Below are 60,948 nucleotides of genomic sequence, written 5' to 3'. Positions count from 1 at the left end.
TTTGAGAGGTTGGTGGAGCAGTGGTGGGCAGTGACAGACGTGCTGTCCAACCGGACTGTCACCAAGCTGCATGAGACCAGGACTCTCGAGCTCCCAGAAAACCACTGGGAAATAATGACAGAGATCAAGTATGTCTTGGCAACCCTAAAATGAGCAACCACCGCCATGTCATCTGAAAGGTTTCTCCTCTGCAGAAAGGATGACAGTCCCTCGGAAAACACATGCAGGTATTAATGTATATTAAAATGAGGCTATATTGTATGTAGGTTAATACAGTGTTATTAAAATTAGCGTATATTGTAGGATAATAGTAGCCAAATGTTGTTTCAGTCATTGTCTTATTAAGAGTATTAGAATAAACAAAACCATTCATTTTTTTTGCATATTTATGAAAAATCTTTTTGAGGAATAGGATATGCAAAATGGTATAATATTTATTTCAAAATGCCTTTAATATCAAATTTAAATAAATGTTTTAATTTAGAAAATGAAATTAAAAGGTTTTAACATTTGGCTGCTTCTCAATGAAAACGTCTGTTCCTCGTATGCATGCAATTCACACAGGAGTAGGTTATCAGGGGAAACATGATTTTATTTAGTCAAGTTAATCTGCCAGGGTGCTAAAAAGGAGTAAAAATGTGCATTTGAATTTACGAAATGTCTGATCAATTTTATTCAAATCGTCTAAGAAAATTCTCTCTCAATACAACAAAATTATATGTTGATAAATCAAATGCATCAAAACCATAGCTTTAATGAAATGTAGGCCCTATTATAGCCTCTAAATATAGGTTATCAGGTCACAAAACTGTTTAAAATGCCGACATCAGCGAATGCAATGCCGAACCTGGGCCGGGATTCATCACCTTGGAATTGACAGCGCCACAAATGCAGCGCCAAAGATGATCCTAAACAGGCATAGTCAGCGGAGCTCCGTGGTGCATGGAATGAATGGAAAGCGCCTCCATCTATTATTTTCTATAGGTCATTTTACTCTGTGGGAAAAAAATAACAATTAATGAGGGTCGGCAGCAAAATTGACAGAAATGTGCATCCCTTTTGTCTCCATCTTTCAATGTAAACTGTAAATGATTCTGTCTGTAATGTTATTTTAATTGCGTGTTCGAACCCCAGGAAGACTAAAATCAAATCAAATCGTATTTGTCTCATGCGCCAAATACAATTGATGTAGACCTTACTGCCTACTTAACCAGCAATGCAGTTTAAAGAAAATAGAGTTAAGAAAATATGACTAAATAAACTAAAGTAAAAAATGCTTTAAAAAGTAACATTAAAATAACAATAATTCCTCTAACCCAGACGACGCTGGGCCAATTGTGCGCCGCCCCATGGGTCTCCCAGCCGTGGCCGGCTTCGACAAAGCCTGGACTCAAACCCAGAATCTCTAGTGACACAGCTAGCACTGTGATGCAGTGCCTTAGACCACTGCACCACTCGAGAGGCAAGAGGATAATTTTGTACATGTATTAAACTGCGAGTTTGACCAATTCCAGTCCTCTTGCTTAGGGGTTCCGGGGTCCTCGCCAGGATAATTTCTATGTAGATGGACTTTTTGAAAGGACATAAAATTATGCTGACATATAATTTCCACCTCCAGAAATGAATCCAATAACATATCGGTAAAAAAGTATGTTATTTTAACATATTGGACCATACATATAACCTATGCATGGTCTATTAGAATAGCAGAATACACAAGGTGCAATTTCAAAATTTGGTTGTGCATCAGCAGTTTGCCTCGTGTTATGTCAGTCACTGACAGCCCATGTCAGCAAAAATGTTTAAGATTGTTAAGTTATTTTTTATATATCCCTCATTTTACCAGGTAAGACACAGGGGTTAACACCCCTACTCTTATGATAAGTGTCATGGGATCTTTAGTGACTACAGAGAGTCAGGACACCCGTTCAACGTCCCAAACCGAAAGAAGGCACCCTACACAGGGCAATGTCCCCAATCACTGCCCTGGGGCATTGGGATATTTTTTGGACCAGAGAAAAGAACACCTCCTACAGGCCCTCCATCACCACTTCCAGCAGCATCTGGTCTCCCATCCAGGGACCGACCAGGACCAATCCTGCTTAGCTTCAATGGCAAGCCAGCACTGGGATGCAGGGTGGTAATGCTGCTATCTAAACTTGCAGTAATCATGGTCGAATGATTACTGCAAGGGGGGCCCCATTGACTTTGTTAGTCACTCTCACTCTGATATCATATTAAAAACAATATACGCCCTATGGAAAAATGTGTAGAATTGCAGGAAATTACCAGTAAAACTGCTAATTATTCTCTCCGCCCCAGAGAAAAATGAGTAGAATTGCATGAAATTAGTTATGAAATCGCTAAATCTTCGATCCACCCCATGGCAAAATGTGTTGAATTGCAGCAAACTTCCTTTAAAACTAACATTTACGGACGATGACACAATTCGACTTACGGTAATTCTGATTCTTTGTAGCCCCCAAGAGAGTATAGGGAAGTGTGAACTTCCAAAATGGCAGATCAGGGCCAACCACTCTTTTTAGGTTATAGCTTGGTGAATTTGGTTTTGTTCACTTGGTAGGTCACCAGACAACTCCAAAAGCTTTCATTGGGAACCACCATTGAGTTGTAGGGTTGGGCCATGTAAGCCATGTGCAGGTATGGATAGCACAGCGATTCACATGGATCTAGGGTATAAGTGTGTGTATGCGTGTGATTGCGTGTGTGTATACGTGGGATTGCGTGTGTGTATACGTGGGATTGTGTGTGTATGCGTTAGGGGCGGCAGGAAGTCTAGTGGTTAGAGCGTTGGGCCAAAAGGTTGCTGGACCGAATCCCCAAGCTGACAAGGTAAAAATCTGTCGTTCTGCCCCACTGTTCTCCGGTAGGCTCCATTGTAAATAAGTATTCTTAACTGACTTGCCAGGTAAAATAAAAACATCGCCACCCACCTCGATTGTCTTGCGCCAGGCGTTCCTTCTTCACGTTGAGGGTCAACTCCCTCAGTCTCTCCAGATCCTGTTGGTACATCTCCCTCTGTCTCTCCAGCTCCTCTCTCTTCTCCTCTAGCCTCCTGCACTCCTCCTCTCTCTGCCTCAGACTGTCCTCTGCGGCCTCTGCCTGCAACCGGTGGCGCTCCCGCTCGCTCTCCCAACGAGCCTGGGTAGAAACAAGATTCAACTTGACTGAATGCAGACTGGAATAATACTGCATTAAGTAAAAGTCACAGGATGAGTTTGAGGTCGTCTTGTTTTGGCGGGAATTATCATGATCGTATTAATGTGGTTCCCTTTTACTAGTATTATGAGATTTAATGATCTAATAATAATAATATGATCTACATAGTGCAATTGTAATGGAGACAAACTGGAGGGCGACCATGAATCTAATTTTGACTGTGTCCCACCTGCTCCTGTCGGTGCAGTAATTGCAACTTGTGGAAGCTGGCCAGCTCCTCCCTTTGCAGGGCCTGCATCCTCTGTTTCTCCTGCTCCAGGAGCACGTTGCCACGGTGACAGCCAGGGAAGGAGGCACGCTCAGTGAGGGAGCTGCGCTGCAGCTTGATGTGGCGGTCTTGCTGGGTGATGATGGCCTAAATCAAATCAAAATCAAATCAAATGTATTTGTCACATACACATGGTTAGCAGATGTTAATGCGAGTGTAGCGAAATGCTTGTGCTTCTCGTTCCGACAATGCAGTAATAATCAACGAGTAATCTAGCCTAACAATTCCAAAACTACTACCTTATACACACAAATGTAAAGGGATAAAGAATATGTACATAAAGATATATGAATGAGTGATGGTACAGAACGGCATAGGCAAGATGCAGTAGATGGTATTGAGTACAGTATTTACATATGAGATGAGTAATGTAGGGTATTCAAACAAAGTGGCATAGTTTAAAGTGGCTAGTGATAGATGTATTACATAAAGATGCAGTAGATGATATAGAGTACAGTATATACATATGAGATGAATAATGTAGGGTATGTAAACATTATATTAAGTAGCATTGTTTGAAGTGGCTAGTGATATATTTTACATCAATTTCCATCAATTCCCATTATTAAAGTGGCTGGAGTTGAGTCAGTGTGTTGGCAGCAGCCACTCAATGTTAATGGTGGCTGTTTAACAGTCTGATGGCCTTGAGATAAAAGCTGTTTTTCAGTCTCTCGGTCCCAGATTTGATGCACCTGTACTGACCTCGCCTTCTGGATGATAGCGGGGTGAACAGGCAGTGGCTCAGGTGGTTGTTGTCCTTTATGATCTTTATGGCCTTCCTGTGACATCAGGTGGTGTAGGTGTCCTGGAGGGCAGGTAGTTTGCCCCCAGTGATGCGTTGTGCAGACCTCACTACCCACTGGAGAGCCTTACGGTTGTGGGTGGAACAGTTGCCGTACCAGGCGGTGATACAGCCCGACAGGATGCTCTCGATTGTGCATCTGTAGAAGTTTGTGAGTGCTTTTGGCGACAAGCCAAATTTCTTCAGCCTCCTGAGGTTGAAGAGGTGTTGCTGCGCCTTCTTCACGATTCTGTCTGTGTGGGTGGACCAATTCAGTTTGTCTGTGATGTGTACGCCGAGGAACATAAAACTTACTACCCTCTCCACTACTGTCCCATCGATGTGGATAGGGGGGTGCTCCCTCTGCTGTTTCCTGAAGTCCACAATCATCTCCTTAGTTTTGTTGACGTTGAGTGTGAGGTTATTTTCCTGACACCACACTCCGAGGGCCCTCACCTCCTCCCTGTAGGCCGTCTCGTCGTTGTTGGTAATCAAGTCTACCACTGTAGTGTCGTCCGCAAACTTGATGATTGAGTTGGAGGCGTGCATGGCCACGCAGTCGTGGGTGAACAGGTAGTACAGGAGAGGGTTCAGAACGCACCCTTGTGGGGCCACAGTGTTGAGGATCAGCGGGGTGGAGATGTTGTTACCTACCCTCACCACCTGGGGGCGGCCCGTCAGGAAGTCCAGTTGCACAGGGCGGGGTCGAGACCCAGGGTCTCGAGCTAGATGACGAGTTTGGAGGGTACTATGGCGTTAAATGCTGAGCTGTAGTCGATGAACAGCATTCTCACATAGGTATTCCTCTTGTCCAGGTGGGTTAGGGCAGTGTGCAGTGTGGTTGAGATTGCATCGTCTGTGGACCTATTTGGGCGGTAAGCAAATTGGAGTGGGTCTAGGGTGTCAGGTAGGGTGGAGGTGATATGGTCCTTGACTAGTCTCTCAAAGCACTTCATGATGACGGAAGTGAGTGCTACGGGGCGGTAGTCGTTTAGCTCAGTTACCTTAGCTTTCTTGGGAACCGGGACAATGGTGGCCCTCTTGAAGCATGTGGGAACAGTAGACTGGGATATGTATTGATTGAATATGTCCGTAAACACACCAGCCAGCTGGTCTGCGCATGCTCTGAGGGCGCGGCTGGGGATGCCGTCTGGGCCTGCAGCCTTGCGAGGGTTAACACGTTTAAATGTTTTACTCACGTCGGCTGCAGTGAAAGAGAGTCCGCATGTTTTGGTTGCGGGCCGTGTCAGTGGCACTGTATTGTCCTCAAAGCAGGCAAAAAAAGTTATTTAGTCTGCCTGGGAGCAAGACATCCTGGTCCGTGACGGGGCTGGTTTTCTTTTTGTAATCCGTGATTGACTGTAGACCCTGCCACATACCTCTTGTGTTTGAGCCGTCTAATTGCGGATTGGGGAGACTGGTGGAGAGGAGGAAATACGTGGGTCAACTTCTGGAAAGCATGAGGCTTGTGGTCACGGACCATAAGCAATCAAAAGACTAGTCTACCAGTCTCCATATGATGTCATTTTATCATTTTCATTGACATGCAGACAGACGGGGTCTGGCGTCTCGCATTGGTTAGTGTAGAAGGCCGCAGTCCGATTGATTTTTTCATGCCCAGTCACACACAGGGCTGGAGCAGAGCCACGTACTGGAATGAGCATGTAAGTGAATGTGGAGAGGTTGTTACTGAGGGTATCTGAGGGAAATGTGAGTGAGTAGTGCTGTTTTGTTCACCTGCAGGCTGTAGAGTCTCTGAGCATCAACACCAGGTCAAAGAACTGGGAGACCGAGACAGGAACGGAAAGAGAAGATAAAAAAACAACTCTAGGTTTGGACACTGTGGGACTGTACACCTGCGAGAGTATGCAGGTCATGGAAGAACTGGGACATTTCCAGCTCCCAGGAAATGTGTACAGATCCTTGTGACATGGGGCCGTGATATATGAGGTGATGGCAGCGGATGAATGGCACGACAATGGGCCTCAGGATCTCGTCACAGTATCTCTGGTCATTCAAATTGCCATAGATGAAATGCAATTGTGTTTGTTGCCTGCTCATACCATAACCCCACCACGACATCAGCAAACCACTCGCCCACAGGACGCCATACGCGCTGTCTGCCATCTGCCCGGGAACAGTTTAAAACGGGATTCAGCCGTCAAGAGCACAATTCTCCAGCGTGCCAGTGGCCACCAATGCCGAACTGCAGTCAGGTCAAGACCCTGGTGAGGACGCCGAGCACGCAGACGAGCTTTCCCTAAACATTTTCTGACAGTTTGTGCAGAAATTATTTGGTTGTGCAAACCCACAGTTTCATCAGTTGTCCGGGTGGCTGATCCGACAGCCGGATGTGGAGATCCTGGGCTAAGGTGGTTACACGTGGTCTGCGGTTGTGAGGCTGGTTGGACTTACTGCTAAATTCTCTAAAATGACATTGGATGCAGCTTATGGTGAGAAATGAACATTTAATTTACTGGCAACAGCTCTGCTGGACATTCCTGAAGTCAGTATGCCAATTGCATGCTCCCCCAAAACTTGAGACATCTGTGGCATTGTGTTGTGTGACCAAACTGCACATTTTAGAGTGGTATTTTATTGTCCCCAGCACAAGGTGCACCTGTGTAATGACCATGCTGTTTAATCAGCTTCTTGATATGCCACACATGTCAGGTGGATGGATTACTCTTTCATTACTAAGTAATGATAGCGTAAAGAAGCTTTTGTTCTGTCCCCATTTGGAATAATGGGTCATCTAATCTATTTAACTGGAAATACTGGTACAGTTCGCTACCTAACTAACAGTTCAGGTTGAGTAGCCCTGAAAAACATTTCTGAACGACCTGGTGTGATGCTCTTATCACTGTTTACTCAACATAAGCTACACTGCTGGCCCTGTTGTGGGGACAGGGAGTGTGTTGCCCTGGTCACCCTGGAACTTAAGTTGTGGCTCAGTCTGTCCTTTCAAGACATTTTCTCATCCAATTTCTCTGTGTTTGTTAACGTGAGTGAGTGTGTGTGACCAACCGGTGGCTGCTCCAGGGCCTGAATCTCCTTAAGCTGGGTGTCAGAGCAGGCTCTCTGGCTCCTGTCTCTGGCCTTGTCCCCTCCACTGTATTTTTTCGTCTTCACAGTGCCTTCTAACACACCACACACACACCACACACACACACACACACACACACACACACACACACACACACACACACACACACACACACACACACACACACACACACACACACACACACACACACACACACACACACACACACACACACACACACACACACACACACACACACACACACACACACACACACAGGGAATTAGGGCTGGGACGATACCAATATTGCAATACTCGTTAGTATCGTGGATAGGAAAGGAAACACAAAGCTGACTTAACTTCTTTAAGAAAACAGCCCTAGTGTTGGAAACAAACATCCTAATGATGACATCCCAAGTCACATTTAAGCTATAGCACACAATGTTTTCTGGTATTGCATCAGCCCTAATGGGAATACAATGGTGATAGAGCACATGTAGACCAGGGCAGGCAGGTGGAGAGGACTTACTCTTGTTGAGGATGGTGGGGCTGCTGTCGTAGCCCTCGAAGGTGTCTGCTCTCCTGGGCATAGCCCCGGACCCTAACCCCTCCTCTGGACATGGCGCTAGCTCTGTCACACCAGACAACAACAGGTTCTGAAGGTTCTCCACTGGAGAGCGTGAGCGAGATGGAGGCAGGTAGAAAGAAATATTAATAATAATGTTTTAAGAAAGAACAAGAATAGTGAGGATGGAGCTAACCCTACTATTTTTTACAGTTGGGTACAGTTGCAATCCATATTTTTGTTTTTGTTGGGGGGGGTGCCTGTTTTGCATGTTATTTTGGCATTAATACGTGTCACATATCAGTTTGCAAACAACATACATTTTTGGGGGGGTTAATAAAGCTGCACAAATGCTCCAAAATGCAGGTGTTTCAGCCTAGCTCAGTGCTTTCTGTGGTGATGGGGCAAGCCAGTGGAAAATACAGGGCGTAGGGGTTGGTAATGTCCTCTAGTTGCGCTATGATTAGCTCAGTGTTCTGTCACTCATGGGGACACTACGTCACCGACAAATCTAAGGGTAGAGCTCGAAAATTCAAGCACCTTGGGTGCTGCCATAGTTACATTAGAAGTGCCCAAACACGAAGGCTCAAGGTCATTGGCAACACATAAAATGATGTCGAATCACATTATATTTACAGCAGCTTTGATTGGACTGATCATGTCAACAGCATATTTTAAAATCTTAGATAGTAAGCTAGCAGTCATCATGAATCAGGTCGACAATCTACTGGCAAATACTTTTTAATCCTTGTCATATGAAGAGAAATAATGAAGAGAAATTATAGATAAAACGTATCGGTGGCTAACTGCAAGCGTTGCAAAGCATTCACTAGTCTGATATTCAGTGGAGTGGGTGTGTGGTCTCTTTTCCAAGCTTATAGGGACATTCAACATTGGCCATGGTGTCAATCCAGCATGATTTATGTCGGGCTCAAAACAACTGGAAACTCAGAACTGGAAAATCTGATGGGAACTGGGAAAATACGTTTTGAACGGTCATCCAACTTGGAATTGCAAATCAGGAACTAGGGCCTCTTTCTAGCGCTCCGACCTGAAGATCACTGACGTCATTCACAATTCAACCTTGTTTTTTTCCAGAGTCCCCAGTTGTCTTGAAAGCACCATAAATCCAGAGAATGGCAGACTTTGATAACAAAGTTTGAGGACAAAATTTGCCCACAAAGGACCTTCCTGAGTCCAAAAATGTCTTGTATGCTGCTGCATAAATTATGTAATATGCCAGGGACATATGTATACTGTAGCTAAGAAAGTAATACTAAGTGTATGTTGTGTAGTAAGCTGTTAGTAGCCCATGTGTCTCACCCTAATAATTTGGTCCCGTTTCCCCTCCTAATTTCACATACTGTTTTGACTTGGTGGTGCACATGTAGCCTATAGCCTGTTTTAGAGAAATGTAATCATTGAATATTGTAAGAGCTTTCATTGTCTGCTTATATGCCCCCTTTATTTATCATACAGTTCTGGCTTGGTGTACAGGAAGAATAATGTAAGAACGGCCCAAGTTCTCGAATTCTGTCTCTGTCCATTTTAAAAGTGCTGAACAAATAGTTATATTGACTACATCTGTCCTAGCTCGCTCATTAATGTCTTAATCGAAATAACGGATTGCCTCTTATCCCCTCGTCGTACACTTAAGCCATAGTTTGTACCTCTTAATTGTCAGTAGAAACCACATTTCTTTAAGCAAGTCAGCCATATCAGCAGTTTTTTTAAAGGCAGTAAATGAGGCTGAATTAACTGTTTTGCTGCCAGTCAAGGCTCCGCTGATAGCCAGGTGTAGCAGTGGTAAGGTGTTGGCACACCTTTATTTAGGACCTAACAGTGTGTGGCCACCGTTTGTCACCGTTAAAGTGCAATTAATGTATTGTTTAGTGTTGTGTTTTGTAGTGGGTTTGCAGGCATGCATCTCAAAAGTTTCTTTTTTTTGGTTTGCCCCGCCAAGTTTTACATGCTAAAATCACCACTGGTTGGGTGTCTGTACGTAACACAAACTAATCTAATCAGTCTGAATGATTTGGGAATTACATTAATAATTTGTTGTCTTGTGTTGGATCAAAAACCTATACACTATAACAAAAAAAGCCAGTGTATTGTATTCTGTACTGCACGTGTTGTGTCTGTTGTACCTTCAGTGATGGCTCCCTTGAGCAGCGTCTCCCCCTGGTGGAGGTCTGAGGCGTCACCACGCAGCAGCAGATGGGAGCGTGAGGCGATATTCTCAAGACCAGCCACGGACTCTGCCATGTCTGCAAACAGCTGCAGTTTCTCTGTCAGACCTGCCACGATCTGGCCATCCTTCTGGCTCAGACTATCTGGGAGAGGAGAGAGGGACAGAAGAATAGAGTTCTCAATAATCAGATTCTCCTAAATAAATGGAACACAAGAGAAACATTGAGCAAATGTGAATGTTGTTGACTGGTGCATGAGCAAACCCTTATGGCCTAGCAACGACATTACACTACTTTACAAAGATAGGTGGTCTGTCTGACTGTCTGTCTGTCGGTCCGTCGTTAGTTACCTTGGAACTCTTTGAATTTGGCGGCTCGAGCCTCCTCCTCACTGAAGAGCCTCTCGGTGTGTCGACAACTAAGAGAGAGAGAAGAGAGAGGAGAGCGAAGGAGAATAGAAAGAGGAAAGGAGAGTTAGCAAAAGAAAGAGCGAGTAAGAGTGACAGCAAGAGGGAGCGAGAGAGAATGAAAAAGAGAGCAAGACAGACCTACACAGAGTAAAAAACATTAGGAACACCTTTCTGATATTGAGTACCCCTTTGCCCACAGAACAGCCTCAAATCGTTGAGGAATGGACTACAAAGTGCTGAAAGTGTTCCACATGGATGTTGGCCCATGGTGACTCCAATGCCTCCCACAGTTGTGTCAAGTTAGCTGGATGTCCTTTGGGTGGGGGACCCTTCTTGATACTCACTGGAAAATGTTGAGTGTGAAAAACCCAGCAGCGTTGCAGTTCTTGACACAAACCGGTGTGCCTGGCACCTACTACCATACAACGTTCAAAGGCATTTACAGTTGAATTCAGAAGCCAAGTACATTTAACCTCAGTTTTTCACAATTCCTGACATTTAATCCTAGTAAAAAGTCCCCGTCGTTTTCTTAAAAAAAAAAAACATTTCTAAGTGACCCTAAACTTTTGAACAGTAGAAATATACAGTGAATTCAGAAGTTTACATACACCTTAGCCAAATGCATTTAAACTCAGTTATTCACAATTCCTGACATTTAATCTTAGTAAAAAGTCCCTGTCTTAGGTCAGTTAGGAACACCACTTAATTTTAAGAATGTGAAATGTCAGAATAATAGTAGAGCGAATTATTTATTCCAGCTTTATTTCTTTCATCACATTCCCAGTGGGTCAGAAGTTTACATACACTCAATTTGTATTTGGTAGCATTGCCTTTAAGTTGTATAACTTGGGTCAAGCGTTTTGGGTAGCCTTCCACAAGTTTCCCACAATAAGGGAATTTTGGTTGAATTTTGGCCCATTCCTCCTGACAGAGCTGGTGGAACGGAGTCAGGTTTTAGGCCTCTTTGCTCGCACACGCTTTTTCAGTTCTGCCCACAAATTTACTTTTGGATTGAGGTCAGGTCTTTGTGATGGCCACTCCAATACCTTGACTTTGTTGTCCTTAAGCATTTTTGCCACAACTTTGGAAGTATATGCTTGGGATCATTGTCCATTTGGAAGACCAATTTGCGACCAAGATTTAACTTCCTGACTGATGTCTTGAGATGTTGCTTCAATATATCCACATAATTTTTGTTCCTCATGATGTCATCTATTTTGTGAAGTGCACCAGTCCCTCATGCAGCAAAGCACACCCACAACATGATGTTGCCACCCCCGTGCTTCACGGTTGGGATGGTGTTCTTCGGCTAGCAAGCCTCCCCCTTTTTCCTCCAAACATAATGATGGTCATTATGGCCAAACAGTTCTATTTTTGTTTCATCAGACCAGAGGACATTTCTCCAAAAAGTACGATCTTTTGTCCCCATGTGCAGTTGCAAACCGTAGTCTGGCTTTCTTATGGCAGATTTGGAGGAGTGGCTTCTTCCTTGCTGAGCGGCCTTTCAGGTTATGTCGCCATTGGACTTGTTTTACTGTGGATATAGATACTTTTGTACCTGTTTCCTCCAGCATCTTCACAAGGTCCTTTGCTGTTGTTCCAGGATTGATTTGCACTTTTCTCACCAAAGAACGTTCATCTCTAGGAGACAGAACGCGTCTCCTTCCTGAGCAGCATGGTGTTTATACTTGCATACTATTGTTTGTACAGATGAATGTGGTACCTTCATGCATTTGAAAATTGCTCCCAAGGATGAAACAAACTTGTGGAGGTCTAAAAACTAAATTCTGAGGTTTTGGCTCATGTATTTAGATTTCCCCATGATGTCAAGCAAAGAGGGACAGAGTTTGAAGGTCGGCCTTGAAATACATCCACAGGTACACCTCCAATTGACTCGAATTATGCCAATTAGCCTATCAGAAGCTTCTAAAGCCATGACATCATTTTCTGGAATTTTCCAAGCTGTTTAAAGGCACAGTCAACTTAGTGTATGTAACTTCTGACCCACTGGAGTTGTGATATAAGTGAAATAATATGTCTTTAATACAATTGTTGGAAAAATGACTTGTGTCATGCACAAAGTAGATGTCTTCACCGACTTGCCAAAACTATAGTTTGTTAACAACAAATTTGTGGAGTGGTTGAAAAACAAGTTTTAATTACTCCAACCTAAGTGTATGTAAACTTCCGACTTCAACTGTACATGTTTCAAGCAGACCACCATCCCTGTGCCCAAGAAAGCGAAGGGGACCTGCCTAAATGACTACCGCCCCATAGCACTCATATCATTAACCATGAAGTGCTTTGAAAGGCTGGTCATGGCTCACATCAACACCATCATCCCGGAAACGCAAGACCCACTCCAATTTGCATACCACCCCAACAGATACACAGATGACACAATCTGAATATCACTCCACACTGCTTTTTCCCACCTGGACAAAAGGAACACCTATGGAAGAATTCTGTTCATTGACTACAGCTCAGTATTCAACGCCATAGTGCCCACAAATCTCATCACTAAGCTAAGGACCCTGAGACTCTTACACCGCCCTCTGCACACCCCTCAATGGTGTGTGCTTAGTCCCATCCTGTACTCCCTGTTTACCCACGACTGCGTAGCCAAGCACTACTCCAACACCATCATTAAGTTTCCTGACGACACAACAGTGGTAGGGCTGATTACCGACAATGATGAGATAGCCTTTTGCGAGGAGGTCAGATACCTGGCAGTGTGCTTTCAGGACAACAATCTCTCCCTTAACATAAGCAAGACAATGGAGCTGCATTGTTGGTAAGGTCTAAAGCTGTTTTATTCGGTGCAAGTGACAAAATTTGATATGATCCTGATGTCAATGGCCACTGACACGCTGGAGAAGTGTGCTCTTAACCATCTGAATCCCTGTTTAAACTGTGCTGGGCAGACGGCAGACCCTGGTGTCAAATTCGAACGGTTCGAATGGTGGGGTCATTGAATTTAAAAAATATATATGTACCCCCTTTTTCTTCCCAATTTCGTGGTATCCAGTTAGTAGCTACTATCTTGTCTCATCGCTACAACTCCCGTACGGGCTCGGGAGAGACGAAGGTCGAAAGTCATGCATCCTCCGAAACACAACCCAACCAAGCCGCACTGCTTCTTCACACAGCGTGCATCCAACCCGGAAGCCAGCCACACCAATGTGTCGGAGGAAACACCGTGCACCTGGCGACCTTGGTTGGCGTGCACTGCGCCCGGCCCACCACAGGAGTCTCTGGTGCGGGATGAGACAATCTCTACCGGCCAAACCCTCCCTAACCCGGCCAATTGTGCGTCGCCCCACGGACCTCCCGGTCGCGGCCAGTTGCGACAGAGTCTGGGCGCAAACCCAGAGTCTCTGGCAGCACAGCTAGCGCTGCTGTACAGCACCCTTAACCACTGCGCTACCCAGGAGGACCACACAATTGAGAGAGATACTGAGAAGAGCTCTTGAGGCCCATTGTCATGCCAGTCATCCACTGCCATCACCTCATGTTTCAGCTTAATAACGCACAGCCCAGTGTCGTGAGGATCTGTACACAATTTTTGGCAGCTGAAAATGCCCCAGTTCTTCCATGGCCTGCATACTCACCAGACATGTCACCCATCGAGCATGTTTGAGATGCTCTGGATTGACGTGTTTGACAGCGTTTTTCAGTTCCCGCCAACATCCAGCAACTGAAGAGGAGTGGGACTAAATTCCACAGGCCACAATCAACAGTCTGATCAACTCTGCAAAGGAGATGTGTCTCTCTGCATGAGGCAGAAATGGTGGTCACTGACTGTTTTTCTGATATGTGACCAACAGATGCGTATCTGTATTACCAGTCATGTGAAATCCATAGATTATGACCTAATGAATTCATTTCAATTGGCAGATTTCCTTATATGAACTGTAAATCAGTAAAATCTTTGAAATTGTTGCACGTTGCATTTATTTTTTCTGTTCAGTATAATCCCCTTTTCACACAACTCTGCCAACCTGATCTGAACCGTACTGACAGATATATATATATATTTTTACACTTGTGCTTTGTTTGTAGTATATAATAACACCTTGTGCTGTGCCTTGTTAGTTTAGTAATAAAAGAACCAGAACTGGGAAACCTTACCTTTGACCGTCATTCCTGCATTCTTATAGGTACACCATAGTGCCAATATCAATCCTCAACCTAGCTTAAGATACAGTTCATCCTGGTCCTTTTCTTTAACCTGTGTGTGTGTACCTTTCCACTGCCTGGCGGAGGTGTGTCATCCAGGTTTTGCGCTCCTCCTTGGAGGCAGTGTGGATCTCGTACATCTCAGGCTCATTGGGGGAGGCACAGATTAGGAACATGGCCTTCTCCTCATGGGCCACCTCCCTCACAATCAATTTCTGGAGGGAGATCACTGATGGCTTGTTGTCCTGGGGGAGATACGGAAGGCAGCTAGAAGTCACATTGAAAGGAAATAACACCAGAAAGCAAAATGGAGACACTATTCATAATTCGAGACCAGGGATTGGTATCTCCAGTCCTCGGGAGATTTGGTATCACACTTCTGACCCAGCTAAGGGAAAAGGGAATACCTAGTCAGTTATACAACTGAATGCCTTCAACTGGAATGTGTCTACGTATTTAACACAACCCCTCAATCAGAGAGGTGCGGAGGGCTGCCTTTAAATCGACATCCACGTCTTCGGGGAACAATGGGTTAACTGCCTTGCAGTTGGGCAGAACGACAGATTTTTACCTTGTCAGCTTGGGGATTTGAGCCGAAGACACCTGACTCCAATAATAATCTATTCATGATCTTCAGTTTAGAATGCAATTACTTTAATCAGCTGTGTTTGCTAGGGATGGGGGGGGGAAGTATGACACCACTCAGGCCCGCAAAGACTGGAGTTGCCCATCCCTCTTTCTAGACATTTACATTACATTTACATTTAAGTCATTTAGCAGACGCTCTTATCCAGAGCGACTTACAAATTGGTGCATTCACCTTATGACATCCAGTGGGACAGTCACTTAACAATAGTGCATCTAAAACTTAGGGGGGGTGGGGTGAGAGGGATTACTTAACCTATCCTAGGTATTCCTTAAAGAGGTGGGGTTTCAGGTGTCTCCGGAAGGTGGTGATTGACTCCGCTGTCCTGGCGTCGTGAGGGAGTTTGTTCCACCATTGGGGGGGCCAGGGCAGCGAACAGTTTTGACTGGGCTGAGCGGGAGCTGTACTTCCTCAGTGGTAGGGAGGCGAGCAGGCCAGAGGTGGATGAACGCAGTGCCCTTGTTTGGGTGTAGGGCCTGATCAGAGCCTGGAGGTACTGAGGTGCCGTTCCCCTCACAGCTCCGTAGGCAAGCACACAGATATATGGGATATGATATAGACAGATATACAGACGACTGCTGTATCTATACTGAACAAAAGTATAAACGCAACATGTAAAGTGTTGATCCCATGTTTCATGAGCTGATATAAAAATATCCTAGGAATGTTTCATATCCACAAAAAGTTTATTTATTTAAAAAAATGCACATTTGTTTACATCCATGTTAGTCAGCATTTTTCCTTTGCCAAGATAATCCATCCACCTGACATTTGTGGCATATCAAGAAGCTGACTAAACAGCATGATCATTACACAGGTGCAGCTTGTGCTGGGGACAATAGGAGGCCACTCTAAAATGTGCAGTTTTGTCATACAACACAATGCCACAGATGTCTTAAGTTGAGGGAGCGTGCAATCAGCATGCTGACTGCAGGAATGTCCACCAGAGCTGTTGCCAGAGATTGAACTTCTTAAGGCTAGGCATCCCGCTAACAGGACAACTTCCGGTGAAACTGGAGAGCGCGCAATTCAAATAAATTATGGATGTTAAACATTTAGGTACATACAAGTGTCTTATCAGTTGAAAGCTTCAATTCTTGTTAATCTACCTGCACTGTCCAATTTGCAGTAGACTTCTGAGCGAAAGCAATGCGATTGTTTGAGGACGGCACATCAAAATATTTTCCAACCGGAATAGGTTCCATAAATTCACAAATAGCGACTAAATATTCACTTACTTTTTTTGAAAATCTTCCTCTGATTTGTCATCCAAAGGGTCCCAGCTATAACATGTAATGTCGTTTTGTTAGGTAAAATACTTCTTTATATCCCAAAAAGTCTGTTTAGTTGGCGCCATCGATTTGAGTAATCCAGTCGTTCAACATGCCCAAATAGGAATCTGAAAATCTACCCCTAAACTTTGTTTCAACAAGTCAAAATATGTTTCTATTTAATCCATAGATACCATAATTCTAATGTAACTAAACTATAATATTTCATACTGAAAGAAGTATGTTCAATAGGAAAATGGTATTAGCAGGTGTGTGTCCTCTTCATCGCAAGCGCACATACTGTGTTCCTTTAGTAAAACTCATTATTCTTACTCGTTTTGGAAGAAACAAGCCTCAAACCATGAACAAATACTACTGACATCTAGTGGAAGCCATAGGAATTGCATACTGGGAGATTAAATTATTTCCCTATACGTTCCATTGTATGAGCATGGGCTCTCAAAAAAAAAATCTGTTTGGTTCTTCTCCTCCCATATCTATTGTGTTATAGTCTCCTACATTATTTTAACATTTCTACAAACTTCAAAGTGTTTTCCAATGGTACCAATTATATGCATATCCTGGCTTCAAAGCCTGAGCAACAGGCAGTTTACTTTGGGCATGTCAGTCAGTGGAAATTGAGAGAAAAAAGGAACCTAGCCTGAAGAAGTTCTCTACCATAAGCAGCTGCCGTCATTTTAGAGAATTTGGCAGTACGTCCAACTGGCCTCAAAACCGCAGACCATATGTTACCACGCCAGCCCAGGTTCTCCACATTCGGCTTCTTCACCTGCGGGATCGTTTGAGACCAGCCACCCAGACTGCTAAGGAAACTGTAGGTTTCAACCAAAGAAATTCTTCACAAACTGTCTTAGGGAAGCTCATCTGCGTGCTTGTCGTCCTCACCAGGGTCTTGACCTGACTGCAGTTTGGTATCGTAACCGACTTCAGTGAGCAAATGCTCACCTTCGATGGCCACTGGCACGATGGAGAAGTGTTCATGGATGAATCCCAGTTTCAACTGTACCGGGCAGATGACAACCAGCGTGTATGGTGTTATGTGGGTGAGCGGTTTTCTGATGTCAACATTGTGAACAGAGTGCCCGATGGTGGCAGTAGGGACAAGGAACACAGTTGCATTTTATCAATGGCAATGAGAATGCACAGAGAAACCATGACGAGATCCTGAGTTCCTGCTCTGGATTGATGTATACGTTAGCGTGTTCCAGTTCTAGCCCATATCCAGCAACTTCACACAGCCATTGAAGAAGAGTGGGACGACATTCCACAGACCACAATCAACAGCCTAATCAGCTCTATGCGAAGGAGATGTGTCGCACTGCATGAGACAAATGGTGGTCACACCAGGTACTGAGTGCTTTTCTGATCTGTGACCAACAGATGCATATCGGTATTCCCAGTCATGTGAAATCCATAGAATTTACTTCAATTGACTGATTTCCTTATATGAACTGCAACTCAGTAAAACCTTTGACATTGTTGCGTTTATTTTTGTTCGGTATAACTTTCTGTTGAGTTAGTATGCCAGATTTGTCAGTGTTTTCCAGAGTGGTAAAGCTCAAGTTAGTTATGTTACATGGTGGAATTAACTGACAAAAATGATTAACTCACCACAGTAGAGAAGACATATCTCTGGTCTTTCTCTTGGAGTAACAACAGAACATCGGACAGCAGCACAGCAAGAATATCTGAAATGAAAGGAGTTTCATTTTTAGACCTGTGTGAGATCAATGCAGACAGAAGTGGTCACTTCAGACTACGGAGATGCAGCCTGAGGAGAGGTAATCCTGTTACCTTTGAGTCTGCCAGAGGCAGCCTTGTGGTTGACGGTCCCATCGTGCAGCAGCCTGCGCCTGCCCAGGGCCAGGTCCTCTCCGCGGAACACATGGCCATCTTTGATCTTGCCCAGAGACTTGGGCTCCATCTTGTGGGCGATGTCTCGGAGACGCGAGGCCTTCTGATGGAGGTTGACCTGGGCATCAACGTGGACGATGCAGTCTTTGATCAGACCCAGAGACCTCGTCAGCTCCTCATGCTCCTCTGTGCCCACTGGAGGGAGGAAAGAAAAGACCCAAGTCAACTTCAGAAACACTGGGTCGATTGCAACAAACGGGTAAAACTTAACATGGTTGAGGCTGTTCTGAGGGCAGAAGGCGGTGCAACTCAATATTAGGAAGGTGTTCCTAATGTTTTTTTTACTGTCAGTATGTGTGTGTGTTGCTCCCTCTTCTCTCTGCTCTCTCTCTCTATACTATTTCTCTGTTTTCCACACACAGCCTCTTTGGGGGGTGGGGGGCACGTGGTGCAACTGTATTTGGAAGGTGTTCCTAATGTTTGGTATACTCAGTGCTAAAAATCATCTCCTCATAAACCATGCGTCAGATTCACTCCAGATTTTCTATTCTGACTTGTGCTTGCCCATAAAGGAAGATACTGTAGTTCCTAAATACTTGCTTTGTTATCCCACTGATATTGTGTCCTGTCATCCTGTGATCCACGTTCATTGCTGCTTGCAGCGATATTTGTATTACTTATTGTTAATACTGTCTTTGGTGTGATTCTCAATGCACAAGCACCTTTTAACCCACTCCTATCTGCGGAGGCTCCCCAGAGGAGGAAGTGGAGGACCATCCTCCTCAGTGAATCTCAGAAATTAAAAGTAAAACGTTTCAAAAGTTCTCCTTTTTCGAAGAAAACTATACTAAATATATTCACGTCACCAAATAATTGATTAAAATGTACTGTTTTGCAAGGAAGGTCTAGAGTAGCCTCACCAGCACTCTGTAAGGAAGCACCATGGTATACATTTTACATTACATTACATACATTTATAGCCGGAGGACAGCTAGTTTCCATCCTCCTCTTGGTACACTGCCTTCAATACAAAACTGAAGAGGCTCGTGGTTCTCAGCCACTTCTATAGACTTACAAAGTAATTATCCTCTTCAGGATTGGACCCGTGTTTTCAATTTTAGCCTAAAATTACATAGCCAAATCTAACTACCTGTAACTCAGGCCCTGAAGCAAGGTTATGAATATTATTGGTACCATTTGAAAGGAAACACTTTGAAATTTGGGGAAATGTGAAAGGAATGTAGGAAATAGACCTGGTAAAAGATAATACAAGAAAAAAACCTTATTTATTTTGATTTTTTACCATTTTTTAAATGTAAGATAAAGACCATGCATTATTCCAGTGCAGCTGCAATTTAGAATTTGGCCACTACATGGAGGCAGGGTATGTGCAAAGTTTTAGACTGAACCATTGCATTTCTGTTCAAAATGTTGTATCAAGACTGCCAAAATGTGCCTAATATGTTTATTAATAACTTTTCATGTTCAAAACTGTGAACGCTCCTCAAACAATATGGGACAGTGCAGTTAGATTAACAAGAATTTAAGCTTTCTGCCAATATCAGATATGTCTGTCCCGGAACATTTTCTTGTTACTTACAAGCTCATGCTAATCGCATTAGCCTACGTTAGCTCAATGTCCCCTGGGGACCCACCGATCCTGAAGAAGCTATGACAGGTTAGAGGATGTCCTCCAACCTATCAGAGCTTTTGCAGCATGAACTGACATGTTGTCCAAAGGATCAGAATGAATCTAGTATTGACAGCATAAGCTGCAGATAGCTAGCACTGCAGTGCATAAAATGTGGTGAGTAGTTGACTCAGAGAGCGAAAGACAATAGTGGAACAGTTTTGAACAAATTAATTTCTTCAAAAATGAAGTAGTAAGAGAGAGAGCGAGAAAGCTAGCTATTTTATTTCACTTACTTAGCTAGTGAACGCAGTTAGCTAGTTTAGTCTACTCAAACACCCGGTTCAAACAGAGATGGGTGCTATGTCAGCTAGCTGGCTATAGCCATCCAACTCTGGAACTATTCCAAGTTAATGTAAGCTTTTGGTTTTATAAATGTATTGCCACCGGGGCCCGCCGGTGTAACTACTTGCTGACTGTACTGCATGATTATTGCGGGTTTACTAACTCGTTAGTTCTAGTAGATATGTTGACTATGACATAATATGGTGACAACCGCTACACACAGCCTACACCGTTATGATATGACTTTTTTTTTTTTGCCTGGCCAGACAGCTGCTGTGTTGTGCACTGAAGTCCACAAGCAAAGGGAAAAGGTGAGAGGAGGAGAGTGCGAAGACGCAAGAAGGAATTCTACAACGATCAAAGGGATCGTGCTGTATGTTTGTGGCAGCTATGAAAGTTACCTGTGTTTGCATGTGATCAGGGGTGTATTCGTTCCACCGATTCTGTTGAAAGGTTTCTTAAACAGAAGCAAATGGAACGAAACTGGGATAAACATACCTGAATTTGTCCAATAGAAACTCTCGTTTGCAACTGATGGACTAATGGTATAGAACGTGTCAATGTCTGTCACCTTGATTACTCTCATTTTTCTCTACCTGTGTACCTACATTGTAAACTTCAATTCATAGGCTAGGTTGTAGCAACCTCATGTGGGTAAACTTGAGTATCATGTAGTAGCCTGAACCTATCAATGCGTCATTGAGCTGGGTGAATGGAATATGAATAACAATCATCCAATATGTTGTCATGGAAATAAGGCCATGCTCCAAAAAAAAGTGCATCCTCCCTCATCTTAAACGGCACCGACCGCAACTGACTATCGATAAAACAATTGTATTAAGTCATATAAAAGTTTTACTGTGTGTAAAGGTTTCAAATGCATCCTGTCATTACTGTGATAGTTTTTTTGTATATTTAAATACCTTTTAATTAATAAAAATATTTAATCAGTCTTCCTCAAATGATGACGCAATCTTTATGAGGTGGTGATTCTGACTTCATTGGTCCTCAACTCACAGATCAGACACTTCATTCAGGATAAATGGAGTTATCCCTGAGTTAGCCTGCCCCGGAGTAGGTTAGTTCTGAAGGATTTGTTGCCATATAAAATGTACCTGGCTAAACGGTGAGCCACTTTCATGGTACTGATTTATTTATCAGTTGGACAAAGTTACCTTGCTAACTCCTCAAACAACTTAAGTTGTATAGGGCTCAGGTCTAAAAGAACCTCGACATCCACTTTAACCCTCTGGAGTCTGTCGGGGAAGGGGGTTCTAAGCTGACATATGGACACTTAAAAAAAAAAAGATGGTCATACCAAGGACCATTTAGCTATTTGATTTGACATTTTAAGACCCTATAAGTTATCAAAAAAATGTATTAAATTATTGGATGAGACATTGAAATTGGCATCATGCTATTAGCCAATAGAAACACATTGAATAACAGATTCACCACATGGAACAACAGTCCCATATCTGAGAGCTATAGTTTTTTTTGCACATGTATTTATCCCCTTACTTTTGACACTAAACTATCTCCATATACTTCCGTTCGTTTAAAAAAACTTTTCTTTTTACTGGTAGTGGGGACCTTCAGACGAGGCTTGTGGCCGTCCAAGAGCAAAACGGAGAACGCCATCCTGTACTTTGTAGGCCAAACCGTTTGAACACTACAGGCGTTTTCTGAGAAGACCAGATTTTTGGGATGTCTCATGGTCTGGCAGATGCGGTGGATTGTGATGAAACTCATATAAAAAGACACGTAGTTTAAATGGATGGATTTAAAAAATATATATATATATATGTTAATTGAATTCACACTGGGGTGTGGAAATCGTAGTCTAAGAGTTATGGAGCGGAAAATCAGTGGTCCGTGATGGTTGCAACTGAGATCAGCTGCGCGGGTGATATTTATTTATTTATTGAAGGTTTAATGAGAGATTACCTCGTTAGTACGCTGGCCAATGTTCATTGCAATAGGCCATCTCTGAATGTTAGGGAGAAATAATGTTATTATTTCTATTCCAACAGTCTTTCAAGTTCCTGTCACAAAGACCTTAACAAAAAGGTGGGCCTCAACCTTCAAGAGCTAGCAGAGGGGAAAGACATAGGGCCCCGATTCCCGACCTGAGTTAAGCACACGGAAAAGGAACGTAATTCCCTTTATGCACTTTTCTCTCTATGACCTTGAATTTAAGCATGAGAAAACACTTATTCACCTGCTATTCGTTTTGGGTAAGAGATCGAATGAAGGTGTGGCGGTGGTGTCTATAGATATGCCGTATTCTGACCTTGACTTAATTCCACCACCTTTACAAGTGAAGAAACCATGAATAATAAGGTCTAGTGAACCTACCAGTTATTATTTTTTCCCCAATAGAAATAACAGCATTCTCCATGCACTGTCATTTACAAATGAAGAAGAGCTATTGATAGGCGCTCGGTAAATGAGTAATACATTTGGAGAAGGACTGTAAATACACATAGGAATTGTTTTAGACGAGTTTTCCTTATGATCCCTGGAGATGAATGTGAAACAAGTCATATGGAAGCAAACTGAAAATCATATCAACATGACATGTATTATGGCCCCTTTTCCACAGTGAAATAGGCTATAAAAAGCTGTGCTGTTATTCCACATTTTTATTGTGAGCCCTCCTAATTTGCGTGGATGAAAATTGGACACCCAAGGCATCCGTAAGGCTTAACCTCCCGAGTTGATGTATGGGTTTTTAGATTATTAAATTATTTTACAATGTGTATCATGTTAAATATTAGCCACCGTCAGTAATATCCACATACATTTATCACTGTCACTTTAGTGTTCATTTTCTTCGATTTGAAGCTTAGATTTGGCATAATTCCATGCCGTCTACCTATCATTCCTCTGTCACATCCGTGTAAATTGTTCCCGAGGGTCGCTAGCATTAGCAGATCATATTAGGCTAACGAAACGTTGCGCAATAATTTGGGACATGTAGCCTATTTTAATCCTTATGGAACTGAGACCACACGTAGCAGGTCAAACCTGGAGTGTGGTCCACAACGACTGTACCGTTGTCATACAGTTCCATGATAAATGAGAATTAGGTTAGATTTATAGGACTATTGTTCAACCCCTAATGTACACTTCCTCCCCCCACCATCCAATATTTTAATGGATTGAACTTGAAATTGACAAATCAAACCAATATTTTATTTATTTATTAATATTTTGTGTATAAAGGCTCTAAACCTATTTTATGATTCATACATACAGTTGAAGTCGTGAGATTACATACACCTTAGCCAAATACATTTAGACTCAGTTTTTCAAAATTCCTGACATTTAATCCTAGTAAATGTTCCCTGTGAGTTAGGATCACCATGTTATTTTAAGAATGTGAAATCAGCTTTATTTCTTTCATCACATTCCTAGTGGTTCAGAAGTTTACATACACTCATTAAGCATTTGGCAGCATTGCCTTTAAATTGTTCAACTTGGGTCAAACTTTTCAGGTAGCCTTACACAAGTTTCCCACAATAAGTTGGGTGAATTTTGGCCCATTCCTCCTGACAGAGCTGGTGTAACTGAGTCAGGTTTGTAGGCCTCCTTGCTCACAAATGCTTTTTCAGTTCTGTCCATAATTTTTCCATAGGAATGAGGTCAGGGCTTTGAGATGGCCACTCCAATACCTTGACTTTGTTGTCCTTAAGCCATTTTGTCACAACTTTTGAAGTATGCTTGGGGTCCATTGTCCATTTGGAAGGCCCATTTGCGACCAAGCTTTAACTTCCTGACTGATGTCTTGAGATGTTGCTTCAATATATCCACATAATTTTCGTTCCTCATGATGCTATCTATTTTGTGAAGTGCACCAGTCCCTCCTGCAGCAAAGCACCCCCACAACATGATTTATTTTTTATTTTCCCATGATATCAAGCAAAGAGGCACTGACTTTGAAGGTAGGCCTTGAAATACATCCACAGGTACACCTCCAATTGACTCAAATTATGTCAATTAGCGTATCAGAAGCTTCTAAAGCCATGACATAATTTTCTGGAATTTTCCAAGCTGTTTAAAGGCACAGTCAACTTAGTGCATGTAAACTTCTGACCCACTGGAATTGTGATACACTGAAATAATATGTCTGTAAACAATTGTTGGAAAAATTACTTGTGTCATGCACAAAGTAGATGTCCTAACCGACTTGCCAAAACAATAGTTTGTTAACAATAAATTTGTGGAGTGGTTAAAAAACGAGTTTTAATTACTCCAACCTAAGTGTATGTAAACTTCCCGAATTCAACTGTACTTTTCTTAACCCTAAAATATGCCTAAATAATCTATAAAACCAGTTTTTTTTAAATATACAAGCTGTTGCTGAAATGGAGATGAAGAGATGTCATTCTTTCATTGACCCATATATTCTGAACTAGTTCTCTCGCTGTATTCTATTGAGTCCTTCGACAAAGTTCTAATTCAAGCTACACCATATTTAAAGGGATGGCTTAAGACAAATGTACTGAAAACCACAAGAAAATATGTTGGCCAGCAAGTGTGTGTGTGTGTGTGTGGGGGGGGGGGGGGGGTTCAGCGGTTGAATGAAATGTATTCAGAATGCAAGGTAGCCACACCTTCAGAGCACGTTACACGACTGAATAAGGTGAGTCTGAATACCAAATACTGAGAAGTGGGTAGGAAAGACATAAATTCCTAAGTCAGGATCGGGTCTCCTTACCTTCTGTGTTCTGGACAATGCGTTCCACCAGCACTGGGTACTTCGTGATGCGCTGTGTCACCAGGAGAATACACTCTGTCACTCCTAATCTTCTCACTATTGACAAATTGTTGATTTTCTGGAAGAAAAAGCTACATATTTTATACACAGTTCATAGACCATGTAGTGTAATCTATAAATATTTCTGGTTACACACAATAGCTGAATGTGGAGAAAGTCTCATATCTTCTTAAATGGCCCACTGTCATTAATGTTCCTTTAAGTTAGCACATGGTGGATTGGACAGGATTTGTCAATGTCTCTATTATTGTAGAACCAAAAACTTACCCGTATGAGGTTTTGGAACTTCTTGTTGTGCAGCTGTTCCTTGTAGTAGCTGACAGCCTCTGTGTGGCGGCTACAGAAATCACCATAGCTCTCCTTCATCCGCTCCCCTATCTCACCTGAAAACTAGAGCGGAGACAAGGATGAGAACAGTCTCAGTATTGTTAGTCTTCCCGGGCTCCTCTGATCTACTTTCACTGACAAGGGGCTCGAACCCCCATCGCCAGGGTAGCAAATGCGATCCGGAGTTGGCAGCTCAGGCTTTGTTTACACAGGCAGCCAATTCTGATATTTTGTCACCAATTGGTCTTTAACAAATGATCAGACAACTTGCACATAATTGGGAAAAATATCAGAATTGGGTACCTGTGTCAACATAGCCTTTGACCACTACACCAGAGTCCGGCACTTTCTGACAGGTTCACTGAGTGCACAAAACATTAGGAACACCTTCCTAATATTAAATTGCACCCCCTTTTGCCCTTAGAACAGCCTCAATTTGTTGGGGCATAGACTAGAGGTGTTGAAAACGTTCCACAGGGATGTTGACTCCAATGCTTCCCACAGTTGTGTGAAGTTGACTGGATGTCCTTAGGGCAGTGGACTATTATTGATACACATAGGTATCCTGATCCAAGATGGCGTAACAGTGCAGACGTGTTTTGTTCGTCCTCTCGTGTACCTTTTCGTCTTTTTTTGTATATATTTCAATTTTATTTTCAATCTCTTCTCCATTTTAGTTCAATTATACCTTCCGGTAACCTACCTCACCCAATGTGATACGGAACCGCTATTATTTGTAATTTTTAGACATAGCAAGAACCACAGCCATCAGAAGCTAACCAGCTAATTAGCTACAAGCTATTTAGTCATAGTTAGCCACTGCTAGCGGCCTTTACCTTCTGCACAAGTACCAGCCCTTTTTTTTAGCTTGGATAATACTCGCCGCCTACCAGTAATGGATTGTCTCTCCACTACAACGCCGGATTCCTGCCGTAATCCCTGGACCATTCTCCTGATCTTCACAGCTAGCTAGCACCTACCGAGTTACCCAGTACCGAAGATATCCCTGAGGCCCACCTCCCGGCCTACTCAATTGTTCACCCGGACTCCACCCATACACGGTTAGAACACACTACTACTTGGCACCAGATCACTGCTGCTACCGAGTGGCTTAGTGGCTAACGCCTCTGCCCCGAATCTAGCACCAGTTAGCCGTGAGCCAGGCGCATCTCCCGGATAGAAAACTAAACTAATACAACTACAATACCTCTTTCACCACCTGGCTTGGATCCTTAGTCGACACGGCGCCCCGTCACCACGACAGGTCTGCCGACGAATACTCCATCCGCTGTGCCTTCAACCGGCCTCCGTCGGAGGAGACGCTTCTATTAGCCCTGGCCTGCTAACTTTAAACGCTGCGTCGCCCGCATGCTAGCGTAGTAACAACTACTCTGCAGCCTCCCTGTTTCATCTATTGCTGCCCCTGGACCCTATGATCACTTGGCTACATAGCTTATGCCGCTGGACTGTCCATTAATCACGGTACTCCATTCTGTTTATATATTTATTTTTTATCTGCCGGCCCCAGCCATGAACTCAGGCTCTGTGTGTAGTTAACCGACCCTCTGCCCATTCATCGCCATTTTACCTGTTGTTGTTTTAGCTGATTAGCTGTTGTTGTTGTTGTCTTAGCTAGCTCTCCAAATCAACACAAATCAAAACATTGGTTTCATGCATGTCAACATCAGAAGCCTCCTCCCTAAGTTTGTTTTACTCACTGCTTTAGCACACTCCGCCAACCCTGATGTCCTTGCCGTGTCTGAATCCTGGCTTAGGAAGGCCACCAACAATTATGAGATTTCCATACCCAGCTACAACATTTTCCGTCAAGATAGAACTGCCAAAGGGGGAGGAGTTGCAATCTACTGCAGAGAGAGCCAAAGTTCTGTCATACTTTCCAGGTCTATACCCAAACCTCTCCAGAAATAAGTCTCTCACTGTTGCCGCCTGCTATCAACTCCCCTCCGCTCCCAGTTGTTCCCTGGACACCATTTGTGAATTGATCGCCCCCCATCTAGCTTCAGAGTTCGTTCTGTTAGGTGACCTAAACTGGGATATGCTTAACACCCCAGAAGTCCTACAATCTAAGATAGATGCCCTCAATCTCACACAAATCATCAAGGAACCCACCAGGTACAACCCTAAATCCGTAAACATGGGCACCCTCATAGACATTATCCTGACCAACTTGCCCTCCAAATACACCTCCGCTGCTCCGCATAGAAAATCCTGTTCTGGGAACAGGTTGTGCACATTATGTTTTGTTGGAGCAAAGACACCCCTAGCTTTAAACTTTGTTGTAGAGTTATTTCTTATAGGGGAAGTATTACAATTTTTAATTAGGAACTCTGTTGGAACAGGTATCATTAATTAAAGGAGAAATTCTGGGACGAGTTGCCCTGTTGGAGCAGGGACATCTCTGACTAGGTTCCTTGTAGGAGCAGGGATTACCTGGTAAGAGATGGGTGAGTTTTCACTGTGTGTGAAGAAGACCTTGTCTTAGTGACAAGAAGGGCTCTACTGTGTGTGGAGAAAACTCTGTTTTATAAGAGGTATTCCCAGGCAAATGAGCGTTAGTTGGCAAAGTACTTAATATGAATTGATATTCCATGGTTTGCAATCATCATATGTAAATGCATAAGTTAGGTGTTTCCACGACAGAGAAAGTAGCCACCCTTTGCCTTGATGACAGCTTTGCACACTCTTGGCATTCTCTCAACCATCTTCACCAGGAATGCTTTTCCAACAGTCTTGAAGGAGATCCCACATATGCTGAGCACTTGTTGGCTGCTTTTCCTTCACTCTGCGGTCCGACTCATCCCAAACCATCTCAGTTTGGTTGAGGTTGGGATTGTGGAGGCCAGGCCAAGAAATAATGGTGAATGATAAGAAAAGGAGAAACAATGACTTTCCACCTCCCTATTATACCTCTGTATCCACTGCACCAGCACCCGTCCTGGTTGTCCAAACGCAGCCTGCTTAGCCGCCTCGCCTACCACAGCTCTACCCCGAAACAAGACCTGATACGACTGTCATCAGTTTTAGGTTGTAGTTATTATAGGAATTATAGGACTATTTCTCTCTATACCATTTGTATTTCATATACCTTTTGACTATTGGATGTTCTCATAGGCACTATAGTATTGCCAGCCTAATCTCAGGAGTTCATAGGCTTGAAGTCATAAACAGCGCTGCACTTCAAGTATTGCAAAGAGCTGCTGGCAAACGCAGGAAAGTGCTGTTTGAATGAATGCTTACAAGCTTGCTGCTGCCTACCACCGCTCAGTCAGACTGCTCTAAATCATAGACTTAGTTGTAATATAATAAACACACAGCCTTAGGTAATTAATATGGTCAAATCCGGAAACTAGAATTTCGAAAACAAAACGTTTATTCTTTCAGTGAAATACGGAACCGTTACGTATTTTATCTAACGGGTGGCATCCCTATGTTTAAATATTGCTGTTACATTGCACAACCTTCAATGTTATGTCATAATTATGTAAAATTCTGGCAAATTGATTCCGGTCCTTGTTAGGAAGAAATGGTCTTCACACAGTTTGCAACGAGCCAGGCGACCCAAACTGCTGAATATACCCTGACTCTTCTTGCACAGAACGCAAGAGAAGTGACACCATTTCTCTAGTTTAAAGAAATTAATGTTAGCAGGCAATATTAACTAAATATGAATGTTCAAAAAATATACTTGTGTATTGAAAGGCATTGATGTTTATGGTTAGGTACACATTGCTTTTTTCCGTGAATGCGCTTCATCACCCGTTTGTCGAAGTAGGCTGTGATTCGATGATAAATTAACAGGCACCATATTGATTATATGCAAAGCAGGACAAGCTAGTTAACTACACATGGTTGATGATATTACTAGTTTAACTAGTGATTATATTAAGATTGTTTTTATAAGTTTAATGCTAGCTAGCAACTTACCCTGACTCCTTGCTGCACTCGCGTAACAGGTGGTCAGCCTGCCACGCAGTCTCCTCGTGGATTACAATGTAATCGGCGTCCAAAAATGCAGATTTACCGATTGTTCTGAAAACTTGAAATCGGCCCTAATTAATCGACCATGCCAATTAATCGGTCGACCTCTACAGTTGACACCCCTGGACAGCATTTAAAGATTATTTCAAGCCCCCGTAAGAGCCAATGGTTCGTCTCTTCATTAATGGTGAGTCAATTGCATTTCTAGTAGAGACTGGCGCTGCAATGTCTGTCTTAGTTTTAGAATTTATGTCCAATCCTTCCATGTCAAATGAATCACTCTTGTTTCTGAGTAAATTGGTCATGCAGCCAAAGACAAAGGGTGTCGTGGAAGATTCAGAATTTGTTGGTAACATATGTAAGATGTTTTATATTTCATCAAATGTGTGTAAGTTACTTCTCATCAGAATGGTATTTTTGTATAATACTGTGGCGAGGTTGCAGTTATCTGTTCTATGTCAAGACTAAGTTGCATGGGCCGCGGAAAGGGGAGAGGTCAAAGTGTCATCATGTGTAAACATATCTTTTACTCCCTACCTTTCTCTAGTGGGGAAAGGAGGGTGGCAGTGTCTGGAATCATTCTCATGCTCCCTTTTATCTTAACCTATAGTCTCACTCTCCTCTCCGTGAGCTTGTCCAGGATTGGTTGTATTTAGGGTTGGTTGTATCTAAATGACAATTTGATATATGCCTGTTGATATGGAGGATTGGTTTATGGTTCTGGGGTTTGAGAAAGGAGACAAAGCTGAACGATTTATTATGTCTATGCTGTCTGACTGTGTGTTCTTTGCTATTAAAGGATCTCAGTTGTATTGTGGGGGCTCTCAGAGAATTAATTGAGAGACACTGAATTTATCTGAGAGTCACAGGATTGTGATAGAGCTCATATAATTAAAGATGGACTTTTATAACTAACTCTGACTTGTGTGTGTGGTTTGCTCCCATGATTTGGTAAATAGAGGAAATTTCCATGACAAGGGCCATCTGAGAGTGACCAGTTTTTTGGTCCATCCTGTTCCTTTCGTATCTTTCAAGGGCACAGTTGTGTGGAGATATTAAGAGAACAGAGGCTAGCTTGAGCAGCAGCACCTAGATATCGGCTAGAAAGGAGTAACAAAATTGCACGTAATGTTCCCATCATGCTCTCAAACACCTGCTAAACTGCCATGTCGACAAACGTTATAAAAGCTGAGACCCAACTCTTGTTCGTTGGGCTCTTAACGCTGCACCACTGGGTGGATTGTTAATTGCTCCAAATGAGCAAATCTTGTAAGAAAGTTGTTGTTTGAATAATCTAGTCTTTCTCTTCCTTTTGATTAAGAATTTCCAGTCAAGGTAATGGGATACAGCATCTGAATGTATTTTTCTTTACCTGCAAATATGGGAAAAATAAAAGTCACTGTGTATGTAAGGGAGACTGAATTAGAGAAAGTGTGTGTAACACTGTGTGTGTGTGTGGTGTCTCTCTACCTGTGTGGTGAGGATGTCAGCGAGTCTCTGTATGTTGTAGTTCTTGTCGCTGCTGAGCTGCGTGGCTACTCTGCGCCGCTCTTTGAGGCGGGACAGGAAGTGTGTGTGTAGCTCCAGTAGGCTCTCCAGGCGCGGGAACAGACAGTCCAGACACCGCACATCCATCTGAAGGTGCTCTTTCAGCTCCCTCACGTACACACGCAACATGATCTTCAGGGTCCGTACATGATGCATCTCTGTCTGCATCAACTCTGTTGGGATAAATAGACAGAATGACTGACAGACAGACAGACAAGGGGTTCAACATCTAATTGCCTTTTACAGGAATTCGCTTTTCTTCCACCGGACTCCTTTACTGATTGTAGAGCCAGGATGTCTTGCTCCCAGGCAGACTAAATAACTTTTTTGCCCGCTTTGAGGACAATACAGTGCCACTGGCACGGCCTGCAACGAAAACATGCGGTCTCTCCTTCACTGCAGCCGAGGTGAGTAAGACATTTAAACGTGTTAACCCTCGCAAGGCTGCAGGCCCAGACGGCATCCCCAGCCGCGCCCTCAGAGCATGCGCAGACCAGCTGGCCGGTGTGTTTACGGACATATTCAATCAATCCCTATACCAGTCTGCTGTTCCCACATGCTTCAAGAGGGCCACCATTGTTCCTGTTCCCAAGAAAGCTAAGGTAACTGAGCTAAACGACTACCGCCCCGTAGCACTCACTTCAGTCATCATGAAGTGCTTTGAGAGACTAGTCAAGGACCATATCACCTCCACCCTACCTGACACCCTAGACCCACTCCAATTTGCTTACCGCCCAAATAGGTCCACAGACGATGCAATCTCAACCACACTGCCCTAACCCACCTGGACAAGAGGAATACCTATGTGAGAATGCTGTTCATCGACTACAGCTTGGCATTCAACACCATAGTACCCTCCAAGTGTAACGGATGTGAAACGGCTAGCTTAGTTAGCGGTGTGCGCTAAATAGCGTTTCAATCGGTTACGTCACTTGCTCTGAGACCTTGAAGTAGTGTTTCCCCTTGCTCTGCAAGGGCCGTGGCTTTTGTGGAGCGATGGGTAACGACGCTTCGTGGGTGACTGTTGTTGATGTGTGCAGAAGACCCCTGGTTCGCGCCCGGGTATGGGCGAGGGGACGGTTTAAAATTATACTGTTACATTGATGCTGTTGACCCGGATTACTGGTTGCTGCGGAAAAAGGAGGAAGGTCAAAAGGGGGGTGAGTGTAACGGATGTGAAACGGCTAGCTTAGTTAGCGGTGTGCGCTAAATAGCGTTTCAATCGGTTACGTCACTTGCTCTGAGACCTTGAAGTAGTGTTTCCCCTTGCTCTGCAAGGGCCGCGGCTTTTGTGGAGCGATGGGTAACGATGCTTCGAGGGTGACTGTTGTCGTTGTGTGCAGAAGGTCCCTGGTTCGCGCCCGGGTATGGGCGAGGGGACGGTTTAAAATTATACTGTTACACAAGCTCGTCATCAAGCTTGAGACCCTGGGTCTCGACCCCGCCCTGTGCAACTGGGTACTGGACTTCCTGACGGGCCGCCCCCAGGTGGTGAGGGTAGGCAACAACATCTCCTCCCCGCTGATCCTCAACACTGGGGCCCCACATGGGTGCGTTCTGAGCCCTCTCCTGTACTCCCTGTTCACCACGACTGCGTGGCCACGCACGCCTCCAACTCAATCATCAAGTTTGCGGACGACACAACAGTGGTAGGCTTGATTACCAACAACGACGAGACGGCCTACAGGGAGGAGGTGAGGGCCCTCGGAGTGTGGTGTCAGGAAAATAACCTCACACTCAACGTCAACAAAACTAAGGAGATGATTGTGGACTTCAGGAAACAGCAGAGGGAACACCCCCCTATCCACATCGATGGAACAGTAGTGGAGAGGGTAGCAAGTTTTAAATTCCTCGGCATACACATCACAGACAAACTGAATTGGTCCACTCACACAGACAGCGTCGTGAAGAAGGCGCAGCAGCGCCTCTTCAACCTCAGGAGGCTGAAGAAATTTGGCTTGTCACCAAAAGCACTCACAAACTTCTACAGATGCACAATCGAGAGCATCCTGGCGGGCTGTATCACCGCCTGGTACGGCAACTTCTCCGCCCTCAACCGTAAGGCTCTCCAGAGGGTAGTGAGGTCTGCACAACGCATCACCGGGGGCAAACTACCTGCCCTCCAGGACACCTACACCACCTGATGTTACAGGAAGGCCATAAAGATCATCAAGGACATCAACCACCCGAGCCACTGCCTGTTTACCCCGCTATCATCCAGAAGGCGAGGTCAGTACAGGTGCATCAAAGCTGGGACCGAGACACTGAAAAACAGCTTCTATCTCAAGGCCATCAGACTGTTAAACAGCCACCACTAACATTGAGTGGCTGCTGCCAACACACTGTCATTGACACTGACCCAACTCCAGCCACTTTAATAATGGGAATTGATGGGAAATGATGTAAATATATCACTAGCCACTTTAAACAATGCTACCTTATATAATGTTACTTACCCTACATTATTCATCTCATATGCATACGTATATACTGTACTCTACATCATCGACTGCATCCTTATGTAATACATGTATCACTAGCCACTTTAACTATGCCACTTTGTTTACTTGTCTACATACTCATCTCATATGTATATACTGTACTCGATACCATCTACTGTATGCTGCTCTGTACCATCACTCATTCATATATCCTTATGTACATATTCTTTATCCCCTTACACTGTGTATAAGACAGTAGTTTTGGAATTGTTAGTTAGATTACTTGTTGGTTATCACTGCATTGTCGGAACTAGAAGCACAAGCATTTCGCTACACTCGCATTAACATCTGCTAACCATGTGTATGTGACAAAAAAAAATTGATTTGATTTGATTTGATAGCCAGACAGAGATGGATGGAACAATTGACATTCAAAAAGAGTTGAGCTTCTCCCTTCTCATAATTCACATTCTAATCCTAAACTTAACCAGATATAACTAGAAAAACACCGAAAGCCTACATAAAACACGACAAATATAACAAGATGAATAAGACATCAAAAGACAACAAAGATAGTGTATGACAAACTGACCGTAGATGACATCCTGTCTCTTGACCATCTCCTTGGTGTGTTTCTTCAGGTACTGTTGGTCCACAGCCAGGCTCCATGACTCCACATCCAAGTCCTGGGCATCTGACTCCAGATCAGCTTGAACTGCAGAGTAGTATGCATCTGTGGGAGGGAAGGGGCATGAAACAGGTTGAGGTTGAGGCTGGCTGCCGCAGTATGACTGTATTATTGTGTAGCACAACTCCAATGTATTTCTAATGCATTCAATAGGTGATATTTGTTAAAGTCACATCACACGATTTAACAATATGTGCAATTAAATGCTAAAATAATAATCCTACGCTATGACCACTAACACATACTGATCTCCCGTAGTTGGGGTGGATGACTGTTTCTGTCTTGCTACTATAGCAGCACTAGCTACATCACAGCTTGACACCTGGGATAATCATGCAGTCTATTCCACACACTCCAGCTTAATGAAACTGGGTGAGGTCCCATCTCTCTCCCAACAGCCCACGCTCTCTATATGCCAGCCACATAACCCGTCTCATAACCCATGATAACGATAGGGTTACACAACCCTACCCTCCTGAAGGCTTTCTCTCCAACCCTAATCTAGCACACCTGATTCTACTAATTGGCTGCTCAATAGGACTTTGATTAGCTGAATCTTGTTAGTTACAACAGGGTGTCATGTTTTGTCATTTATTATCTTGTCTTGTCCCTGTGCTTCCCATTCTATTCGTTTCCCTCTGCTGGTCTTATTAGGTTCTTTCCCTCTTTCTATCCCTCTCTCTCCCCCCTCCCTCTCTCACTCTCTCGCTCTCTCTTCTCTCTATCGTTCCGTTCCTGCTCCCAGCTGTTCCTATTCCCCCTAATCATCATTTAGTCTTCCCACACCTGTTCCCGATCCTTTTCCCTGATTAGAGTCCCTATTTCACTCCTTGTTTCCCGTACCTGCCCTGTCGGATCCTCATTTATAATTCACCGTGCTGTGTCTATGTTTTGCCCTGTCGTGTCGTGTTTCCCTCAGATGCTGCGTGGTGAGCAGGTGTCTGAGTCTGCTAGGTTCAAGTGCCTTCCCGAGGCAACCTGCAGTTCTCGATCAAGTCTCCAGTCCGTTCTCGTCTTTACGTGTAGTATTATGCTTTTTGTTTTGTAAAGTTTATTCTGGATTAAATACTCTGTTTTCGCCAAGTCGCTTTTGGGTCCTCATTCACCTGCATGACAGAAGGATCCGACCAAGGAATGGACCCAGCGACTACAGACGCTCGTAACACTGCCGTCGAGATCCAAGGAGCCATGCTCGGCAGACACGAGCAGGAATTGTCTGCTGCTCGCCATGCCGTGGAGAGCCTGGCCGCTCAGGTTTCCGACCTCTCTGGACAGTTCCAGAGTCTTCGTCTCGTGCCACCTGTTACTTCCTGGCCTGCCGAGCCTCCAGAACCTAGGGTTAATAACCCACCTTGCTACTCCGGGCAGCCCACTGAGTGCCGCTCCTTTCTCACCCAGTGTGAGATTGTGTTCTCTCTCCAACCCAACACATACTCTAGAGAGAGAGCTCGGGTTGCTTACGTCATTTCACTCCTTACTGGCCGGGCCCGAGAGTGGGGCACAGCTATCTGGGAGGCAAGGGCTGATTGTTCTAACAATTACCAGAACTTTAAAGAGGAGATGATTCGGGTTTTTGACCGTTCAGTTTTTGGTGGGGAGGCTTCTAGGGTCCTGGCTTCCCTATGCCAAGGTGATCGATTCATAACGGATTACTCTATAGAGTTTCGTACTCTTGCTGCCTCTAGTGACTGGAACGAGCCGGCGCTGCTCGCTCGTTTTCTGGAGGGACTCCACACAGTGGTCAAAGATGAGATTCTCTCTCGGGAGGTTCCTTCCAGTGTGGACTCTTTGATTGCTCTCGCCATCCGCATAGAACGACGGGTAGATCTTCGTCACCAGGCTCGTGGAAGAGAGCTCGCATCAACGGTGTTTCCCTGCTCCGCATCGCAACCATCTCCCTCCTCTGGCTCTGAGACTGAGCCCATGCAGCTGGGAGGGATTCGCATCTCGACTAAGGAGAGGGAACGGAGGATCACCAACCGCCTGTGCCTCTATTGCGGATTTGATGGACATTTTGTTAATTCATGTCCAGTAAGAGGCCAGAGCCCATCAGTAAGCGGAGGGCTACTGGTGAGCGCTACTACTCAGGTCTCTTCATCTAGATCTTGTACTACTATGTCGGTCCATCTACGCTGGACCGGTTCGGGTGCTACATGCAGTGCCTTGATTGACTCTGGGGCTGAGGGTTGTTTCATGGACGAAGCATGGGTTCGGAAACATAACATTCCTTTCAGACAGTTAGACAAGCCTACGCCCATGTTTGCCTTAGATGGTAGTCATCTTCCCAGTATCAGATTTGAGACACTACCTTTAACTCTCACAGTATCTGGTAACCACAGTGAGACTATTTCTTTTTTGATTTTTCGTTCACCTTTCACACCTGTTGTTTTGGGTCATCCCTGGCTAGTATGTCATAATCCTTCTATTAATTGGTCTTGTAATTCTATCCTATCCTGGAACGTATCTTGTCATGTGAAGTGCTTAATGTCTGCCATCCCTCCCATTTCTTCTGTCCCCACTTCTCAGGAGGAACCTGGCGATTTGACAGGAGTGCCGGAGGAATATCATGATCTGCGCACGGTCTTCGGTCGGCTCCCGAACGTAAGGCTCTCGAGGATTATTTATCTGTGTCTCTTGACGCCGGTACCATAGTGCCTTCTTCCTCTCCGGCCGGGGCGGGGTTCTTTTTTGTTAAGAAGAAGGACGGTACTCTGCGCCCCTGCGTGGATTATCGAGGGCTGAATGACATAACGGTTAAGAATCGTTATCCGCTTCCCCTTATGTCATCAGCCTTCGAGATTCTGCAGGGAGCCAGGTGCTTTACTAAGTTGGACCTTCGTAACGCTTACCATCTCGTGCGCATCAGAGAGGGGGACGAGTGGAAAACGGCGTTTAACACTCCGTTAGGGCATTTTGAGTACCGGGTTCTGCCGTTTGGTCTCGCCAATGCGCCAGCTGTTTTTCAGGCATTAGTTAATGATGTTCTGAGAGACATGCTGAACATCTTTGTTTTTGTCTATCTTGACGATATCCTGATTTTTTCACCGTCACTCGAGATTCATGTTCAGCACGTTCAACGTGTTCTACAGCGCCTTTTAGAGAATTGTCTCTACGTTAAGGCTGAGAAGTGTTCTTTTCATGTCTCCTCCGTTTTTTTTCTCGGTTCCGTTATTTCCGCTGAAGGCATTCAGATGGATTCCGCTAAGGTCCAAGCTGTCAGTGATTGGCCCGTTCCAAGGTCACGTGTCGAGTTGCAGCGCTTTTTAGGTTTCGCTAATTTCTATCGGCGTTTCATTCGTAATTTCGGTCAAGTTGCTGCCCCTCTCACAGCTCTTACTTCTGTCAAGACGTGTTTTAAGTGGTCCGGTTCCGCCCAGGGAGCTTTTGATCTTCTAAAAGAACGTTTTACGTCCGCTCCTATCCTCGTTACTCCTGACGTCACTAGACAATTCATTGTCGAGGTTGACGCTTCAGAGGTAGGCGTGGGAGCCATTCTATCCCAGCGCTTCCAGTCTGACGATAAGGTTCATCCTTGCGCTTATTTTTCTCATCGCCTGTCGCCATCTGAGCGCAACTATGATGTGGGTAACCGTGAACTGCTCGCCATCCGCTTAGCCCTAGGCGAATGGCGACAGTGGTTGGAGGGGGCGACCGTTCCTTTTGTCGTTTGGACAGACCATAAGAACCTTGAGTACATCCGTTCTGCCAAACGACTTAATGCCCGTCAAGCTCGTTGGGCGTTGTTTTTCGCTCGTTTCGTTTTGTGATTTCTTACCGTCCGGGTAGCAAGAACACCAAGCCTGATGCCTTATCCCGTCTGTTTAGTTCTTCTGTGGCTTCTACTGATCCCGAGGGGATTCTTCCTTATGGGCGTGTTGTCGGGTTGACAGTCTGGGGAATTGAAAGACAGGTTAAGCAAGCACTCACGCACACGCGCTTGTCCTAGTAACCTCCTTTTCGTTCCTGTTTCCACTCGTCTGGCTGTTCTTCAGTGGGCTCACTCTGCCAAGTTAGCTGGTCATCCCGGTGTTCGAGGCACTCTTGCGTCTATTCGCCAGCGCTTTTGGTGGCCGACTCAGGAGCGTGACACGCGCCGTTTCGTGGCTGCTTGTTCGGACTGCGCGCAGACTAAGATTAACTCTCCTCCTGCCGGTCGTCTCAGACCGCTCCCCATTCCTTCTCGACCATGGTCTCACATCGCCCTAGACTTCATTACCGGTCTGCCTTTGTCTGCGGGGAAGACTGTGATTCTTACGGTTGTCGATAGGTTCTCTAAGGCGGCACATTTCATTCCCCTCGCTAAACTTCCTTCCGCTAAGGAGACGGCACAAATCATTATCGAGAATGTGTTCAGAATTCATGGCCTCCCGTTAGACGCCGTTTCAGACAGAGGCCCGCAATTCACGTCACAGTTTTGGAGGGAGTTCTGTCGTTTGATTGGTGCGTCCGTCAGTCTCTCTTCCGGGTTTCATCCCCAGTCTAACGGTCAAGCAGAGAGGGCCAATCAGACGATTGGTCGCATACTACGCAGCCTTTCTTTCAGAAACCCTGCGTCTTGGGCAGAACAGCTCCCCTGGGCAGAATACGCTCACAACTCGCTTCCTTCGTCTGCTACCGGGTTATCTCCGTTTCAGAGTAGTCTGGGTTATCAGCCTCCTCTATTCTCTTCCCAGCTTGCCGAGTCCAGCGTTCCCTCCGCTCAAGCGTTTGTCCAACGTTGTGAGCGCACCTGGAGGAGGGTGAGGTCTGCACTTTGCCGCTACAGGGCACAGACTGTGAGAGCCGCCAATAAACGCAGGATTAAGAGTCCTAGGTATTGTTGCGGCCAGAGAGTGTGGCTTTCCACTCGCAACCTTCCTCTTACGACAGCTTCTCGTAAGTTGACTCCGCGGTTCATTGGTCCGTTCCGTGTCTCCCAGGTCGTCAATCCTGTCGCTGTGCGACTGCTTCTTCCGCGACATCTTCGTCGCGTCCATCCTGTCTTCCATGTCTCCTGTGTTAAGCCCTTTCTTCGCACCCCGTTCGTCTTCCCTCCCCCTCCCGTCCTTGTCGAGAGCGCACCTATTTACAAGGTACATAAGATCATGGACATGCGTTCTCGGGGACGGGGTCACCAATACTTAGTGGATTGGGAGGGTTACGGTCCTGAGGAGAGGAGTTGGGTTCCGTCTCGGGACGTGCTGGACCGTTCACTCATTGATGATTTCCTCCGTTGCCGCCAGGATTCCTCTCGAGTGCGCCAGGAGGCGCCGGTGAGTGGGGGGTACTGTCATGTTTTGTCATTTATTATCTTGTCTTGTCCCTGTGCTTCCCATTCTATTCGTTTCCCTCTGCTGGTCTTATTAGGTTCTTTCCCTCTTTCTATCCCTCTCTCTCCCCCTCCCTCTCTCACTCTCTCGCTCTCTCTTCTCTCTATCGTTCCGTTCCTGCTCCCAGCTGTTCCTATTCCCCTAATCATCATTTAGTCTTCCCACACCTGTTCCCGATCCTTTTCCCTGATTAGAGTCCCTATTTCACTCCTTGTTTCCCGTACCTGCCCTGTCGGATCCTCATTTATAATTCACCGTGCTGTGTCTATGTTTTGCCCTGTCGTGTCGTGTTTCCCTCAGATGCTGCGTGGTGAGCAGGTGTCTGAGTCTGCTAGGTTCAAGTGCCTTCCCGAGGCAACCTGCAGTTCTCGATCAAGTCTCCAGTCCGTTCTCGTCTTTACGTGTAGTATTATGCTTTTTGTTTTGTAAAGTTTATTCTGGATTAAATACTCTGTTTTCGCCAAGTCGCTTTTGGGTCCTCATTCACCTGCATGACACAGGGTTGGAGCAAAAGCCTGCACACTCAGTAGTGGTTGTCCACCGCGGCTGTACGGTACTCGCTCTCATGTATCTAAGCTCTAAAGAGCAGCTCCCTCCCTAACCCACTCACCCTCTACGATGATGGACCCAGGGGTGGAAGGGGTCAGGGACACCGCATACTCGTTGAAGCGCTTTATCCCGAAGCGGAGGCTGTCCATCTCGTCCATGTTCCCTGGGAGGGATCTGAAAGAGGAGCGCCACAGTTCCAGAGTGACATACATACTAAGCTGACTACAAGACTACTATACACTAACACTACAGACACAGCTACAATACAGAGGTCCTGAATGACATACAGGACTGAGATGTTACAACTACAACAAGACACGCTAACACCAACACCCACCCCCCCCTGGCATAGGAGAAAGATACAGCTACACTACACTAAAATGGATTACATACTGTACATGCTGAGATACTACACAGACACTACTCAACCACAGGAGGCAAAGACACATCTACACTACAGCTAGACTGTCATGTATGCTGAGAGAGACTATACTACCACAGATGGCAAAGACACAGCTTCACTACAGCTAGACTGTCATGTATGCTGAGAGAGACTATACTACCACAAATGGCAAAGACACAGCTTCACTACAGCTAGACTGTCATGTATGCTGAGAAAGACTATACTACCACAGATGGCAAAGACACAGCTACACTACAGCTAGTCTGTCATGTATGCTGAGAGAAACTATACTACCACAGATGGCAAAGACACAGCTACACTACAGCTATTCTGTCATGTATGCTGAGAGAGACTATACTACCACAGATGGCAAAGACACATCTACACTACAGCTAGACTGTCATGTATGCTGAGAGAGACTATACTACCACAGATGGCAAAGACACAGCTACACTACAGCTAGTCTGTCATGTATGCTGAGAGAGACTATACTACCACAGATGGCAAAGACACAGCTACACTACAGCTATTCTGTCATGTATGCTGAGAGAGACTATACTACCACAGATGGCAAAGACACATCTACACTACAGCTAGACTGTCATGTATGCTGAGAGAGACTATACTACCACAGATGGCAAAGACACAGCTACACTACAGCTAGTCTGTCATGTATGCTGAGAGAGACTATACTACCACAGATGGCAAAGACACAGCTACACACCTCCCGCAACCTGCCTGCCTACCTGCAAGATGCCCTGTCTACGACAGCACTATGATAGCACTGGCTGTTTTAAGCTCTGTCTCAACTCAAATCAAAGAACTGCAAAATCCACTTGACAGTTAGCTGCAGCATGTCACCTATTAATAACACATCACAGACATGTATAAAAAATTAAAGCCAAAACCAGCTTTTTAGCTGGAAGGAAATTATGTATAAATATGTATAAATAGTCTAGATTTACATGCACCACAACCACCAGAAAGGTAAAATGTATTTGCTTTAAAACTAACATTAAATTCACAATTTAAATTATACAGAGTAGTGGTATAGAGTCTATACAGACAATATAGGGCAGTGGTATAATCTATAACTACAGTCTATTATGACAATGGTATAGCCTACATAGTGGCGGTCAATACACTGCTATTGACCAGCGGCTAGCTTATGTAGCCTGCTAACTGATTGGTCAGGTGGCTAGCTGTTAGTACTAACCCAGAGCTGCTGTTGTGGCAGTGGTTGAGGTTGAGGCTGGCTGCAGCAGTGTGACTGTTGCTGGAGGAAGAGCTGCTGGAGGCAGCAGGCTGAGCACTGGGTCTCCGTGGGCTGAGGGTCATGTCTGGGACTTTCGGCGAGCCGGAGGGGCCCTCAGGGGCCAGCGAGGACTTGTCCCGCTCCCTCAGGGCTGGTGAAAGACGAGAGAAGGATGAGAGATGGCAAAAGCGTTGCTTGCCCCAGTAACGCTGCAGCCAGACGCGAGGCAGAGAACCCTGCAGGAAGCGACAGGTGAGGTGGTCTCTGTGCATCAGCACCTGGAACCCCAGACGGCCAGGCAGACCCCAGGAGGGCCCCCAGACATTGACCCTACTCCGGGCAGGTCTGGCCCGACCAACCCCCTTGTTAACCTCTAGCTCCATAGTGTCGGTCTGTCTCGCAGGAGTAGAGGTGATGCTGCTGCTCGCACTATAGTCACGGAGACAAATACACACATGGCTTTATATGCCCACCCGACTCCTGATTAAGTACATTCTAGAGATCACACATGCCCCTTTCCTTTTCTCTCTCTCGTTTTTTTCTATATCTCTCTCGCTCTCTCTTCCCTTCCCCTCTCCCTCCTCCACCTCTCTGTTTCCAGCGGGGGCAGGGCTGGGGTGGGCTGTGTGATAATAGGCAGAGATCAACAAGTAGGAGGGGAGATGAGAACACAGGTGTCTGTCAGTCAGAGTCCTGCTGCTCTTCAGATGATTACCGCTACTGAGGATGAGCAGCGTAGACTCAACCCTCACCCACCAGACTGCTGCTACTGAGGATGAGCAGTGTAGCTTCAGCCCTCACCCACCAGACTGCTGCTACTGAGGATGAGCAGTGTAAACTCAACCCTCACCCACCAGACTGCTGCTACTGAGGATGAGCAGTGTAGCTTCGGCCCTCACCCACCAGACTGCTGCTACTGAGGATGAGCAGTGTAGCTTCAGCCCTCACCCACCAGACTGCTGCTACTGAGGAAGAGCAGTGTAGACTCAACCCTCACCCACCAGACTGCTGCTACTGAGGATGAGCAGTGTAGCTTCAGCCCTCACCCACCAGACTGCTGCTACTGAGGATGAGCAGTGTAGCTTCAGCCCTCACCCACCAGACTGCTGCTACTGAGGATGAGCAGCGTAGACTCAACCCTCACCCACCAGACTGCTGCTACTGAGGAAGAGCAGTGTAGACTCAACCCTCACCCACCAGACTGCTGCTACTGAGGATGAGCAGCGTAGACTCAACCCTCACCCACCAGACTGCTGCTACTGAGGATGAGCAGTGTAGCTTCAGCCCTCACCCACCAGACTGCTGCTACTGAGGATGAGCAGTGTAAACTCAACCCTCACCCACCAGACTGCTGCTACTGAGGATGAGCAGTGTAGCTTCAGCCCTCACCCACCAGACTGCTGCTACTGAGGATGAGCAGTGTAGCTTCAGCCCTCACCCACCAGACTGCTGCTACTGAGGATGAGCAGCGTAGACTCAGCCCTCACCCACCAGACTGCTGCTACTGAGGATGAGCAGTGTAGCTTCAGCCCTCACCCACCAGACTGCTGCTACTGAGGATGAGCAGCGTAGACTCAACCCTCACCCACCAGACTGCTGCTACTGAGCATGAGCAGTGTAGACTCAGCCCTCACCCACCAGACTGCTGCTACTGAGGATGAGCAGTGTAGACTCAGCCCTCACCCACCAGACTGCTGCTACTGAGGATGAGCAGTGCCCTCACCCACCAGACTGCTGCTGAGGATCAGCCCTCACCCACCAGACTGCTGCTACTGAGGATGAGCAGCGTAGACTCAACCCTCACCCACCAGACTGCTGCTACTGAGGATGAGCAGTGTAGCTTCAGCCCTCACCCACCAGACTGCTGCTACTGAGGATGAGCAGTGTAGCTTCAGCCCTCACCCACCAGACTGCTGCTACTGAGGATGAGCAATTTAACATCTGGGTGATTCTCATGAAACTGGCTCTTGACAAAAAAGAAACATTTTCCAACATAATTCCTCTTGGATCACTAAGATTAGGATCTGCATGTATCTACTTAATAATTATTATGAGGTATATTAGTCAGATATTATGCATTTTACCAACATTTCCACAACTAGCAACGCAAAAATTATAATTACCACAGGTCCAAAAAAGTTATGAACAAATAAACATATTTTTTAAAACATTGCTCACCTAATGAAAAAGCCTGAGTTGCACATTACACTGAAACAAATATACACTGAACCAAAATATAAATGCAACATGAAACAATTTCAAAGATTTCACTGAGTTACAGTTCATATAAAGACATCAGTCAATTGACATAAATTAATTAGACCCTAATCTATGGATTTCATATGACTTGAAATAACAGAAATGAATCTGTTGGTCACAGAAAAAAAAGGTAGGAGCATGTATCAGAAAACCACTCAGTATCTGGTGTGATCCCCATTTGCCTAATACAGCGCGACTCATCTCCTTCACATAGAGTTGATCAGCCTGTTGATTGTGGACTGTGGGATGTTGATTGTGGCCCACTCTCCTTCAATGGATGTGCGAAGTTCCTGGATATCCAGAGCATCCCAAACATGCTCAATGGTTGACGTGGTTACACGTGGTCTGTGGTTCTGAGGCCGGTTGGAAATACTGCCAAATTCTCTAAAATGACGTAGAGAAATTAACATTAAATTCTGGCAACAGCTCTGGTGGACATTCCTGTAGTCAGCATGCCAATTACATGCTCCTTCAACTTGAGGCATCTGAGGCATTGTGTTGTGTGACAAAACTGCACATTTTAGAATGTAATTTTATTGTCCTCAGCACAAGGTGCACCTGTGTAATGATCATGCTGTTAAGTGGATGGATTATCTTGGCAAAGGAGAAATGCTCACTAACAAGGATGTAAAAAATGCTAAGCTTTTCGTGCATCCTCATTCTGAAGGCATACGGTGCATTCAGAAAGAATTCAGACCACCTTCTGGACCAACGTTCTTCTCCCCAGATTGCTCTGTTTGGCCAGTCAGGCCAGCTCTAGGAGAGTTTTGATGGTTCCAAACTTCTTCCATTTAAGAATGATGGGGGTCACTGTGTTCTTGGGGACCTTCAATACTGTATAAATGTTTTGGTACCATTCCCTAGATATGTGCCTCGACATAATCCTGTCTCGGAGCTCTACGGGCAATTCTTTCGACCTCCTGGCTTGGTTTTTGCTCTGTCTGTTATGCAGGTGAATGAGGACCCAAAAGCGACTTGGCGAAAACAGAGTCTTTATTCCAATAAAAGGCAAAAGCAATACTCCTGGACAATAAAAGACAAAAACAAAACATGAAAAAACTTAAATCCACTCGTAGTGACGAGGACAGACTGGAGACTCGACCATTGACTGCAGGTTGCCTCGGGAAGGCACCGACCGTAGCAGACTTAGACACCTGCTCACACGCAGCATCTGAAGGAGACAAGACACGACAGGGCGAGACAATGACACAGCACAGCGAACATCATATAAGGATCCGACAAGGACAGAAGCGGAAAACAAGGGGAGAAATAGGGACTCTAATCAGAGGACAAAATAGGGGACAGGTGTGAAAAGACTAAATGAGTGAGTTAGGAGAATGAGGAACAGCTGGGAGCAGGAACGGAACGATAGAGAGAGGAGAGAGAGGGAGGGGGAGAGAGAGGGATAGAAAAAGGGAACGAACCTAATAAGACCAGCAGGGGGAAACGAACAGAAGGGAAAGCATAATGACAAGACAATATAAGACAAAACATGACACTGTCAACTGTGGTATCTTATGTAGACAGGTGTGCTTTTCCAAATCATGTCCAATCAATTTAATTTACCACAAGTGGACCCTAGAAACATCTCAAGGATGATCAATGGAAACAGGATGTACCTGAGCTCAATTTCAAATCTAATAGCAAAGGGTCTGAATAGTCATGTAAATAAGGTGTTTTTTTCTCTCTCTTCTGAAAAACTGTTTTCGCTTTGTCATTATGGGGTATTGTGCGTGTAGATTGATGAGGAAAAAATGTATTTAATACATATTAGCATAAGGATATAACATAACAAAATGTGGAAAAAGGGAAGGGTTCTGAATACTTTCCGAATGCACTGAATATGTGAAGAAATGATATTAACTTGTGCTCATCTAAGGACTTCTCCTCTAGATGTTGCATCATGAGTAGGGTTGCACATTTTGGGGAATATTCAGAGGTGGAAACTTTCTGTGAGTATTAACAGAAATATGGGAATTAACGGGAATATATGGGAATTACCGGAAATATATGCAAATTAATATTACCATTTAATTGTAGTTTTTTGCATTGGATATATTTACCATAACATATGGAGACAGAAACAAACCTTTTACCTTATCATAAGTAGACTTAATTGCAAATGATTAAATCCTTCCAAGAGAAATAAAAAATAAAAAAATAGTTACGAATTGAACTTTAAATAAATTAGTTGACTCTTCACATGGGATGATTTCACTGAACACCAAAAGAAAGGGAATATTGAATGATCCCCAATGATCCATCGCATTTCCCAAAAACGTTTTCAACATACATCTGTAAAATGATAGTTTGCAGCAATAGTGAAGTGGGCAGGGCAGTACGGATTTCTTCTCTTCTATCTGCAAGCAGTCTGAACATCAGACAGGATGACATTGTGTCCCTCAACCCGTGCAATGGCTACTGCTATAGGTTTCAGGAGTTTCAGGCTGCTTACCACTCCCTCCCAAAAAACATCAACCAGGAGGAATCTCTTTATGGGGCTGTCCATATCGGCCGACTGTAATATGGGCATTTCTTGGAGAGACTCCTTCCCCTCCAGGAGACTGTCAAACATGATGACAACACCACCCCAATGGGTGTTGCTGGGCAGTTTCAATGTGGTGCTCTTATTCTTCTCACTTTGCTTGGTGAGGTAGATTGCTGCTATAACTTGTAGTGTATCCATTGTTTTCAGTGCCATGATGTCCTTGATAAGCAGATTCAATGCATGAGCAGCACAGCCAATGGGTGTGATGTGAGGGTAGGACTCCTCCACTTTAGACCAAGCAAACTTCATGTTCGCAGCATTGTCTGTCACCATTGCAAATACCTTCTGTGGTCCAAGGTCATTGATGACTGCCTTCAGCTCATCTGCAATGTAGAGACCGGTGTGTCTCTTGTCCCTTGTGTCTGTGCTCTTGTAGAATACTGGTTGAGGGGTGGAGAAGATGTTGTTAATTATTCCTTGCCCACAAACATTCGACCACCCATCAGAGATGATTGCAATACAATCTGTATTCTCTATGATTTGCTTGACCTTCATTTGAGCTCTGTTGAACTCTGCATCCATCAAATTAGTAGATAAAGCATATCATGTTGGAAGGATGTATGCTGGGCGACGAATATTCAGAAATCTCTTCCAATACACATTGCCTGTGAGCATCAGAGGTGAACCAGTTGCATACACAGCTCGAGTAAGACATTTTTCTGACTACGTTCCTCCATTGAGTCAAAAATGCTTCTGATTCCAGGAGGACCATGAGCTGTTGCTACCGATAAGGTGCCTGATTCATCATTTTCACCTCGAATAGAAGTAGAGGGACTTCTGTCAGAGGTTTCTTGTTGCAAGCGCTGAGGGAACTTTATGTACTTGACCAGATGATTCAGCATCTTTTTTTGCATTCTTCACATATGATTTGGCAGAGTATTTTTAAATGTACACAGCTTTTCATTATACATTAGCTGCAGTGAAATGTCTTCACACATCAGATAGTGCCCGTGACATTTTCCTATAAAGATTTTTTTGTTAAATGAGTAAAAATAACAAATACAATTCCATGTACAGATAAATAGTCAAGTAGTTAGATTAAACAACTCCTTTGTAAGATAAATGTTTTAAAATTAAACATGTATGGAAACAGGTGAATTAACACTCTTCAGTTAGCAGGTTCAAGCAAGCTAAAACCCACAGGGTAGCACAAACTAACTATCAGAAAGTGTTAACAAGTTAGAAATGATTTAAACACACTTTGCTGTAGGCTACTATTTCCTAGTTAACAAAAAAACATGTATGTCATATAAAATATATTCACCCCACCCAGTATTGTAATCAAAACTTAACAGAAAGCATGTAGTCCTTGGCTCAGATAGTGTAGTAGTGTGGGCTCAATAGCATCTCATTAGTGTGAAAGATCTTGAGAATCAGCTGTACAAGTGATGGAAGAATGCACTGTGCATGCAGAGGGTTGCAATTCCATTGAATTGGGGATAGCTGAACCAAAATATGCCACATTACCTAGAATTGCCTTATGTGTATCCCACAAAAAAGGGTCACTGTTATAAGCAAACTTTTTGATGAATTAAAGCAAAATTAACTTCCCAAATTCCAGAAATTTACTGGAAGGTTTCCGACCCTTTGCAACCCTAATTATGAGTGAATAAAACGATTTGAACTTTCTTTCTTTTTTTTACAGCAACTTGAAAAAGTGTGGCGGTAATGAGAAACATGTCCACAGACACTGTGCTTTCACATAATAAATATTATAGTTTAATGTAAACTTAATGTAAAAAACTAGCATTCCATTTTGATGATTTATGGACAAACTACAGAAACAACAACACAACAAAGGTTGTGTAATTTAAACTAGACACTGAGGCAGCAGTGACAGCTATCCCAACTAGGCTGTATAGCAGAGATGGCCCTTTGCTCTCTACAAACAAAAAACTGTACGGGCCCAGTAATAAGATATTACCAGTGGTAGGGCATTTGGTGATTAAACTGGAGAGTAAAGACAAAAGTGTCATCCAGCCTGTCTTCGTCATCGACTCTCTAGTCAGACTGTTGCTGGGGCTGCCAGCAATTGAAGCATTGCAACTCATTGAGAGAGTGAGCGAACTGGAGGACCCAGGTGACGTTTTCAAAAATAAATTCTCAAAAGTGTTTTCTGGTCTAGGAAGGATAGAAGGTGCCTACAAAATACGCCTGAAAGAGGATGCTGTCTCCGATGCCCTTACCACCCCCCGCCGGGTACCTATCCCTTTATTGGCCAGAGTAAAGGAAGAGTTGGGGAGGATGGAAGACATTGGGGCGGTGCCTAAAATAGAGAGTCCCACAGACTGGTGTGCAGGGATGGTAGTGGTCCCAAAAGCCAATGGGGACATAAGGATCTGTGTGGACATGACTAACTTGAATGAGGCACTCTGCAGAGAGAGACACCTCTTACCATCAGTGGAGCAGTCACTGGCTCAGTTGGATTGCTCACAAGTCTTCACAAAGCATCATCCTTTGGGCTAGGGGCGGTCCTCACACAGATGCAGGACAACATGGAGTGGCGTTCAATAGCATACATCTCCCGAAGCTTATCTGACACAGAGCAAAGGTATGCTCAAGTGGAGAAGTAGGCGTTGGCTATCACATGGGCATGTGAAAGGCTCAGCCAATACCTTATTGGCATGCAGTTTACAGCAGAGACCACTGTTGGCTCTGTTAGGGACAAAAGCACTGGACGACTTGCCTCCCAGAGTTCTGCGCTTCCGCCTCAGATTACTGAGGTTCACCTACAAGATGGTGTATGTGCCAGGGAAGGCACAGATCACAGCAGATGCACTCTCCAGGGCCCCAATTAAACATCCATTATCAGAGGAGGAGCATTGTCTAGAGGGTGAGGTATATGTGTCCATTAATGCAATAAGGGACAGCCTACCTGCATCTCAGACCAAACTGCAGCAGATTGCACAGGAGCAACAACGAGACCACATCTGCCGAAAGATAGTGCAGCAGTGCAAAAAGGGATGGCCCAGGCAGGAGGAACTGCCTCAGCTGCTGAAGCCCTATTGGGTGCACCAAAGTGACTTCCACTGTAATGGAGACCTTCTCATGAAAGGACAACGGATAGTTAGCCCAGAGACTCTACAACCAGAAATGCTAGACAGAGTGCACGAGTGGCACATGCAGACTGAGGGCTCAACAGTCGGTGTGGTGGCTTGGTCTGAGTACTCAGATTGCCAAGATGGTGGCCCAGTGTGAGGTCTGTACAAAATGTCAACCTTTTCATCCGGAGCCAATGATGGCAACGGAGCTGCCAAAACGGCCATGGCAAAAGGCAGGGGCAGATATGTTCTATTGGAAAAATAACACTTATCTGCTAGTGGTAGATTACTACTCAAGATACATTGAAATAGCAAAGACACCCATAACCACATCAGCTGGTGTTATCAATGGATTAAAGTCAATATTTTCCAGGCAAGGGGTCGCTGAGGTCCTGGTTACAGATAACGCTCCCCAGTTCTCTGCAAGCTCCTTTTCTGCTTTTGCCACAGAATACACACGTGACCAGTAGCCCCTACCATGCACAGAGTAATGGTGAGGCAGAGAGAGCTGTGAAAACAGTCAAGGGACTGCTGAAAAAATAACAAGGATCCATACAGAGCTCTGTTAGCTTACAGAGTTACACCACTGCATCATGGGCCGTCGCCTGCCGAGCTCCAGATGGGCAGAAGGCTGCGTTCCCCATTGTCTGTCTCGCCGGCTCAGCTTCAACCCCGATGGCCTAACAGGAAGGCCTTCGCTGAGAGGGACAAACGGCTGAAACAAACGCACACTGGAGACTTTAATCGGATACACCGTACTACGGCGGGGTCAGAGTTGACTGAAGGTCAATGTGTGTGGATTACAAACTCAAAGACACCAGCAATAGTGCTTAGGAAAGCGGATGCCCCATCCTCCTATGTGGAGGACACAGGCTCGGAAGAGGTACGAAGGAACAAAACACACCTCAGAGATCTTTCAGATCTACCAGCCACACAGACTGAGGCCACAGAAAATGCCCAAAAAGAGGGTGAAGGAGAGAGAATGCTCACAGAGTCACAAGTGCGCCCAAAAAGGGATGTGAAGCCGCCAGAGTGGCTGAAATACTAGGTTACGTGAAGAGAAAACATACTGTTGGGGACCATACCCAGCAAAAAGAGACTGTACCTAAATGAATGTTCATACTGTGTGATTTAATGCTTTCATACGGTTTCAGGAGTAGCATGTTAGAGAATAATACTGGTTTCCAAATTGCATTTCAGTTATGCTTCAGTGGTTATGCATGTTGAGTTCTTGTTCATGGGAGAGGGGAAGATGTAGTAGGATGTCCCTTGGGGGTATCCATACCTATGTATGACATGCTGGAGCTAGAACCTCGTTGCTGTGTTTCCTTATTTTAGATAATACTACAAAACACTGCACCATAAACTATGCATCTTTTCTAACTCAATTTGCTACCGCCATTGTTAAAATTGGTTTCATGAGAATCACCCATCTACCACACTGCTGCTAACATCAACCCTCATCCACCAGACTGCTGCTATTGAGGATGAGCAGTGTAGCGTCAACCCTCATCCGACAGTCAACAAGTCTGAGTGACAAGATTTGTCTACATATTTTGCCATATCCACATAAAAACAAAACAGAAATCGGAAAGTAAAGTATGGAGCTTTTTTCTGTTGGGGAGTTAAAGGATAACATAACTTTTGATAATTAGTCCACTGTTAATATGGTCTCAGAAGGTTGTGCCTGTCAGCAGCAACATTTAAAGGGTAAATCTGCAGTTGGTACATTCATTTATGGTCTTGTAAATTAATGATATGTACCCATTGATTCTTGGGTAATATATGAGTGTAGTTCAAAAGTCTCAACCCATCAAGTACCCACAATATAAGCTTGTTTTACGGAAATGTTTATACACAAAGTAAATCTAAACAAACACTGTATAGCCTCAAAACATGCTTAAAACTATCATTTTTATATCATGGATGGTCAGTCCTTGCATCCATAGCTCTGTGTATGAGTTTGAGAATGGTTACATTTCTCCAGTTCCTTCCCTCACCTTTTTACCAAAGCAGTGGCGTAGAGTTGGCTTTGTTAGTGTCTCTACTGCTGATTGCCCCTTTAAGATAAAGCACTTTCAATAAAAAGCTAAAGTGTGATGCAAAACACATCATCACACTTGTGCTCCATCTTGAAAATGTAACTGCTGACATGCACACTTCTAACTTTTAAGGACCATATCAACCGAGGCCAAATACTCATAAAAAAAACACACAACAAATATATAGTCTTTAATAAAGTGATCCTTTAAGGGACAAAAAAAGAAAACATTTCTACTCATCAACTAAACCTGATGACTAAATGTGTAACTGTCATGCAATATTTCATGGGATTTCCTTCCAAACAAAAAGGAGTAAACAACAACACTTGCCCTGTGGCAACTAGAAGGTTCCAGTTTTAATGGGAATGGTCTAATATACTGTAGATGCCTGGTTCCCTGGAGACGTGATCTTCACTTCCTTATCACCTCTAGAGACTGTCGGCTTGCTTGCTTGCTCATTGGTCACACACACACCTTCTCTATCTCACTCTCACAAACTGTGGCTTGTATTTTCCTCACTTTGCAGGTAGAAAATAAAACTCACACATTAGCTAGGTTTCCATCCAATTGGCGACAGATTTTCATTCAATGTTAAAAAATGTGCACAAAAACAATACGCGCATTTTCACACCTGAGATGTCTTTCCATCAAATTGACTTCTTGCTGACAAAATGCTGTGCGTGATAAAAGTAGAGCACATAAAAAACTGTGCGATATAATTCCCATGCACAGAATATAAAATACAAGTTAAATGGGTTTCTATCGCGTTCAACTCGACTGATGATTTTGTCACAAATTTTTTAACTTTATACAGTGAATGTGCCCACTCAAATTGGCAGGTGGCCTCCAGCCAACAGCTTGCAGACACAGTGCGGGTATAGACTACAGGATGAGATTATTTTGGTGAAAAGTATTTTTTTATTTGTCAAACCAAGCATCGATCATCATTTCACCAGAATAAGACCCTCGATATTTATTGGAAAGGAATATCAAGCTCATTACTTTGCACTTTCGCCACCCTGTGAAGTTCATGATAACATGTTTCATCTCTAGCCTAATAAACTGCATGCTTTCCCCGGGTCGTAGTGCGAGGACCACACAACATAGTTTGGTTCGATAATGAATTTTAAAGACAAAAAGATCCCACCTTGTCTGGCGTATTTTGTTTTGTCAACATTTGGTAAGTTTACAGACAAATTAGCTGTTTCCATCAGGCCTGTCGTGACATGTACTTTACTCGCACAATAAGGTTGGATGGAAACCTGGTTTGTGTCCCAATTACCTTGACCATCTTCCTCTCTCTGCCTCCTTCCGGGGTTTAAGAAGGTTGGTGCGGGCATTGAAGAAAACACCGGAGCCTTCCACTGCACAGAGAGAATATTTATAAAAGTTCTAATATGATCTAGACCTATTAATAAATGTTACCTTTATTTTACCAGAGATTTTTTTTCAACAATAATTGACACCGGTAACTTGCCTATGTAGTCTGAACGTTTAACCTAATGACTCCAGAACCAATACAATTTAATCAAAATTCCTTCTGGGGTTTAATGATTTACTGTTTTAAGGTTTTCTTCTGACAAGGATTCAAGAACTCCCACTTTTGTAATCTCGAATATGAAGGAAAACTTGAAGCTTTATTAACTTTTACTTAAGCGAAAAAAGCCCCTGCCTGGCTGCCTGTCATTAGCAGTCATCATAACAACCTTGGCACTCCACTAATCCACCTCCCACTGGAGCCTGGATGAGGAGCTGCAGGACACCTTTAATTTGACTCTCAGGGACCAGTAACATCCTTATCCACTCCTTCTTTACTCCATCTATTTTCCTTCTTCCTTGTCCATCTCCTCTCTTCCTTCTTACCCTATTTTCCTCCTTGTTGTTGTCACCCCTGATTCCTCCTTGATCACTTACTACCCTGTCCCTTTCCTCCTCTCCCTGGCATCCATAGACAAAAACAGGGATCGTCTCGACTGACCAATCACAGGGCAGCATGGTGGAGGTTAGCAATCAGAGGCTAACTGTCTGCATCCCAACCAGTAAAGACATGTCCTGGAGACCACACATTTGCCATGTCGAGAAGAAGAGATAATGGGGAGATGGGGAAGAGGGTATAGGGGGCTGAAGGCTTTGATGTCCCATTTAGATCACTCTTGACAGGCTATATAAGGACTGAAGTAAAGATAGAGACAGTGGAGGGTATGGAATAAGACCATGAGATAGAGATCATGTTGATGGGTTTCTCTGTCTATTAATGATGTAAAATCTACATTATGTGTGTTGTCATTCCAGTGTTTCACCAGTGAAGGTCAAAGTGTGTGTGTCAGTTTTGCTCACCTAGGTTAGGAGAGGTGGTTGCAGAGGTCCAATGCAGATAATCTTTCTATCAGGAGAAAAACATGGGATTATCTAACAGTGGAAAAAACTGACCAGGATAAATTGGAGAGAGAGAGAGAGAACATTTTTTACTGATTGCAAAGCACATGACATTGGCCAAATCAGTTCAATAATTGTCTCTAGTCTAGACACATTGTTTTATTGGTTAGAAGTGCTCTGTGACTCTGTAGAGTGAGAATGCATGCGGGAAGAGATCATTAGAACACATACCGTGGGGAATAGCACAAGGACGCTGTCATTGGCGCCCATTCAAATAACCTGGTATAAGAAAGTGGATATTTGTCTAGTCGGTCATAATTTATGTGTTCTAACAAGCCCACAATGTGGTTACTAAAATCTGGATTTGATAGATTTGTCTGTTTTTGCTGCATAATATTTAGAAGTTGTCCTTTTTCGGGTTTAGATTTTGTTTTTGTTAACCTCTAACTCCCATTCGGATAAGATGGTAGCATAGCTAGCCAGAAATTGGTGTTGGAAGTTAAGTGTAATGCAGTTGATTGGTGAAGAGGACATCAAATCAAATCAAATTGTATTTGTCACGGCGGCAGCGTAGCCTAGTGGTTAGAGCGTTGGGCTAGTAACCGGAAGGTTGCGAGTTCAAACCCCCGAGCTGACAAGGTACAAATCTGTTGTTCTGCCCCTGAACAGGCAGTTAACCCACTGTTCCCAGGCCGTCATTGAAAATAAGAATATGTTCTTAACTGACTTGCCTGGTTAAATAAAGGAAAAATAAAAAATACACATGTTTAGCAGATGTTAATGCGAGTGTAGCGAAATGCTTGTGCTTCTAGTTCCGACAATGCAGTAATAACCAACAAGTAATCTAACTAACAATTCTAAAACTACTGTTTTATACACAGTGTAAGGGGATAAAGAATATGTACATAAGGGTGTATGAATGAGTGATGGTACAGAGCAGCATAGGCAAGATACAGTAGATGGTATCGAGTACAGTATATACATATGAGATGAGTATGTAAACAAAGTGGCATAGTTAAAGTGGCTAGTGATACATGTATTACATAAGGATGCAGTCGATGATATAGAGTACAGTATATACGTATGCATATAAGATGAATAATGTAGGGTAAGTAACATTATATAAGGTAGCATTGTTTAAAGTGGCTAGTGATATATTTACATCATTTCCCATCAATTCTCATTATTAAAGTGGCTGGAGTTGAGTCAGTGTCAGTGTGTTGGCAGCAGCCACTCAATGTTAGTAGTGGCTGTTTAACAGTCTGATGGCCTTGAGATAGAAGCTGTTTTTCAGTCTCTCGGTCCCAGCTTTGATGCACCTGTACTGACCTCGCCTTCTGGATGATAGCGGGGTGAACAGGTAGTGGCTCGGGTGGTTGTTGTCCTTGATGATCTTTATGGCCTTCCTGTAACATCGGGTGGTGTAGGTGTCCTGGAGGGCAGGTAGTTTGCCCTCGGTGATGCGTTGTGCAGACCACACTACCCTCTGGGGAGCCTTACGGTTGAGGGCGGAGCAGTTGCCGTACCAGGCGGTGATACAGCCCGCCAGGATGCTCTCGATTGTGCATCTGTAGAAGTTTGTGAGTGCTTTTGGTGACAAGCCGAATTTCTTCAGCCTCCTGAGGTTGAAGAGGCGCTGCTGCGCCTTCTTCACGACGCTGTCTGTGTGAGTGGACCAATTCAGTTCGTCTGGGATGTGTATGCCGAGGAACTTAAAACTTGCTACCCTCTCCACTACTGTTCCATCGATGTGGATAGGGGGGTGTTCCCTCTGTTGTTTCCTGAAGTCCACAATCATCTCCTTAGTTTTGTTGACGTTGAGTGTGAGGTTATTTTCCTGACACCACACTCCGAGGGCCCTCACCTCCTCCCTGTAGGCCGTCTCGTCGTTGTTGGTAATCAAGCCTACCACTGTTGTGTCGTCCGCAAACTTGATGATTGAGTTGGAGGCGTGCGTGGCCACGCAGTCGTGGTGAACAGGGAGTACAGGAGAGGGCTCAGAACGCACCCATGTGGGGCCCCAGTGTTGAGGATCAGCGGGGAGGAGATGTTGTTGCCTACCCTCACCACCTGGGGGCGGCCCGTCAGGAAGTCCAGTACATTTACATTACATTTAAGTCATTTAGCAGACGCTCTTATCCAGAGCGACTTACAAATTGGTGCATTCACCTTATGACATCACCCAGTTGCACAGGGCGGGGTCGAGACCCAGGGTCTCGAGCTTGATGACGAGCTTGGAGGGTACTATGGTGTTGAATGCCGAGCTGTAGTCGATGAACAGCATTCTCACATAGGTATTCCTCTTGTCAAGATGGGTTAGGGCAGTGTGCAGTGTGGTTGAGATTGCATCGTCTGTGGACCTATTTGGGCGTTAAGCAAATTGGAGTGGGTCTAGTGTGTCAGGTAGGGTGGAGGTGATATGGTCCTTGACTAGTCTCTCAAAGCACTTCATGATGACGGAAGTGAGTGCTACCGGGGCGGTAGTCGTTTAGCTCAGTTACCTTAGCTTTCTTGGGAACAGGAACAATGGTGGCCCTCTTGAAGCATGTGGGAACAGCAGACTGGTATAGGGATTGATTGAATATGTTCGTAAACACATCGGCCAGCTGGTCTGCGCATGCTCTGAGGGCGCGGCTGGGGATGCCGTCTGGGCCTGCAGCCTTGCGAGGGTTAACACGTTTAAATGTCTTACTCACCTCGGCTGCAGTGAAGGAGAGACCGCATGTTTTCGTTGCAGGCCGTGTCAGTGGCACTGTATTGTCCTCGAAGTGGGCAAAAAGTTATTTAGTCTGCCTGGGAGCAAGACATCCTGGTCCGTGACTGGGCTGGATTTCTTCTTGTAGTCCGTGATTGACTGTAGACTCATGCCTCTTGTGTCTGAGCCGTTGAATTGAGATTCTACTTTGTCTCTGTACTGACGCTTAGCTTGTTTGATTGCCTTGCGGAGGGAATAGCTGCACTGTTTGTATTCGGTCATGTTACCAGACACCTTGCCCTGATTAAAAGCAGTGGTTTGCGCTTTCAGTTTCACGCGAATGCTGTCATCAATCCACAGTTTCTGGTTAGGGAATGTTTTAATCGTTGCTATGGGGACGACATCTTCAACGCACGTTCTAATGAACTCGCACACCGAATCAGCGTATTCGTCAATATTGTTATCTGACGCAATACGAAACATATCCCAGTCCACGTAATGGAAGCAGTCTTGGAGTGTGGAGTCAGCTTGGTCGGACCAGCGTTGGACAGACCTCAGCGTGGGAGCCTCTTGTTTTAGTTTCTGTCTGTAGGCAGGGATCAACAAAAGTCATGGTCAGCTTTTCCGAAAGGAGGGCGGGGCAGGGCCTTATATGCGTCACGGAAGTTAGAGTAACAATGATCCAAGGTTTTTCCACCCCTGGTTGCGCAATCGATATGCTGATAAAATTTAGGGAGTCTTGTTTTCAGATAAGCCTTGTTAAAATCCCCAGCAACAATGAATGCAGCCTCCGGATAAATGGTTTCCAGTTTGCAAAGAGTTAAATAAAGTTCGTTCAGAGCCATCGATGTGTCTGCTTGGGGGGGGGGGGATATATACGGCTGTGATTATAATCGAAGATAATTCTCTTGGTAGATAATGCGGTCTACATTTGATTATGAGGAATTCTAAATCAGGTGAACAGAAGGATTTGAGTTCCTGTATGTTTCTTTCATTACACCATGTCTCGTTAGCCACAAGGCATATGCCCCCGCCCCTCTTCTTACCAGAAAGATGTTTGTTTCTGTCGGCGCGATGCGTGGAGAAACCCGTTGGCTGCACCGCTTCAGATAGCGTCTCTCCAGTGAGCCATGTTTCCGTGAAGCAAAGAACGTTACAGTCTCTGATGTCCCTCTGGAATGCTACCCTTGCTCGGATTTCATTAACCTTGTTGTCAAGAGACTGGACATTGGCAAGAAGAATGCTAGGGAGTGGTGCACGGTGTGACCGTCTCCGGAGTCTGACCAGAGGACTGCCTCGTTTCCCTCTTTTTCGGAGTCGTTTTTTGGGGTCGCTGCATGGGATCCATTCCGCTGTCCTGTTTGAAAGGCAGAACACAGGATCCGCATCGCGAAAAACATATTCTTGGTCGTACTGATGGTGAGTTGACGCTGATCTTATATTCAGTAGTTCTTTGTGACTGTATGTAATGAAACCTAAGATGACCTGGGGTACTAAATGTAAGAAATAACACGTAAAAAACAAAAAACTGCATAGTTTCCTAGGAACGCGAAGCGAGGCGGCCATCTCTGTCGGCGCCGGAAGTCATGAACATGACATGAACATCTATTGGGGATGACATCCATAAGCATTATTACTCCATTTTTTAAAATCCCAACATAGTGTAAAATACTCTGACTACACCGTTTGCTTTGAGTGCGCTTCGCGTTGCAAAATACATTTAGAAATCTATGTTACTCAATTATTGCACTCACAGTGCTCACGCGCGTCTGTGTTGCCAAGAGCTAAAATATAAGTCCTTTCTATTTCTGACGCAGATCGCGCTGCAAGTCCTGCCTCTCCCATCTCCTCATTGGTTTATAGAAGCAGCTACCCACGTGCCATCTTTTCATTGGTTATACCCATGTGGGTGATTGAAAGACAAACTGTGTTGCCTGTTGTCATGGTAATACTATGAAAGTTTAAATGCCAATCACAATATGAGTACAGAGATGAAAAAGCCTGGAAGGAGAGATGACTAGAAATTATTCAGTTGACCGACCGTTTTATGTGTGGATTAATTGTCAGAGTAGAGGACCTTGTGCATTTCAGGTAAAATAACAACCTACTGTTTATATCACAGGACAAATTAGCTAGAAACAGCAAGCTAGCTAAATAGGACAAATTAAGTAACATAATAAAAAAAATCCATATCAAAAGCTATAAATTTAAGCGTGGGCTAAGTCTCAGTCCACCACATCCGCCTATGTTGGCCTTCGCATCTGCAGTGGAAGGTGGTCGAGGTACAGCAGTGTTTGTCAGACCATGAGATGTCCCGAAAATTGGTCTTCTCACGAGCACATCTTAGCGTCTGAATGGTTTGGCCTATACAGTTGTGACCTCCATTTGGCTCTACGACCCCCACAAGTGTCATGGAACTCGTCTGAAGGTAACCCACACAGATTAATTTTTTATTTGATTTATTTCACCTTTATTTAACCAGGTCGGTAAAGTTGAGAACAAGTTCTTATTTACAATTGCGACCTGGCCAAGATAAAGCTAAGCAGTTGGACACATACAACAACAGAGTTACACATGGAGTAAAACAAACCTACAGTCAATAATACAGTAGAAAAATAAGTCTATATACGATGTGTGCAAATGAGGTGAGATAAGTGAGGTAAAGGCCATGGTGGCGAAGTAAATACAATATAGCAAGTATGGTAGATTTGCAGTGGAGGAATGTGCAAAGTAGAAATAAAAATAATGAGGTGCAAAGGAGCCAAATAAATACAGTAGGGATAGAGGTAGTTGTTTGGGCTAAATTATAGATGGGCTATGTACAGGTGCAGTAATCTGTGAGCTGCTCTGACAGCTGGTGCTTAAAGCTAGTGAGGGAGATAAGCGTTTCCAGTTTCAGAGATTTTTGTAGTTTGTTCCAGTCATTGGCAGCAGAGAACTGGAAGGAGAGGCGGCCAAAGGAAGAATTGGTTCTGGGGGTGATCAGAGAGATATACCTGCTGGAGCATGTGCTACAGGTGGGTGCTGCTATGGTGACCAGCGAGCTGAGATAAGGGGGGACTTTACATAGCAGGGTCTTGTAGATGACCTGGAGCCAGTGGGTTTGGCGACGAGTATGAAGCGAGGGCCAGCCAACGAGAACGTATAGGTCGCAGTGGTGGGTAGTATATGGGGCTTTGGTGATGAAACGGATGGCACTGTGATAGACTGCATCCAATTTATTGAGTAGGGTATTGGAGGCTATTTTGTAAATGACATCGCCGAAGTCGAGGATTGGTAGGATGGTCAGTTTTACGAGGGTATGTTTGGGTGAAGGATGCTTTGTTGCGAAATAGGAAGCCAATTCTAGATTTAACTTTGGATTGGAGATGTTTGATGTGAGTCTGGAAGGAGAGTTTACAGTCTAACCAGACACCTAAGTATTTGTAGTTGTCCACATATTCTAAGTCAGAACCGTCCAGAGTAGTGATGCTGGACAGGCAGGCAGGTGCAGGCAGCGATCGTTTGAAGAGCATGCATTTAGTTTTACTTGTATTTAAGAGCAGTTGGAGGCCACGGAAGGAGAGTTGTGTGGCATTGAAGCTCGTCTGGAGGGTTGTAAAACACAGTGTCCAAAGAAGGGCCAGAAGTATACAGAATGGTGTCGTCTGCGTAGAGGTGGATCAGAGACTCACCAGCAGCAATAGCGACATCATTGATGTATACAGAGAAGAGAGTCGGCCCAAGAATTGAACCCTGTGGCGCCCCCATAGAGACTGCCAGAGGCCCGGACAACAGGCCCTCCGATTTGACACACTGAACTTTATCAGAGAAGTAGTTGGTGAACCAGGCGAGGCAATCATTTGAGAAACCAAGGCTATCGAGTCTGCCGATGAGGATGTGGTGATTGACAGAGTCGGAAGCCTTGGCCAGGACGATTAATATGGAATGTAAGTACTGTACGGAGGTAGTTTTGTGCTAACAAAAATCAGGGGTTAAATATTTGTCCTGAGCTTTCTTATATCTCATAGATATATGACAGACACTTAAAAACCTTGTTCCTTTTTATTCATTTTTTTACTGTCTTATTTGCCATTTATGAATGTATTAGTCAATGTGTTTCTATGGGCGATAGTAGTAAAGGCCAAATCCTAGATTTTATCAAATAATGTTTAATTTTTTAAATATATATATATACCTAAAGGCTTCTTAAATTCTTATATCTAAAGGGTTCCTAAATTCAAAATCAAATAGCTAATTG

At 44.5% G+C, this 60,948-nt stretch overlaps 1 protein-coding gene across 1 annotated transcript; it reads right to left on the bottom strand.

Annotated features, from left to right (window-relative positions):
• Window positions 1-712: 712 nt before the first annotated feature.
• LOC124038682 (rho guanine nucleotide exchange factor 18-like) lies at window positions 713-42,130 on the bottom strand. The gene is made up of 17 exons (XM_046354771.1): window positions 41,709-42,130; window positions 40,151-40,263; window positions 34,136-34,276; window positions 31,025-31,275; window positions 25,496-25,618; window positions 25,169-25,286; window positions 18,411-18,665; window positions 18,228-18,304; window positions 14,745-14,923; window positions 10,440-10,507; window positions 10,048-10,233; window positions 7,865-8,005; window positions 7,317-7,429; window positions 6,027-6,044; window positions 3,410-3,595; window positions 2,955-3,162; window positions 713-995 (listed from the first exon to the last, which is right to left on the bottom strand). The coding sequence occupies exons 1-17, from the start codon at window positions 42,128-42,130 to the stop codon at window positions 991-993; spliced, it is 2,604 nt and encodes an 867-aa protein (XP_046210727.1). The 3' UTR covers window positions 713-990.
• Window positions 42,131-60,948: the final 18,818 nt, after the last annotated feature.

Source organism: Oncorhynchus gorbuscha, linkage group LG06 (genome assembly GCF_021184085.1).
Source record: "Oncorhynchus gorbuscha isolate QuinsamMale2020 ecotype Even-year linkage group LG06, OgorEven_v1.0, whole genome shotgun sequence".
Classification (NCBI taxonomy): domain Eukaryota; kingdom Metazoa; phylum Chordata; class Actinopteri; order Salmoniformes; family Salmonidae; genus Oncorhynchus; species Oncorhynchus gorbuscha.
Note: the sequence above shows the minus strand (reverse complement) of the source record. Positions and strands in the feature narration are given on the sequence as shown.

What these genes read in the sequence shown, in the direction of transcription:
- LOC124038682 (XM_046354771.1), bottom strand. Translation starts at nt 42,130, where the DNA reads ATGGAGCTAGAGGTTAACAAGGGGGTTGGTCGGGCCAGACCTGCCCGG. An exon ending in GAGACAGGATGTCATCTACG is followed by an intron (nt 31,276 to 34,135) that starts GTCAGTTTGTCA and finishes TTATCCCAACAG; the next exon opens with AGTTGATGCAGACAGAGATG. An exon ending in GATATGTCTTCTCTACTGTG is followed by an intron (nt 14,924 to 18,227) that starts GTGAGTTAATCA and finishes TATCTCCCCCAG; the next exon opens with GACAACAAGCCATCAGTGAT.